This window comes from Aotus nancymaae, unplaced genomic scaffold (genome assembly GCF_030222135.1).
Source record: "Aotus nancymaae isolate 86718 unplaced genomic scaffold, 86718_ANA_hifiasm-v0.15.2.pri h1tg000067l, whole genome shotgun sequence".
NCBI classification, from domain to species: Eukaryota; Metazoa; Chordata; class Mammalia; order Primates; family Aotidae; genus Aotus; species Aotus nancymaae.
In genome coordinates this window covers 10,624,690-10,696,778 of record NW_026988482.1, presented here as the reverse complement: position 1 = coordinate 10,696,778, position 72,089 = coordinate 10,624,690, and positions in this window count along the sequence as shown.

The window sequence follows — 72,089 nt, the reverse complement described above, 5'->3', positions numbered from 1 at the left end:
GCTCATCATTATTGACCTTTTACCTCTCTTCTGGTCTACTCTCTTTTTTAACTTTAATTTGAGTTCTGATGTTAATGTCTAATAACGTTTCGTGATCTCCGTTAAACTATGAACTCCATGATGTGCTTACACAGTAATGCTCGGCACAGTGCCTCACATAGAATATGGACTCGGTAAATATTTAAATACTTTTGATTAATGAATTTATTCCCAATAGACTACAGTTATCTTTCTCTTGTTCCCTTTTTCTCTCTCCCTTTAGTGAGGAATATAATTGCAAGGATGGGGTGTACCTAGAGACATTAGCATTTATGCTGATAAAAACATTTATTATCATTCTAATTCTTATTATTTAATGTTTAACAAGTTTTTGCATAGTATTTCTTGCAAGTCATAAAAGCAAAAAATTTCTCTTAACCCTGGCTAAGCCATGTTGAAAGAAAAGAGGATTGATTAGGGGATAAGAAGAGGAAAGCTCTTGATAATCCCTGAAATAGTTGTCTGTCACTGTTGTATAAATGAAGAAGAAATATGCAAAACACGGCAACTTGGGATTTCTTCTGTGAAAAATAAAGTTCCAACTTCCTCTCTTGTGGTATTTAAATTGCTGAGACATATGACACAAAATAAGAAACTTCATAGTTGGTAATCAAATTTAATAATGGTTCACAATATTGTCAGAGTTCTTTACATTTATAATTCACTTCACACTCATGGAAGTGATGAAAATAAAGGACACAAGAAAATTTAGAGGTTGGTTTATCCAGAAGTTGAATGTGAATATTGAAATAAGAAACTGGCATGGGTATGCTTGATGGAACATTCATGGATAATGAAGTTAGACAAATTAATTAGTTAAATGTTGAATAAGAAAGACAAGCAAGAAGCAAAAAGTCACCATTAAACTATTAGTGATAATTACCTTTAAAATATTGGTACTTTCTTGTCCATTTTTAATACATATATTTCCCACTAAGACAATCTCTAGGGACATTTGTTTAAAACATAAGGATTTTTATAAACATACAGTTTTATATTATGCTTTTGTACTTTCGTACCAAGTTTATTTTTTCTGTATAACTATACATCATTTGAAAACATGATTTTTAATGGCTCTATAGTACCAGAATATTTGAATATATTATAACATTATTCATTTTTTCTCTGTTGATCATTTAAGTTCTTAGTTTTTTATTTTAAAAAATTCTGTCATAAATGATATTTCAGTACATACCCATGTGGATGTGCACATCTCTGCTTACCCTCTTAATTTATAATTCTCAACATAAAATTACTCATTTTTTTGCATCTTGGTAAACCTACAAAACTAAAAGGATGATAATGTTATAAGTCACCTTTAGATTGTAGTTCTTTATAAGCATTGAGGTTGAGAGCATGATGCATTGGAAAGAGCCATGGCCTGAAATCCAAGAGAACTGATTTCTAATCCTAGGTCCGCCTCCAGCCCACTGCAGGCAGAAGGAATTACTGCTCTACCTCACAGGTAAATTGTGGGGATTCTTTCAGTTATTCATTTTAAGATCAATTTGATCAGAGATTTTTTTTCACTTCAATGTGCATTGGAATCATCTGGAGGAGCCCGTTAAACAGAAGTTGCTCAGACATATCCCAAGTGTGCCGCATTTAGGTCTGGCTGGGGTCTAAGAATTTGCCTTTCTAGCAATTCCAAGATGTTGCTGATGCCTTTGGCCTGGGGACCACACTTTGAAAACCACTGAACCCGAGCATCTGTTTAGATGAGGGATCAAAGTGGTGATGATGCAAGGAAAATGTCTTCATTTATTTAAAACAAAACATAAGGGGTGTAAGAATCAAAGTAGAACATTTAACTGGAAAAGAAAAGAGGAAAGAATCACCAAATTCTCTCTGCTTGAGTCCAACCATGCCCTTTAAGAATTTTGCTGATTCTTCCCCCAAAATGCCACAACACAGAGATGAGGTGCTTTCCCCTTAATGTTCTAGGTCAAATGTGGTTTCATAGCCCATATCTTGGTTTCCTTGAAAACAGCTGAGATAGCACAGAATTGTTCAAAATTACTTCACCAACAGAAAGGTGAATTGAAAAGAACAAATGACAATAAGCAGAAAAGTGCCTAGCTTGCACAGTATGAATATAGAAATAATTCGATCTTAATATTCTATAATAATTCTAACTATTAGTTCATTAGCTCCAAAATTGTAGGTCTGAGCCATTGTACACCTGATTTCCCAAGCTGTCTTAATTCCAGCTGTTGGTCCCAGAACAACGTTGTAGTGCTCTTGCCTGGCTCCCTTGCTTTCCAGAGCTCAGTCAGCCCCCTTAAGTTCAGAACCATGAGCTCTTTCACCTTGCACAGGCTGTCTTCTGGTCACCGTGACTGAAGCTATTTAAGGCCAACCCACTTGGTTTAGCTTAAGGAACGTACTTCTTCCTCAAGACACCAGCAGAACTTGATGATTTATAAACAGTTGAACCAGTCTAAGTCCCCCAGTACCCAGCCTCTTTTCACTATGTATATAGAGATAGGCAAAGAAGAATAATGTTTTCATCATAGCACAATTCTAGCATGTGTCTAATAAGATTTGCAGACCTATGGTAATTAGGCTGTGGGAAAGAAATAATGCTGTTGGTCTGTCCTGAATATGAAGCTGTCCACAATTAGACTAATAAATGGAAATCAGAATGTTTAGCCTTTGCTTACTGAGTGGATTTTAATTAAAAGCATTTTGTGTGATCCCAAGGGATGAATTTAGGACTGATGTGTGAACAGTACAGGGCAGGAATGGGAGAAATAACACTTACTGAGCACCTATTGTATACTGTGATAAATTGTGGCATGTACTTTCTGAGAGATAAAGTTATTTAAAAATAGATTCACTTGCCTTAATAGATAATGGATTTGTCTTGTGCTGGAGGCATTCAAATTAGATTTTTGTTCAATTTCTACTTTTTCCAATAATCCTTTTGGTTAGTCCAGTTTTCTGGATCCTAGCACACTTTTTATTTTGCTAATGCATCTTTCTGCTTCTGTTCTTACCTCCTAAAATCATTGCAGCTAGAGTAAGAATTTAAAAATGTGTGATGCATCTTACTTACTCTTAAAACACTTCAGTGACTTTTAAATACGTGTGGAATAAAAATTCAAGCTCTTAACATGCAGTGCATGGCCTGGCTGGTGCTACCTTTCTAATTCAGCTTCTTCCCCTCTCCTTCACGTAGCCCAGACTCCAGACACTGAGCCTTCTTTCTGTTCTGTGGACAGGCCATGCTCAAGCCTTCCTCAACCCATTTGCATTTTCTGGGTCTTCTGTCTGTGACAGTCTCCCCTTAAAACAACACTGGCCCCAGTTCAGCATTCGGATCTCAGCAAAATGATTCCTTTTTGGAGAAACCTATCTTAACAGCCCTTTATTAAATATAAAAGCCCTACTTGCATTTAATCACTTTAAAACATATTTTTTCTTTTCTTTCTTTCTATTTTTTTTTTTTTTTTTTTTTTGCTTATTATTATTATTTGGCTTTTTTTTTTCCTTTTTGTGGAGAACAGGATATTTTTTCATGTCCTCTATTTGTTCCACCAGAATGGGTGTTCCAAGAAAAGAGAGGCCTTGTCTGTTTTATTCAGAACTGCATTTCTAGTGCTTAAAGTAGTGTTGGATGGGAAAAGAGGGAAGGAGGAAGGAAGGAAGGAAGGAAGAAAGGGAGGGAGGGAGGGAAGTAGGGAGGGAAGGAAGGAAGAAAAGTGAGGGAGGAGGGAAGGAAGGAAGGAAGGAAGGAAGGAAGGAAGGAAGGAAGGAAGGGTAGGTTAAAAAGTCCTGAACTACCTAGTTTAAGCAGTTCGTTAGCCAATACATGTTTATTAAGTATTGCACACTTTCACTTTCAAGTTTTGTATAAATTTTAAAGATAGTAAACTGATACATAACCCAATCCATGTCCTTTTTCCTATAAACAAATTGTCTTGTATAATCATTCTGTTTTAGAGATAGAGAAATTGAAGGCTTGTGCAGTTGACTTGCGCAAGTTCATGTGGCAAAGCTGAAGCATGTTTTTTCCACTGCATCACCCTGGAATTTCTTAAACACTCCAACCAGACTTACACCTTTTCTCTAAAGAAAGCAAGAGAGAATTCAGAGTCCTTATTTTTAAACCTGCATTAAATGGAAACCTTTGGAAGAGCAGGTGGTGGTAATGCTATGAATCTGGCTCAGCAAGGGAACACTGAGGTCATGGTATTTTTCACATTTAGTAACTTCAAAAATATAGAGATGATGTAAACTTCCTAAGACTTCTTGCCAGCCTAGCGATACTGGTAACTCTGGGCAGGAGGGCACGTCATTGGTCATGACAGGCACATGCATGGCCAATGAGCTCTCTCTAGTCAAAAGAGATGCTCTGGTAATGTTTTCAGATGGCTGTCTTGGATTCACATCCTGCTTACAGTAACACTAGCAAGGCTACTTAAATTTCCTGTTAGATACGTGACAAAAATATCCTATGATGTGAAGAAGTTGCTAAGACCAAATAGTACCTACTTCACAGAGTTGAAAGATTTAATGAGCGAAAACATCTAATATACTTTGAACAATCTCTGGTACTTAGTAGTGCTCATTAAATGTCACTTTTTAAAATAAAATACTAGTTTAGATGAAAATGCATTTGAATGTTTGCTATTTCTGAGTTAAATTGGGATCCTCATCTCTCAGCCTGCCCTGCTCTCTGCTTACAGTAACACACTGACAATGGAAGAATCATGTAATCATCGGTCAGACCCTAAAGGAACACAGTGGTCAACTGGTTACAAATTAGGTGACTGAAGCAAACAGAGAAAAATGACAACAGACTGTGAGACTTAACCCAGGGCAGTGATAGAACCGGAATTTGAACTCAAAACTCTTTTACCCCAGTTCATTGCTTTCTTCCTTTACCCAGATAGCAATGTTACTGTACCTTGCATTTGGCCCATTTAAAAATAGAAAAATGTTTTGTAACATTACAAGATATTTAATTGGCATATAAAGGTTAAATATAGTCAAAGTGTACAACATAATTTCATATATGTATACATTATGCAATAATTACTATAATCAAATTAACATATTCATTACCTATATATGAGACTCCCAGAAGTCGTTCATTTTGTAACTGAAAGTTTGTACCATCTGACCAACATCCCCCCCATTTTTTCCATTCCCCATCCTCTAGCAACCACAGTTCTACTCTCTGCTTCTACAATTTGGCCTGTTTGTAAAACTTCCTTCTACATTAAATATTCTTTGCCCCATGAGAATATATCTAACTCTACCTTTAGACTAGAGGCCCCAGTAGGTTTGCATTCATTCTCCCCATCCTACTGGAACTTCTAATGACCTCACTATATGTATTTCCTCACACTGGGAATCACAAATAGTACATTGTATTTAAGGACATGTCCAGGTCTAATATCTGTGACGTTATATTCACAATAATGATTTCAATCCAGATATTCTAAAATAGTTTCTAAATATGCTTTAAAGTTGTCAGTAAAATGTAAACAATGGGAGTAACATTCAGATGATTTTTAAGTGGCCTTTAGAAAGATAGGTATCAATAATTTAGAATTAGATTTTGTATAATATTTTGTTCCCAAGCAAAAGGATAAGTGATTAGTTACTATAAAGGGTAGAGGATTTTATCTTAAAGTGTTTTAATGATATTTGTATTGCTACTTATACCTTAACTTTTAGGGAATTAACATTTTCTATTCCTGTAGAATCATCCCTGGGCTAATTCTAATTTGTAGCCTGTGGCTCATCATTTTGTGAACAAGTCCCCATGAATTTATAACCAAAATTCAGAAAACAAAATCACGTTGCCTTACTTTACTCCAGCAATGTGCTTCTGTAGCTCTGTGTATATAGTCTTTCAGAAATCAACTAATATTTTTACTATTGATTTGCATATGCCTTTTAGGATATTTTAACTCTATTTAATTAACCTTCAACTGTCATTTAATCATTAAATGGGACATTAAATCGTGTATTTATTCCTGTGTTGATGAAGACAGACAAAATTAATACTCATTCCTTAGCTGTTAGCGATGTCTGCTTACATTCTTCAGGAATGCGTTCTATCAAGGAGAGTAACATTAGAGTGAAATGGGCCGAGAATATAAAGACCTGAGTTTGAGTCCTGGATCTAGCACTTGGCAGACTCCGATTGTTAGATAGATCACGTGTCCATTTCTGGGTTCAGTTTCTTGATCTGTAAAATAAGTATAGAATCTACCAGATGATTCCAATTTCTCTCCAAGAAGTTAAAGATCTGTCAATGAACACCAAAAGATTTAGAAAATAGCAAAATTCAATTCCTTCTCCACTCCCGTGTGCCTATGGATGACTTAGCTGCAGAAAATAGCCATGTTTTTCTCAATGTGGACTTAGCATCTTCCAACTACAAGCAGCTGGACAAACAGGCAGATGCATCTGTGTGACTGCAGAAGAAAACACAAGTTGTGTGTACTTCAGGCAGCAGTGCTCCGCTGGGAGATAATTTAGGATTTTCCAGTGTCACATTCTAGTAGTCCCCAGACGCTGCCAACTTGCTCAATGCATGTGCACTACATTTCTTGTGGATCCATTCCCTCCTGTGGCTCAAAACCAATGCAGAGGTCAAACCTTCAACCTCTCTAAACTGGATCACTACAACAGCCTTCCCATCCATGCTTAGTTTCACTCTTCTGCAATCTACTCCTATTTCCTGGTTGATCTCTCTAGAACCTAAATCTAGCCATGTCACAGACCTGCTTAAATAGTCAATGGCTCCTGAATAATTTCAGAATAAATTCTAACTGATTTAGCTTTGCTTTCAGATGATTTGGTCCCCGTCTTAGCTGATCTCGGTTCACTCTACACTCCCATTCACACACCCCATTCTCTACCTCAAGGAAACGTGTTTCTCTAGAATAATATTATATTGATTGAGCCTTCTCAAGGTGCCAGATGCTTTTACATTCATTATCTTATTTAGTCAAAAAATACCACATCAAGATAGACATTGAAAATCTCAATTTTCAAGAGAAGTTGAGTAACTTGCCTACAAGGGAGTAGCACATAGAAGGGTTGAGCAGGACACAGGTATGTGTGTATGACCCCAAGCTCTTTTTACTCGACTATGCTGCCTTTCCAGAGACACCTGACACTTTCACTTCTTTACACATGTTGTGTCTTCATTCTGGAATGTTCTTTCATTTCTACTGTTTGAATCCCAGCACTCATTCCTTAAGTATGTCTATAACGTCATATCATTCGATTTATTTTTGTACTCTTCCAATGAAATTAATATTTTCTCTTTTGTGTCCCAGTACTTTGCTTATAGACACCCATAACATTATGAATTGTAGTAGAGATATTTGTGTATGTGTCTTAGACTCCCATAAGAATGTAAGTTCTGGAAGGGCAAAGGCCATGCCAACCCTAAATCTGTTATTTAGTAGATGCCTGGAAAAGAGTAGATAATTATTGATTGTTGGAATAAATAAATACAGAAATGAAACAGGTCTATTTTATCTTTATTAACCTCATTTTAAAATTTGGTTCTCACATGGACACAGGGAGGGGAATATCACACACCGGGGCCTATTGGAGGGTGGGAGGCTGGGGAGGGACAGTAGTAGGAGATATACCTAATGTAGATGACGGGTTGTTGTGTGAAGCAAACCACCATGGCATATGCATACCTATGTAACAAACCTGCATGTTCTTCATGTGTACCCCAGAACTTAAAGTATAATTACAAAAAATTAAAAAGCTAGTAAAATTTGGTTCTCACAGATGTATAGACAATTCCATCACAAACTACTACACAGTACTAGGGTTGGCACAAAAGGAAAACTTACAAAAGAGCATAGCTCAAGTGTCAAAAATAACTAATTTGTACTCAGAAATGTTATCCTTGACGTGATAAAACTGATTACTCCTAAAATAAACTGCAACAATTTTCCTGTAAATGACTCAAAAAAATTTCAAATGATACCAATGTTAAAAATAACCATTTTGTCTAAATTGCTCAAACATTCATTTGCTTCGAATTTTGGAGCAACAGAAACTTCCAATCTTTCTGTGTGGATAGGTGGTAATGTTTTCCTGCACAAGCTCACAGCTAAGCAGAGGGTTGAGCAAGTTCCAGAATGAGTGCCACGTTTTTAGTTTGTAACAAGGATGACTATTACAGAGACACAAGTGCATGGCCCGATTTAAAGCTTTTCTGCTTTAAGGCTTCTGTGGAAACCATCATCACAGTCGTGCTACAAGACTTTCCTGATTTCCTTGGACATGCCTATTTTCCCACTGAAGGAAGAAAGTATCTCTGTAATCTAAGATGCCAAGAAGATATCATTTGTACAGAACCTGCTAGCTATTTTAGAGAAGATAAGTAAAGACAAGTTAATGCCAGCAAACTGTGCCTCGCACCTCTAAAATGATATGAATGAAAAGAAAGCTTCTTTTGGTAGTGATTGTTACACAGAGACTCACCAGCCTCTCAGTTCCCCTCCACTCTTCTCTCAGCCATTTCCATTTCTGCTTCGTGGAGATGGAAGTGTTTCCATAACGTCCCTGCCTCTTCTCTCTCACTTGGGAGCCAAAATAATATTCCTACAACACAGACTATCATGTTTTAAGTTTTGACAGGAATGTAAAACACCTCATCCCCTAGGACAGCAGCTCACGAGGTCTGCTTCACCACAGACTGGAGTGACCTTCCCCATCCCATAAAACTCCCACAATCCCACATTCTTCAGGGTACAGCTGAGTTGTCACTTTTGTAAAGAAGCATCCCAGGGCCAATTTGGATAAATCCTATCTCCAAATAACTGTATCTCTTTTTTGTTGTTGTTTTGTATTAAGTTCCTTGCTTATAAAATTTTTAAAGCCTGAAGGACAGAAATTATGTCTTTTTTGTTTTAGTATCCTGCAAAGCATTGAATGGAGTGCCTGATCAAGCAAGTTGTTATATTTACTGAATAAATGAATGAATGAGTGAATGAAGAACAAATCACCCTTTTTTCTTGGCAACTAAATGTAAGAAAGATTTAGACATAACTGCTTTTCCTTAGAGAAAAGTTCCTGATCTCGAATAATAATCTTCGTAAGGAAGATTGAAGTTAGGTTGTGGAGAAATATGATGTAGCTTTAATCATTAGGAGGTAAGAAATTATATCACACCAATGGGCCACCTTCATGGCTTCCAATGTGTGCAATATTCTTCTGGTTCTTGGGGTCCTATCCAAAGCTACTCTTACAAATTTGGCTGGCTAGGCTTTCAAATAACTGAGAAACAGAATTTTAAATAAGATAAGCTTTTTGGTAGTGAAATCATAAAAAATGGTTGCTGTTCTTCAAAATGGTAATTTCTTTTCTCATCTCTCAGAGTATTTTGGAAACACAGCATCCTCAGTGTTACAGCAGAAGAATCCAAGGTACAGAGATTAACACAGTTAAGTCTATGGAGTGAGTGAGTGAGTGGTGGAGAAGCAATATGAAAGCAAGAATTTGGCATTAAACTTGCATTATGATGTCTTGACTAAGCCAATCTTTCAGCTGCCTCCTCTGTAGGGCAAGAATATTTATCCATTTTCTTTAAGCTTTGTAAGGACAATCTAAGAAGGAGGCTTTAGACCTCTTCCCAGATTCAAAATCTGTACAAGAGCTTATGACTTTGAAACTTGTCCTTGGGATTTTGAGACGTATCTCTCATATATGTGAGATCTGACTTATCCAAGAGGTATTTTAATCTAGGCTAAAATATTTTGAGTCAAAATAATAACCTCCTAATTTTGCAAAAGCTCCTTATACTTTTTTAAACTCCATTTAGTGAATTGCATATTTATGGATTCTTCAAAAAAAAAAAAATGTCACTGAGTTGGAGTGAAGAAAGTGAGGGCGAGAATTAGGCCAGCCTGGGTATGTTCTCTCAAAACAATTGTTAGTGGAAATGGAAGTAGAATCCACATAGTCCCAGGCTGAAGACTGAAATGTATTGCAGTTTGAAATTTATTGCAGTTCCAATAACAGTGTTATCAACTCTATTTATTCATCAAATACATTTATTTATCATTTCTTCATTTCTCAATTCATTGCTATTTGGTTTTATCTTTATTAAATCCTTCTTACTACTCTTCTTAAATTCTATTGGTATCTTTCTAACTCATTTTCAGGCTTGGTTACTTTTTTCTTGATTTGTAATGAAAGCATTAACCAATAAGCTGTCTTTGAGTGTAGTTTTGACTTTGAAGCATGAGTGAATAATTATAGTCAGGCATGAATAAATGATGACATATCTATATGATGTAATATTATGCAATACTTAATATACTTTTAAATGATTTTTAATCACAAGCAAAAAAAAAAAAAAACTTCCAAATTATTTGTTAAGCAAAAACAAAAAGGTTTTAAACCATGTTATACCATGTTGTTCTAATTTCTAAATGTATCTTTTATGTTTAAAATATGCTTGAAGGATACTCATCAGTGTTTATCTCTAAATTATGGCATTATAACCTAATTTCATTTTCTTCCTTGTGCCTTTATATTTTCAATTTTAAAAAATATAATTTGCTGTTATAATTGAGAAAAATAATATTTTTTAAAGTTTAAGAAATAATAAAACTTTATATTCAATTTAACTTTCTATCATTTTTCTAAAAGATTAAAGTGATTTTTTTAGCATACATGGAAAACATGTGTGATTTGACATTGTTCAAAAACCACTACTAAATGTTCATTCTATACTCTGCAAAAATATAAATTCACACACAAAATTATACAGCAAAAAGAAAGAATGTAAACAGAAAAAAATATAAACGACTGTGTTCATTATTCAAGAAGTATAGATTAATTTTATTTTCTTCAGTATTTCTCCAACTTTCTGCAATAAGATACAATAAATTTTATAAGACGTAAACAAGAAATAGATATTGCTAATTATAAAGATTTAGGCCCCAAGGATTGTACATGCCCACCTCAGCTCTAGGCTGGTCAAAGAGAATTCCGGCTGCTTTCATTGTCTCTTTTCTTGCCTGTCTCCAATTCAATTCTTTATATTGCTGATAGGTTCTTAAGTCACTTTCTAATCACAGGGCTCCCTGAATCAGAACCCTTCAAAGAGTTTTCACTGCTTATGAAATAGAGTTTGAAATTTTTGACATGAGTAAGCAGGCTCTGTAGTTGTATCCCTGAATGTGTGCCTATGCTTCATCTCTGAACAAAGTCTACATTCAGGTCACACAACATCAAATTCAACTTGCCACTTGCAAAGACTTGAGTCCTACCATTTTTCCTTTTGTAATGAAACATTTTCCCACTTGTCATATATCAAAATGTAATCAAAATGTCCCAGATTCCTCCTTATTGCCTCAGCTGGTATAACAACTTGCCAGTATCTTTTAATGGTCCTTATATCATGCTGCCATCAATTATAATTACTCACATTATTGTTACATAGTAAGTATCAACATAAATTATTTTTAGAAGAATTCTGCTCATATATTTTGTATTTTCCCATTAGTTCTCTTCAAAGTACTGTGTCTTATCCAGCTCTGTGGACTGACTATCATATCACATGGCGACAGCTTGTATAGCATAGGTGTTTAGCAAGGGAGGATTGAAAGGAATTATTCAATAAGCCTTTCCTTTTTTAAGTCATGATGCTATGGTATCCCAGAAATCTAATTGTTGATTTTGTTTTTTGATTGCTGTTTGTTTCTTTTTCTATTTTAATTTAATTCTTTTAAAAAATTTTCCATAGTTTTTTGGAAAATATTTGGTGTTTGGTTACATGAGTAAGTTCTTTAGTGGTGATTAGTGAGATTTTGGTGCACCCATCACCCAAGCAGTATACACTGAACCCAATTTGTATTCTTTTATCCCTCATCCCCCTCCCACCCCACCCACCCCAGGCATCAAAGTCTATTGTATCATTTTTATGCCTTTGCATCCTCATAGCTTAGCTCCCACTTGTAAGTGAGAACATACAATGTTTGGATTTCCTTCTTGAGTTAATTCACCAGAATACTGGTCTCCAATTCCATCCAGGTTGCTATGAATGCCATTATTTCCTTCCTTTTTATGGCTGAATATTATTCCGTGTATGTTTGTTTTTAGATGGGCACACAGTTAGAAACTTGAATATTCAGATACCATAAGTGTAGAATATTATTTTTCTCTTCTTGAAAGCTGAGGGATTAATTCTATTCTGCGAACCCAACCCTGATGGGAAGGATCTCTAATTCAGAAGTATGTGTGACAATGGAGGTGAGAGTTGGCTGTGTGTGTTTGGGAAAGAGGGTTATTTACCCAGTAAGGTAACCTGAGCAAGTAGGCATCATGGGGACAGAGGAAAAGGGCAGGTGATTAAAGACCAGAGAGGAATGAGCAGCAAGAGGATCTGGTAAGTCAGAAGTCCCATTCTCAGCAAACATCCAAAAGAAGTCCATTGCCCAGGGCTTCCTCTTAGGTGTTCCCATGGTGTGGTGTACAGGAGAGCTGGCAGCACTTGTAGACCGTGACAACCTGGTCCCTTCGCATATATTTTCCCTGTTCTTGCCTACTAATACTGAGTGATGTGTTAGCTCTGTGTAAAGATTAATGAAACAGTGTTTAATACTTCAAAGACTTCATGGTTGAATTAAGGCTGATATGTCCTTGGGATTCAAGAACATCCTTGAAAATCTTAAAAATTTGGAGGTGGGCACAAGAAATAAATGACAAAGGCATTTCGTACAGGACATCACAAACTAAAATGGAAGGGAATGGCTGAATAACACACTGTTTAATCATGGTCATCTTGACCAGTCTAGCAGGCAGCATCTGGTTCTGCAAGCAGAAACTGAAGGCACAGATTTCTCTAGAATGCTCAATGACACCATGGCACTTCCTTGGAGTCCATGTTAAAGATACAGTAGGAGATGGACTTCTCCTTATCTCTCCATAGAAGCCAGCATGAATTCAATACAAGAAAACTCCAGATTCTGAGACTCTTTGGATCCCTGGAGGCTTGGGGTGTAGCCAGTAGATCTCCAGAGACTGCTGAAACAAATATTTTAGCAGCTTGACAAGTAGTAACACCCCAAAACCTGCTGGAGCAGAAAAGAAAAGCAGTGACAGGTATGATGTGATGAAGGCAACTCAAGTTCATGAACACAAATGAGAGATATCCCTTGGAGTTTTCTTTAAATAATAGGGAGGAATTTTGCAAAAGTCGAAGTTGTGTATATTAGTCTAAAGCAAGAGTGAAGGATTAACAGGTGGTGTTATTAGGCAACTATTAAGAGTTAAGTATTTGAAGCCTGAGAGCTTGCCTTTGAAGACCACTTTCTAGCCTTGTGACAGTGGGAAAAGTATTTATCCCCATTAGGCTTTTATTATCTCCCCTATGAAATAGAAAAGACAATGCTTGTGTGCCTCTGTATTCACTAATTTTCTTTGACCCATAAGGAGGGACAACTTCACCTCCTTATGTCACACTCCTCTGTCCATCCGACCTCAATGGATCCTTCCTACATAGGAGGAATGCTAATTTATTAGCCAGAACCTGAGTTCACTGAGTACAATGGCAATATCTTAAAGTCACATTTCAAGACCCTTTCCCCCATTCTTGGTTCCCCTTTAGGAAGCAGACAACACTGTGCTTCATTCAAGCCTCTAGTCAAGCTGAAGCCTGGGTGAGTAGCACCAGGTCTGCTTCTCCTACAATGTCTTCACTGTCCTAAACTTCAGGATTCTTCTCCAATCCTATTTCATAAGAGACATTAATAACATCAGCACTTACTTACCCATATGGCTGCTGATTCTTTGGAGAATATGCTCTTTGGCTGGGAACTCTGGAGAAGAGGAGCAATAAATGGTAGGATTTGGGCGCCAAGCCAGCCGCACCCTAAACCACACCCTGAATGCATCATTGTGCCTTTTCATAAATCGTCGTGAGGCTTAAAGAAGAGAATCCATGTAAAGTGCTAAGCACCATCCCTGGCATATAGTACTCACTCAATAAATGTTAATTATTTGAGTAATACACACGGATGACAAATATTTGCCATTGGCTATCTGTACTTAATCAGATAGTCCCCAAATTTTGAAAAAAGTGTTCTAAAGTTGAACATTTGCATATTTAATTTACTGAAACTGGAAGAAAATGGGTATGTTCTAAGCTTACTGTAATTTTTTTTTCCTGTGGTTAAATAAGGAAGTGAGAAATTTTTTCAGGCATTCCACTCTCACTTCTGGAAGAGTTCACTCTTTGGAACGTTCTGGTTATGCACATGTAAGCACCTACTCTTTGACCTTTGGGGAGCCAATGCTGATGAAGAAATGTCAATGCAAAGTCCCAAGACCTGCCTTGACAGGTTTTGCTTAATGAGTCATGGAAGTGGGGACTGAAGTCTGCTTTCCTAAGATTTTCCCTTTCTATATTAAAAGTATCTTTTAGGTCTCCATTTGCAGTACAGAAGATCAGAGTTGGGGGTATGGGGCTAATACTCAGGGAAAAGATCTGATAGGTGTGGCTCCGAAGAGTTGGCAGGAGCTGCAAAGAGACACAGGCCGCCATAACCTTCTTGTGATGTGATTTGCAGGTGGGCTCCTGGAAGCCTTGTTCTCAAATATCAAATATTCAGTTTTCCCATTCTGGCTTTCTAATTTTCTTTTGCTATCTTTATGTATTTGGTAAATGTTTTTGAACCTTGTGTTCAATGTTTGGGGAATGGCAGAAGGGCCATGTCCATGATTAGGGAATCACTAAGGGAAGAGAGCAGGTAGCTGATCAAAGTGCCCATGGAACCACAGGAGACAGACCAAAAAGCGGACTTTACTCAAGCCTAAATAACTAGAACCTGTAGACATTTCTAAGAAATTGTCAGAGATACAGGAATAGATCTCCTGCAGCAATGTAGTTTGGGACATGCTTTATTATGTTTACATGTTACGGAATGGAGTGATTTGGAAGGATGGAGAACTTGAGTAACCCTGCTCCTGCATCTTGTTTTTTCTGACCTCAAATATGTCCTCTTCACTCTCTAAGATCAGAGTTCTCCTCAGTAAAAGGAGAATCAAAGTGCATTACCCTTAGATACCTTTTAACTCTCAATATATTATTGCTTATTCAATCAACTATTCAATCAAATCAAACATTTGTGTTTACCATGTTCAGGTACCCGAAAATATAAGAATGAGTAAGACATGGTCCTTGAACTCAATGGCCTTACATTTAAGGGAGAAAGACAAATGCACGAATAGATTATTTACATACAATGTAAATGTATACACAGGGTGCTATGGAAACAAAAAGCAGAGAAGGAATTTTGGATTGAGGATCCTAGACATAGCTTCCCAGAGATGACACCGTAACTGATTCTCAAAGCTATGTCAGATTATTCATTTGACTTGTGTACTCCCTCTCTTCAATTTCATAGAATATAGTGAGTACAGAAAAGAGTTCTTGCTAATAGCTTTTTTGGCACAAATACAACTTAGGGAAGAAGAGACTGCTAAGTAATAGTAGCCATAGAAATCACCTGTGAAGTAGAGAGCCAGCATAGTGAAAGGCAACGTGCTCATTTTCAGTAAGCTTGAGTTCTCATTTTGACAGCCACTTACTTTGTCATGTAGCCTTGGACAATGCAGACCACTGTGAACATCATTTCCCTCATCAGTAAAAAGAAAATAATATCATGTCTTGCCTCTCCCAGAGGGTTGTCATGAGGAGCAAATGAAGTGCTGAATTTGGAGATGTTTTATAAGATATAAAGAACTTTCTCATTGGTGGGGAATATACTCTGAAGCTTCTGGCCCTCCTTTAAGGTACAGGAAAATGGCAGGGAAGAACTCTTGCAGAGAAGCAGGCAGTGCTTCCCTAAATTGAGCATTCCTATCAATCTCCAGAACAAGTGGGAGATTGCAGTCCTAAGACATGAGGAGCAAATTAAGTGCTGAATATGGAGATGCTTTATAAGATACAAAGAGCTTTCTCATTGGTTGGGAATATTCTCTGAAGCATCTGGCCCTCCTTTCAAGGTACAGGAAAATGGCTGGTGCAGGAAGGACCCTTGCAGAGAAGCAGGCAGTGCTTCCCTAAATTAAGCATTCCTATCAATCTCCAGAACAAGTGGGAGTTTACAGTCATAAGACAAGGATCCTGGAGAAGATTTTCCCCCAAGCAGTTCCATAGACTTATGTGCCATCAGTGTGTATGTGGAAAACAGGATCAACAGTGAGTGAAAGACAAGAAGGAAGGACAGTGTCAGCAAAGGTCTGAGTGTCACGCATCAGTCACAATGACAGCTGCCAGGGCTCAGAGGGCTGCAGAGCATAAGGACGATCGCTGGATTGAATTCGGACACATTCCTGAGGCTTTGCATCACATACCCAGGATGGTGGTCCTTGCTTATCTAAGCTCATTGCCCTACTCAGCCTCCCTGAATGTGTGCTTTCCAGGCTGCTGTATCGCTTTCCTCCCAGAAAGGATTACTTATCCGTGCTCTCACAGCCATGCCGTCAACACCAGGGAGAGCTTCTGCTACCCTGCTGGTCCAGAGGATCTCCAGACCCACAGGTTATGAAACACAGGAACTCCACAGGCAGATTCCCTGGAAAGCCGACAGGGCTTGTGCAGCGTGTCCCTCACACTCCCAGTGTACCTAACACTTTTCATCATGTTTGTACATAAAGAATCAGAAAGACATGTGGAAGAGAGTGCTGGACCTTGAGTCATTCACCCTGAACCACCCGAAGGGAAGAGATGTTAATTTATATGATAACTACGCGTTGTTGGATGGAGTGCTAGGGCATACTCCAAGATTCTTAAAACTTACCCTTTGTGCCATGCTTTGAGGTAGATATTTTAACACTATATTTCAGATGATGGAACAGAGACACAGAGAGGCTAGGTAACTTGTCTAGAGTCACTTAGCGATCAAAAGTTTAAACTAGAAATCTAGCCTGAATCAGTACCACTACAAACCCCAAGCTCTTGGGCTCACCCTCACCTAGAAAATGACACTGGTGGTCATGTCTGGAGCACTTCTGTCTCCAAAGTGCTACCATCTTTTTAGCTATATGCTCAAGGAGAAAATGATTTCATTTCTTGAAGTGTAAAGATCATTTACATATTATTACCTGGTGTGCTCTCTTTTCTTGGTATGTATTAGGTGTCTTAAACTACTAGTTAGTTTGAATTGAACTGAATTTTCAAAGCTTCATATTTTTAGTCTCTAAAAGGATGATAATGTGTCCTGCATCACCAGTCTCAAAAGGTTGTTATGAGGCTTAAATGAAATCCAGTGTTTGGAAGCATGTTTTTGATATTTACTATTGTAGTACAATATGCACGCATACTGATAGTTATCACAAATAACTCTACTCAATGATTATAACAAAATGAACATCCAGCAACCAGATCAAGAAGCAGAGTAATACCAGAATTCCCAGAGTATTGCCAGATTCAGTTTCCTGAAGCCTCCTTGGGCCCCCTCCAGTCAGTAGCCCCATACTCCGAGGATAACCACTGACATCCAACAACATAGGTAAATATTGCCTGTTTTTGTTCATAATTGAGTTGAATGATACAAATGCCCTTTTGTGTAGCTTCTTCTGCTCCACAGCTTGTGAGATTTGTTCAAATTTTTAAGTGTAATTTTAGATCATTCTTTCTCATCAATGCATAATATTTCACTGTGGGACTATACCACAGTTTATTTATACAGTCTACAGATGACAGAAATTTTTAGTTTTTAAGTTTGTTACTATTACCAGTACTCCAGCTATACACATCCTATGGATGCATTTTACTGGAATATATTCCTAGAAGTATACATGTTTGACTTTAACAGATGTTTTGCCAAACAGATTTCCAAAGTAGTTTTATCAATTTAGACTCTATGAAAATTAAGAACATTTCTTCACCAAAAGCAACCACCAGGAGAATGAGGTGGCAACTCACAAGTGGGAGAAAATATTACAAGTAAATGATTTGAGAAAGAAATTGTGTCCAAAATATGTAAAGAACTCTTGCAGCTAAATAAGAAAAATGGGCAAAATATTAGAATAGATACTTCAAGAAGACAGTGTCTACAAGTCTAATAAACATGTGAATAGTCAGTCAATGGAATTAATCATTAATTCGATCCCACCTGTCAACTTTTGCTTTTGTTGTGATTGCTTTTGGTGTCTTATGAACACAAAAAAGGAAACAATAGACATTGAGGTCTACTGGAGGGTAGAGGGTGGGAGGAGGTAGAGGATCAGAAAAGATACCTATTGGGTATTTGGCTTAATACATGGGTAATTAAATATGTACAACAACCCCATGACACAGGTTTACCTATATTTTAAAAACCTACACATGTACACCCAAACCCAAAATAAAATTTTAAAAAAAGAAATTAAGTACTGCATGTAAGAGAACTGTAACTATATGTGAAGCTACAATTGTAACAGGGCAGAGAAAAGGAAACTATATAGACTTTGGGCATGCTAGTTTCCTAAGAGAGATCAGCTAAGCAGGATAGAGTAATAAGCAAGTCTGAGCCATTTTCAAAATTCAATTTCCCAACAAAATAGTCTGAGAGAGAATTTTTTTAAGTGGAGGTTTTTTTTTTTTCCAGTGAGATGAAGATGTATAAAAGAAAGTTAACTGGGAAGTTTTCTTGGGAACAGCCCCTGTAGGGGAGCAAAGAAAACCTGACTGAGCAGAAGAGGGGTGAATTGCAATGTAGCCATAACAAAGGCTTCAGTCAATCTTACAGAAGGCTTTGAACTTGTTGATACTTCAGAGGTGTCCTAAATTAGTGTGAGGGGGCTAAACATGTATACCTCTGCTTTGAAGTCATTTGATGAGGTCTCTTTCTAAGAAAGAGGAGGAAGGGTGGCCAGGCAGCTCTCTTTAGCCCCCAGGCAGTCCCAGGAGAGGAACTGAGCTAAGAGCAGCACTCTTAGTACCCAGGGGAATGAGTGTTCACTTTATAAGATACTCCCACGATGTTTTACAAAAGTGGCTGTCCCATTGTGCATTCTCACCAGCAAAACATAAAACAATTCCACTTATTTCAAATCCTCAACAACGTCGCTTTGTATTGTCAGTCTTTTTAACTGAAATATCTGCATTTCATATAACTTGTTAAATGTATTGACCTAAAGTTTTTCATTATATTCTCCTCTTATACTTTTATTGTCCTTAGTATTGTCTGTATTCTGTCTTGATATTTATAATCTGTGTCTTTTCCTTCTGTTGATCAGTAGTGCTGCCGGGTGATCGATTTTACTAATTCTTTTGAAAAGCTCATGTTTTCATTGGCCTTTTCCTGTTGTTTGTTTTCTATGTCACTACTTTTCCATTTTTATTATTTTCTTCTAACTAATTATGGTTTTATTATTATTATATTTTCAATTTCTTGTGCAAACCTAGATATTGTCTTTAGAGTTTGCTTCCTTTATAACTTAAGTGCTTTAAGCTGGAAAATTTTCTCTAAGTGCCATTTTAGTTCAATCTCACATATATTGTTACTCTGTGTTTTCATTTTCATACAGTTTAAAATACTTTCTAAAATTCCATTGATTTCCTTTTGATAAATGATTTATTTGTAGATGTTATTTAATTTCCAAACGCTTGCAGATATTCAAGGTATCTTTTTTGATTATTAATTTCTAATTTAGTTCTATTGTAACCAGAAAAAAAATCCTTTATATAGTTTTAATCCTTTTACATTTATTGAGATCTAGTTTGTGGTCCAACAGAACATGATGAATGTTCCATGTGAGTTAGGGAGAAAGTTTATTATACTGTTGGGAAAAGTATTTAATGATATGAATTATGTCAAGTAGATTCACAGTATTGTTGTTCAATATGATATACTTATTTACTTATTTATTATTAGTCATTGATATAGAAAGTTGAAATTATCTGATGTCATTGTGGACTTGTGTGAGAAAATGAACTTTATGCTAACTACTGGTAGTACTTACTTCTTGTATTAGTTCTATTCATTTTTGCTTCTTGTGTTTAAGCTCTGTTTCTCTGTTTGGGTGACTAGATATTTAGATTTTTATACCTTCTTGATGCATTGCAATTTCATCTCTATGAAATATACCACTTTATCTCAGTGAACATTCTTTTAACTTGAATTTACTGAATATTAACATAGTCACATGAAATTTTTATGACTTTTTGCTGCGTATCTTGTTTTCATCATTTTACTTTTGTAAATAATTTTTTGACATTATAAAAGTAGCTACAAAATGTTGCTACACACCCTTCACCTACTTCCCCCTAACATTCACTTCTTACCTAACTACGTCTCATTTGTCAAAATGTAAAAACTGCCGTTGTTACATTACTATTAACTAAACTCCAGATTTTATTCAGATCTTATCAATCTTTTTCAGAATTCAACCCAGGACATTAACTTGCATTTATTGGTCATGTCTCTTTGGTCCCTTGTGGTAACTGAAAATGTCTCACACTACTTTGCTTTTCTTGATCTTGACAGTTTTAAGAGTATTGGTTTAATATTTCTCAGAATGTCTATCTTCTTGGTTTCATGGTTTCCAATAGCAAGTCTGCTAAAATCATTGTTCCTGTTTCTCTATGGAGGAAGATTTTTCATTCCAGCTTCTTTCAAGATTTTCCCTGTTTTTGGTCTGTGATGTTGACATATAATTTTAGTGTGTATTTTTCTTTGTTTATTTGTCCTGTTTGATATTCTCTGAGGTTCCTGTGCTTTGGTGGACCTGTGATTAATTTAGGAAAGTTCTCAGCCATTATCACTTCAAATATTTTGTTTTCTCTTTTCCTTTGGGTATTCCAGAGAACGTCTAATAATTCTTAGATGTTCATTTGTTCTTTCTCTTCTTTGCTTTGCTTTCTTGCTTTCTTTCTTTTTTGCCCCTTTAAATTTCAGTTTGGAAAGTTTCTACTTGCCTATTTGAATCTCACTGATTCTTGTGCAATGTCAGGTTTTTCTGATGAACCATCAAAGGCATCCTTTATTTCTGCTACAGTGTTTTTTATTTCCAGACATTCCTTTTGATTCTTAGTGTTTTTATTTCTCTGCTTACGTTATCCATCTATTCTTGCACATTATCTTTTTCCTCAAAGTTCCTTAATGTCCCTCATGTAATAATTTTGATATATGTGTCATACTGGGGATAATTTGTCTCTTCAGACTGTATTTTTTTTCCTTGCCTTTTGGCATGCTCCGAAAACTGGAAATATTTTACTGACCGATGGCTTTTGAGATAGTTAGACTGTCAGTGTAAGGATTTGTGTCAAGCTGGCTAGAAGCTGGAATGTGTTTAATATTTGCAGTTCTGTGCCAGAAGATTCCAGTTTCTTTACTGTCCTTGTTTTTGTTTCCCCTCCTGACTGTGAGCTTCCGACTAATCCTCTTCAGAGACTATCTGTATCTTGCAGCTTTTTCAGTTGTAAAACACTGTTACAGTGGAGCCCTGTTGATATGGCGTTAAGGTGTGCGGGAGGGGGAGTATTCTGCAATCCTCTGATTAAATCTTAGTCTTTTAGTCAGTCGGTATCTCAGGACTGTCACCTGCATTAATGTTACTCCAGGAGTACAGCTTTTCTTCACTTTACTTCATGCTCTTTTCTGTGGCTGCAGTATTTCCAACCTGTTCTCTCAAAGCCCTAACTCTTGTCGTATATACTTTATTGTTTTGTACTCTTAGGTAAGACAAGAAAGCTGGAAGACACGGGAGTAGAAGGAATTTCTTTACCACGGCTGGGATAAGACTCTGGAAACATCCTTTTTTTCTGAATAGTGCATTGAATGTATTTCTCAATGATTATTGTAATGAATTGAATTACATCCCCCTTAAAAAGATACATTGAGTTCTTAATTGCAAGTACTTATTTGGAAATAGGTTCCTTGCAGATTTAATCAAGTTAAGATGAGGTCATTAAGGTGGGCCTTAGACCACTATGACTGGCGTTTTCACAAGAAGTAAATTTGGACACAGACACCACAGACAGAATGCCATGTGATGTAGAGGCCCAAACTGGAATGATACAGCCACAAGGGAACATCAAAGACTGATGGCTACCACCAGAAGACAGGAAGAATCAAGGAAGGATTCTCCCTTATGGATTTCAGAGGACGAACGATCTTGCTGACATCTTGATTTCGGACTTCTAGATTTCAGAAATATGAGAAAATACATTTCTATTGCTTTGAGCCACACACTTTGTGGTACTTTTTAATGATATCCTAAGAAACTAACACAATTGCCACACCCTAATAAACTAATACAATTACCACCCGTGACAGACTTACTTTTGTACCTTTACTGTAAGGATATTTTTGTGTTCCTGGACATAGAGCCCACAAACGATTTGGGACCCATAAGACTAAAAGACTCCTGAGTTTCTTACTTTTATGCTAGTCCACAATTAGCCTCCAACCGTTGATTGAAATTGCTATTTAAGTGTTTCTAAAGGTTTTTTACTCCAGGGACTTCTGTTCCAGATAAGCACATCTCAGCTATGTCTTCCTGTATGTACCTATCTATCTCACCACATAACAGGGTGATGGTTTGTCTGTAACCTCAGTTCTCTGAAGGGTCCAAGAAAAGTCACCGATTTTCCATTTACGTAGTTTTTTCTTTTTTAGTGATAGAATGGTGGCTTCCAAGCTCTTTCCATGCTGGAAATAAAACAGAAAGTGGAGAAAGTTGTTTAGAAATCAAGATCTGAGTGCTAGATGTGCTGATTGAACCCTTTAAAACATTAAAGAGTTTTAAAGCTTGGTTTGGCATGCAGTTAAGTTACTTATCAATCAGATTGATCTTTTCAAGAATCGTTTTAAAACTTTGTTAGGATAATTCTAAGGTAATGTTTTTTCTATTACTACTTTAGCCTTACTACTAAGGCATGACTTTCTTTCAGTCTCTAATGAATGGCCAATGTGTTCAATAAATCTTGCCTTTGACCAGGTGAAAGTTGAACATATCCTTGACCTCTGTGAGTCTTTGCAGTAATTGTTTTTCTAGCTTCATGGACTTTTACCTACAAATGTAAAGCACTGACTTCAGAGAATCCTACTGAATATTTCTGGAAGGACTTTTTACCTTGTTCTAGCTCCTCAAGTGATCTGCTCCACAAATTGTAGATAACCTCAATTTTCCAGAATTCCAATTTCTGTCTCCTCAACTAAGCAAAACTATTCTCTAATTGAGTCTTTTCTCCCTAAACCATGGTCCAGAAAGTGCCTGTAGGCAGAAATGTGGGGCACATTGTAGGTTCACCAAATTGTTTTTTTTTTTTTCTCTTGGGGTCACACTCCTGTGCTGTCTGAGGTTTAATGCCTAAAAATAGTTTCTTCATGTATTTCCTCTAGTTTTATAGTTGTTTATGGTAGAAGAGCAAATATCAAAATAGTTATTTCTTTATACCTGGAGGAAAAATTCTCCAAAACAGGATTTTAAAGTACATGTTTCCCTTGAAAATAAATCTAAACTTTCAAAGTTCATTTAACTCTCACAAACGCCAGGCTCAGGAGACTTTATTTTCTAGTACTGAGAAAGTTATCTATTTGCCTATGGGATGAGGCTCAGTGCTCTGCTTAGAAGAAAGATAGTAGATGAAGGAAAAAATCTTTTCACCAAAGGTACTTTGAGAAAAAGAAGTGAGATAGCAGAAAAGGTGCAAGGTCAGGTATCAGTGTTCTTATTTTTCCACTTAACTTTTGGAATCTGAAACTTAATGGCAGTTACTAGAGGTTTGAGAAACACCCCACTAGTATGGGGGATCCTAAGAACAGAAGAGCTTCTGGGATATAACTTGTAAAGAGCATGGAGGAGACAAAAGCCCCTAAAATAACTGAAGCTTTCAGCTAAGCACCATCTTCAGTATTGTACTTATTGGCATGAAAGTAATGACGAAGAGATGGTGTCCAACAGTGTAAAGACAAAATATCCTAAGCAACACTCCTGCTTCTTTAACTTCTATGGGAAGAATCTACCTACTTTGGGAATGGAGTCTAGAGGTTATCATGAAGAAATTAAATGGGAAGAGGTGATCTTCAAAGACCCACAGATTTCCTCATTAAAAAGCACACAGACAGGACCAGTCACACTTTTAATTATCACCAGTGCAAAGAGAAGAACAGACCATTTTGCTTCACTGATTACAGCAGCATGAATATACAGAATATTCCATTGAGCTCTGCCATTCTTATCGTCATGATATTACTTAACCTACCTCTTTTTTCCTTACCATACATCCAAATGTCAGTTTGGAAAGAAGCTGGAGTGGGAGTGTTTGATCAGAAATCTGAAAAACTGAGCATAAACCTTAGTCCTTCAAGAAGAGACTTAAAGAAGTTATCTACAGAGAATCCTTAAATTATTAAATCTGTTTAAAATTATGTGATATATAATGGAAATAACATCTTATTTTTAAAAGTGGTTAAATATAACTATAGTAAATGTAATTCAATGCATGATATGACAATGTGATGAGTTATGATAACAGTGAAAAGTAGATGCTATGAAAACACAGAAAAAATATAAATTAATTTCAGCCTGTATACTCAGAAAATCTCTATGAAGTTGATAGTGCCTAAAATGGAATTTGAAGAATTGAAAGTAATTTCAGCTGAAGAAAAAGAGAGTGAAGGCCAGTTTCAGTGGCTCACACCTGTAATCCCAACACTTTGGGAGGCTGAGTCAGGTGGATCACCTGAGCTTGAGAGTTAAGAGTCCAGCCTGGCCAACATGGTGAAACCCTGTCTCTACTAAAAACACAAAAAATTAGCCAGGTGTGGTGGTAGGCTCATGTAGTCCCAACTACTTGGGAGGTTGAGGCAGGAGGATCACTTGAACCCGGGAGGTGGAGGTTGCAGTGAGCTGAGATTGTGCCATTTCTCTCCAGCCTGGGCAACAAGACCAAAACTCTGTCTCAAGAAAAAAAGAGAGTGAAGCGTTTCAGGTAAATAAAAGAGCCATGGACAAAGTCAAGATATGTGGAAATATTTCAGAACTAGCAAATAATTCAGTATGGCTTCCTGTATTTTGTCGTCGTTGTTTTTGTTTGTGTTTTTCGAAACAAAACACTTTTATGTGGTCCATTGGAGCTTGAGTCTGGAAACCACTTATAAAGAGTTTTATATTTATATTACAGGCATATATTACAGGTATGGTCATATATTACAGGTATGGGGACAGACAATTGATAAAATATCTTAGTGTCAGAAGAACTGGCCATACTACAGGGTCAAAACTACTCACAGCTCAGAGAAAAAGGAGGCTCAAAGGAGAGAGGGGTTTGTTTCTCTAAGTGTAAAAACCCCCATGACCCTCATGGAATGTGAGAGCCATAGGCTAGCTGGCTTTCTATTACCTGGGGGCTGCAGGTCTGTGAGACTGGCTGAGGTACTCAGGAAGCTGGGCTCAGATGTCCACATGGCAGATGAGGTCTCTTCTCCCACAAGCAAATGGGATAAACACCAGACAGGTAGATGTCACAGCTCCCTGGGCTTATGGAGGAGGAGTGGGAGTTGCCGCACACTAACTGTACCTATGATGGGGCTAGGAGTCCCTCTTTGCAGCAGGGCCAAGGTCATGGGATGGGGCTGGCTAAGGACTCTTCTGGTCACTGACTTATCTGGCAGCAGTTAAGTGGTGCTGAGGACAAAGTACCTCACTAGACAGCAGGCTGGACCCAGCTCCCCAACCTGCCACCTCCTACATAACTATAATAAAAGTAGTTCAACTCATGATATGACGATGTGATGAGTTATGATAACAGTGACTCCTGGTTATGACTCCAATTCTGGCAAGTGGTTCAGGAATTGTATAGTGTTTCCAGAGGGGCACATGGACAAAGAACCCCCTCTTTCCCTGAGAAAGACACCTGCATCCCAGGTCATGCTACTCAGATACCAGGGACTGGGGCATCTGTGGGCTCCAGGTTTTTGTTTGTTTGTTTTTGTTTCATTTTGTTTTGAGGCAAAGTCTCACTGTGTCACCCAGGTTGGAGTGCAGTGGCACAATCACAGCTCACTGCAGCCTCAACCTTCCCAGGCTCATGTGATCCTCCCACCTCAGCCTCTCAAGTAGCTGGGACTACAGGTGTGTGCCACCATACCTAGCTAATTTTTGTATTTTTTGTAGAGATGGGGTTTCACCATGTTGGCCAGATTGGTCTTGAACTTCTGGACTCAAGTGATCTACCCATTCCCGTGTGTTTAAAGGTTAGGACTCAGGAAAATGAACCTATCAAAATTGTTTAAAAAAAAGTAGAATAATCTTAAATGACATGCTAAGAATGTGAACTTTGTTATTTTAATAATAGTAATTATTATTATTATAAGTGCTTTTTACATGCCAAATATTAGTTTCCTATTGCTACATAACAAAGTACCATAAATTTAGTGATTTAAAATAATAAACATTCCTTATCTCCTACGTTATCTCATAGTTTCTGTAGGTCATGAGTCTGGTCATGGCTTACCTGGGGTTTCACAAAGCCCGATTCAAGATGTTGGTAGGGCAGTATTCTCTAGTGGAGGCATGCCTAGGAAACGATTCACTTCCAAACTCACTCAGGTAGTTGGCCAGATTTATTTCCTTGTGTTTATAGGGCTGAATACCCCATTTTTTGTTGTTGACTAGAGGATGGAGACTGCCCATAGTTCTTAGAGATCCCCACAATTCCATCATAGCTGCTTATTTTATTAAACCTACAATAACAGTCTGTTGTGCAAGTATACCAGAAACTTAGAGTTTTATGTAATGTGATTTAACCATGTTATAGATCACCTTTTCTATATTCTGTTGGCTAGAATAAAGTCACTGATCCTGCCCAGACTCAAGGGGATGGGCTTACCTAAGGGTATGCAATGAGATCAAGGATCATGGGGAGGAGGGATGCCTTAGAGATTGTTTGTTGCTCATTAATCCTTACCACAAATTCTGTACAGCAAGCAAGAAGTGAGAAGTGTATTCAAAATGTACTCATTCATGTGTCTTATAGATGAGTATTATCAATCATATAAGATACATTATAGCTTCGCATTTAACTCAGTATTCTTGATAATATAATTTATGCTAAGTTATTTCTATTTTAGTGAGGTGGATGTTCTGTCTAGCTTTTCTACAGTGTGATGCCCTGGGATAAAGCCCAGGTATTTTGTTCTACTTATATCTCTATTCAGAATACCTCTATCAATTAAATATTATCATCCTAATTTTAATACTGAGGAAACTGAGGTACAAAAAACTAATTTCCTCAAGGTCATTCAACTGGTAAATGATGACACTGGAAGCCAAATCTAAGTCTGTGTTCTCAACCACTATGCAGACTTTATCTCTAAATCTTACCTTTTTCAATAAGGGAAATTTATGCAATTATCCTCTTTAGGATAATTATTTCTGGAATGGTATTAAAAGAGTGTTGAATATATGGAAGGCAAGGACTGTGAGGTCCATAAAGGAAGGAACCATGAAGATTTGCTCACCACCAGCTCCCAAGTGCAATTTGTGGTATATAACTTTTCAATAAATAAATACTAAAGGAAGAAATAAAAGAAGAAAAAAATAGAGGAGAGGAGTTATCTGTAGTAGTATGAGTTCTTTAGTAGGACCCATTATCAAAGCTCCTTTGACCAACCTTGGGAAGCAGAGTTCATCAAAATTAAAATCTTAGCTTTGATTACCAAAGAATATGCTCAGCTCCTTACTTTATCCAGCCCAAGTATTTATCCTTGCCACAAACTTCAGTCTTATCCTACCTCTGATATGTGACCTCAGTGTAATGATCATAAAGGGGATAAAGCTGATATATTGGTGGGAGGAAAGGAACAGTTAGTTGCATAGGTAACAAACAAATTGAATACCTTTAATAAGCACCAAAGCAAAATAAACACAAAGAAATCCACCAAAGGAAACATCAAAATTAAATTGCTAAAAACCGAGCATAAAAATAAAAATTTTAAAGCAGTCAGAAGACAAGAGACTTTACATGCAAAGGAACAAAGATAATAATTATCACAGACTGATCTTCAGAAATAATGGAAACCAGAGAACAATGAAATAATATCTAATTGCTGAGTGAGAGAAGGAAAGAAAAAAGGTCAACTAGAATTCTGTATCCACTGAAAATCTATTTTAACTCTCTTATTATTAGAATCCCTGTATCATTGGGACCAATAACATGTGGTCAGCCAAAAGACTGAACTTTTCAATTTCTATAACAGATAGAGTGACAATGTGAATAGGATTTAGCCAATGAGATATAAGTAAAGTTGTGGAGAGGGAGTTCTTGAAAGTTTCCGTAAAGGAAGCAGGAGAGATAGCTGGGAAATATACACACCCCTCCTTTTTTCGCTTTTGTTTTTTTCAGCCTGCAATGTAAATAGAAGGTGGGAATGCTGATGACTAGCTTGGATCATGAGATGATCTAGAGGTTTTTTTCTTAATTATTCACTAAATTCCGTGGCATAACAACGACCTTAAGTTTAGAAGTAATAATGATAAGAGTCTGGATTTCCATGATGATGAGTACTGTACCACCTCTGACTTCAATTCCAAGTTTAATTCTAAACTTCTTCTTACATAACAGAAAGAGTAAAATAAATTTTTATCTTGATTAAGCCAGTGTTATTTGTGGCTCATGTTATTTGTGGTTAAATTTGATTCTAACTGATTCAAGATAAGACTCAGAGATGGATTGTGTATTGTGTATAGGCTAAGGGTATCTATTTCAATATATACTTGCAGATTTTTAAAACATTGAATATTTTAAATATTTCTAAGCCAGTCAAGTATATATATATATATCAAAGTAGGCCTATAGCAAATGCAGGTGTTGGAAACATCCCTTCCTTTTTTCTGCTAGACACATGGCTAGACCATGTTGTTCAGCCTCCCTTGAAATTGATTTGACCGAGTGATTTAGTTCTGCCCAGTGGAAAATGGGCAAAAGCATGTGTACCACTTTCAGAATAGCTCATAAACTTCCAGCAGATAATCCTATGCTCCTTTTCCCCCCTGTCTAACCAAAGGAGTGGGTTATGAGAACATAAAGCCTAGTAGAGACACAAGATATAAAGAATCTAGGTTCCTGGGTAACGACAAAAAAGGTCACCATCCTTGAATTTTACATAATGAAGAAATAAGCTTCTATTCTGTTAATCCATTGAAATGTAGGGTTGTTATTAGAGTAGTGAGCCTACTGTGACTAATTCAACTGAATTCAAACAGTAGTGTTTAAAAAGTCAAAATACCATATAACCATCAAGTGCTGTACTAGACAGCCTGAGCCCTGAAGCCAATTATCTATATAACCTAGGGGAAATAACTTGATCTTTTCTCTTTACTTTCATCATTGGCAAAAAGGGGGAAATGTCATCTGCTCTAGAGACTTATTTAAAAAACCATCTTTTCAGTTTGAATGATTTGTTATGCTAGCTGTAAGCAACTACCTGAGCTACTAACAGTGTAAGAGGAAATGGTGGCCTGAGCCAAGGGTAGCAACCAAAAGGACAGAGAAGAGGTGCTGTACAGAAAAGCCACTGCAAATGCAGATTGGCCTATTTAAACTTCTCTGAAGTGAGTTGTACGTGGAATCATTCTGTACATTTGTATTGATAACAAAAAGTCTTCTGGCAGAGAGAGCTTTCATTTATCTGACTGGCTCTTAAATAAATTCAGGCTATAATTTAAAATGACCACTTATAATGGAGCTATTTCTATAAGTGCTGCAGGTTGCAAACACCAAGACATCTTTTGACATATACATATTCAAGTATAGTACAATGCAACCTAAAATGGATGTGCATAGACACTGGTTTCCTGGTAAGTATGGCAAGCCAACTTTGTTTGTTAAATATTGGCAATAGCTAAGAAAATGAAAGAATAGCCACCAAACCCAGAGTACTCACTCTTGTCTTTGATTATATCAAGCTGCAAATAATGAATCATTTCCTTCCGTATGTAAATATTGCCTAAGAGAGACATTTTAAGTAAGATTTTGCTTAGAACAAAAGTTCCTGAGTAAGGAAAGCAGATAGGAGAGTGCTTAATTTCTAAGTCTCAAAAATAGCAAAAGGGAGGCTCTTCGGAAGATAAAGACGGTTAGCACCAGTTTAACACAGGGTCAGAGCTAACAAGCCCCAGGTCACTATGGCTCTGAACCCTTTCTTGATATCGATATCCTGTCCTGAATTTACATCTTCTGGCTGTGTTCAACCACAACACAAACTCAATATATCTCAAAGTGAACTCCTCATGTTTTCTGTATTAGTCGGATTACACACAACAAAAGAAACTCAACCCAGACTAGTGTAAGACAAAAATGGGAAATAACAGTCTTACAAATGAAAAGTTCAAGTAAGACATTAGGAGCAGCTTGGCTTAGGGGAAAATATAATTAAACTTTGCTTTTTTTTTTTTTAAGTTCTGTGTTGGCTTCATTTTAGGCAGACTGTATCTTTGTAAAAACAGTAATACATAGCAGGTCCAGGCCTACGTACTATTTCTCAGTAATGTCAACTACAAAGAAACACTTTTAAACATTCATTTAATACTATATACAGTGCAATAAATTTAAAAATAAATATTAGAAACATTAGACCCCCCCTCACATGAACAAACTAAAAACCACATTTCAAGATAAGTTATGGATCAAATAGTAATTATATAATTATTTAAAGTGAAATGATAGATTCTGCTTTGGTTAGATATTGAAACTCAAAACTCTTTAACTGATAGAAGAAGCCATATAAACTACAAAATCATGTTGTTAGGATCTACCAGGAACAAAATAAACTAAAGTAAACTAAAATTCTTACTAGGCCAAAAGAGAATCATTCCTATTCCCGTGCCTCATAGAGTGCCAGAAAGTGAAGGATCCTGTCATAAAGTAAGCATCGTTTGTAGCTTTAAATTTGTTTCTATATGTGCTGTAAAACTTGGAGTCCATTATTATTATTATTGCCTTAAAGGTTCAATAGTCATCTGAACAAATCTAGATATAAATGATTACATAATAAAAAATAATGCAGATCTTGCATTTTTAAAACGATATATATCTTTCTGATTCATCTCATTTCTTCCTGAAGGTGCGGGCTTCCATCTGGTATAGTTTCCCTTTCCCTGAAAGAATTTACTTTTATCATTTTTTATAGGACCAAAATAGTAATAATGATGTATTGTAGACTTAATTGCTTTATTCACTCAACAGAAGGCATGACATTTCACACCTACTAGGATAGCTAAAATATAAAAGACAAAAATAGTGTGGGTGAGGATGTGGAGAAATTGGAACCCTTACACTCTGTTGGTGGGAATATAAAATGACACACTTGTTTAGAAAATCAATCCAGCAGTTCCTCAAGAGGTCAAACATAGAGTTACCATGTGACCCCGCAATTCTAGTTCTAGGTATGTACTCAAGAGAAATAAAAAATGTATGTCTACATAAAACTTGTACCTTGTTCATAGTAGCTCTATTAATAAAAGCCAAAAAGTAGAAACAACTTGAATGCCCATCAGCTGGTGAATTAATAAATAGAATATGGTATCTCTATATGATGAAATATTATTCACCTATAAAAAAGAACCAAGTACAAATCCATGCTAAAACATAGATGCACTTTGAAATCATTATGCTAACTTAAATAACCCAGTTACAAAAGATCACATGTTTTACAATTCCACTTATATAAAATGTTGGGGTTATAGGCAAATCTACAGAGGCTGAATGCACATTAATGATTGGATACAGCTAAGAGTGAGGGGTAAGTGGAAACTGGGGAGTGACTGCTAATGAATTTCTTTGGGGAATAATAAAAATACCTTAAAATTGATTGTGGTAATAGTTGTACAACCCTGTGATTATATTAAAAAGCCATTGCATTATTCACTTTAGGTGGCTGAATTGTATGTAATGTGAATTTATCTCAGTGATACTGCTTTAGCTGGGCATAGCGGCATGTGCCTATAGTCCCAACTACTCAGGGTCTGAGGTGGGAGGACCTCTTCAGCCTGGAAAGCAGAGATTGCAGTGAGCTGAGATTGCACCACTGCACTCAAGCCTGGGCTATAGGGCAAGACCCTGTTTCAAAAAACAAAAAAAAAAAAGAAAGGAAAGAAAGAAAAAAGAAATGCTATATTGAAAAACAAATCACCAAAAAAAAGAGAGAAAGCATGAAATATTATGATAAAATTAAGAAAAGATGACCAAGATTGTAGACTTAAAATACAGCTATATCAATTATTACATTAAATAATAAAGGATTAAATGCTTCAATTAAAAATCAAAGATTGTCAGGTTAATTTTTGAAAGTAAGATCCAATTATTTGCTGTTTTCAAGATTGTAAAGCTATACATTTATTTCAGATGTCTAAAAAATTCAATCCTAATAAAAGAATCCAAATAAATTTTTAAAGTAAAATGTGATGTTGAAGTCAATTGAAGTCAATTGAAGAATTAAGATCTTTGAAAAGCTAAGTTTGACATAAGAATTAATATGAGAGATATACCCTGTCTTTTATGTAGTTTATTTAAAAATTCCAGAACAGTGTGTCAACATTGGCTAATTAGCACAGTTGTGGGGAAAACTTCATTTGAAAAAGTCATCTGGGGTAGAGATTAGGGACTTTTTCTTTGCTAAATTTGATAAAAGGGAACAAATTTAGAAGGAGAATGTAAGAACCATCTTCCTTCCTTTTTTTTTTTTCTTACATTGAACATTTAAGTAATATAGTATGGTTGCAATCATGTTGCAACCATAAGATGATAAGATAGAGGAGGAAAAGATAATATATTTAGGTTAATTCAGCAGAAAGATAGCTGAGCCTAATTTTCTTGATTACATTAATGATCTGCAAAACCAATGCTAGCACCTAACTCCACACTTCTTATGTAAGAAAAATAAATCTGAATTATGTAATCACTGTTATCAAGTATTCTTTTGATTGTCATCGTATCTATTTCTAACTATTCTAATTTCTACAGACAGAAATTCAAATTAAGCAACAGTAACTTTCAATTCTCCTACCATCTTATTGACAAAATTATAACCTAAAAAGGAGAAACAGAGGGCAAAGAGATTTTCATGCTGTGCATGTGGGTTTGCAAATTGGCACAACTGCTTTGGAGAACTTAACAGCATTTAATAACACAGTCATGCATATCTTCCACCACAGAACTTAACTTTTAATTATCTAAAGAAACATTCTTATATTACACAAGAACCTATGCAAAATGTTTATTGCAGCATTGGTCTCATGAGTGAATAATTGGAAACCTTCTGTATCCACCAATTAAATAAATGTTCAAATAAATTGTTGTATAATCCTATAGTATATTAGTATTCAACAGTTAAAATGAATAAACTAGACCAATATGTGTAAGCATGGCTGTATTTTGAAGACGTAATTTTAAGCAAAAAGTGATATACATAAGGATGTACCCAGAAAGATACTATTCATGTAAATTTTTAAAGCACACACATATTATATATTGTTTTTGAACACACGCATTTCATTGAACTGCTAGTTGTTTTCCCAAATTCATTCTTACTTTTTCAGAGTAAAAAGAGTTTTAACTAGACATGGCCACCAAGTAGACAATATATTTTCCTATCTTAACTATTTAGAACCTCAAAAACCTTTTATTAATGTTGGAATATTGACTGATATTTACCATATTCAAAATTACAATAGAGATATTAAAATATGTACTTATTTAATATTTAAAACCATAATAAACTTATATTAGCATATCATTTCATTAAAAATAATGAAAGCTTATTGAAATGGCAACATTATATTTTTACAACTTTTTAAATGTCTGACTTTAAGACAAGCAGAGTTTAATATTTGTTTCTGCATTCAATCTACAGCAATGTTATTTTTTGTTAAGGGTATGAAGAAAATTTGACCTCACACAGATAGATAGTTGGAAAAAGGAAGGGCATGCAGAAAGGACCTTGAAGCTTTCACATTGTATTCACAAAACTACTGCCTTAGAAGATTGTAAAACAACAGAATCTCGTGGTTCAAAGTTGATTACCTACCCTGGACCTTCTACCTCCCTATGAACTGCTATTTGAGAAAGAAACCTAAATTTACTTTGAACCATTGCGTTTTGAGGACTTTTGTTAGAGAAGTTTAGTTAATACCCTACGTTATACACAGATATATAAGAAAAGTGTAAAATGTTATCTGTAATCGTATATACCCACTACAAAATGTAATTGAGAAAGGCACTTCAATGTAATGAATGTTTGTGTCTCCCCAAAACTCCTATGTTGAAACCCTAATAATTCCAGCGTGATGGTACTAAGAGGAGGGGTCTTTCTGAGGTAATTAGCTCAGGAGTATGAAGCTTTTATGAATGAGGTTAGTGTTTTTATGAAGAGGCCAGGGAGCTAGCTAGCTTTCTTTCTGCTATGTGAAGATACATGGGAAGTTGGCAGACTACAACCTGAAAGAGTTTTCATCAGAACTCTACCATGCTGGCACCCTATTCTCAGATTCGCAGCATCCGGAAACGTGAGAAATTTCTATTTTTTTAAAGTTATCCATGTTATGCTACTGACTGCTATAGTAAAGTAGTATAACTTAAAAGTCCCCAAAAGGGACTTCAAATGTGTCTGTAATATTTTATTTGTTCTAAAAAGATATTTGAAGAAAATATGTTAATCAATCTTTGTTAAATATAGTGAGTGTTGAGATTATTATGTTATTTTTTGTATGTTTGAAATTGTTTTATAACAAAATGAATATATTGTTAAAGCGTCTGAATCTGAACTTACCGCTTTTGTCATTGTGCTCTCAAACAGCAGAGTGGAAGGTCTCAATAATTTTTAATAAACACTAGTTCATTGAACTTTATTAAATATGTAATTTCAAAGTTCTATATGGATTTTAAAGAAAATTAAGGAAAGGAAAATGAAATATATATGCATAAATAAATGCATAGGAAGTCATTTATATACAATTATGTTTACTTTAAGTTTTATTATGGAAGAAGCATACTTTCCTAAGGTTGTCATATTAACATATTTTTATGACATTACTAATTTAATTTTATTTCACTTTTTAAATTAAATGTTTCAAAGTAATTAAAATTAATAGTAACAATTTACGTATTATATCTATTTACAAAATACAATTAACATCTTTTACTTTCCATGATTAAAAACAATAACCCTGCTAATTAGGGAAGATAAGATTATTAATATAATATGACTGTGAAGCTGAGACCTAGAGAAGTGAAGCAATACACCCAGGCTACATAGCAAGTTATTTTCTCCTTTTAGATCTCAAATCAGTTTTGAAATTAAGGAGCTTAATGCTCAAGCTCTTTCATTTGAGATTTCCCAATACATTTCTCTTTATTTTCTATTGGGCAGAGCAGGGTTGCATGACACTTCACACCAGTAAGTGGTGAGAAGGGAAGGCACGACATAAGCCTAAACCTTATTGAAGGTTTAACCTCTGAGATTGTTGAAGGTTGAGCAACCATCTTTTCTGAGCACATGGCTATCTCAAACCAAACCAAAACCAAATTATGTTAACAAAAAGGAAATGGAAATAGAAATGGTTACTGAGTGGGCAATCTAACAGTCTTTTCAACAGCAGCCATAATACGCTTCTATTTCATCTAAACCCTTCCTTTGTGCTAGACGGTGAAGGCAGAAAAAAAGGAGTCTATGATACAGATGCTGCCCTCTAAACACATTAATGAGGAGAGAATATTCACAGTTCACTCAACCCCTTGAATGTCATCCGACTTTCTTTAGCTCCTTTGAACACACGACAGTTTATATGTATATTTGTATATAAAACAAACTTGTGTCATACATCTATATATGGGCATATACATACACACACATAAATAATACTTGTACAGCTAGGATTTTGCATAAACATGTGCAACATTGGCCAGGCATGGTGGTCCATGCCTGTAATCCCAGAATTTTGGGAAGCTGAGGCAGGTGGATCACGAGGTCACGAGTTCAAGATCAGCCCGGCCAATATGGTGAAGCCCTGTCCCTACTAAAAATACTAAAATTAGCCATACATGGTGTCGCATGCCTGTAGTCCCAGCTACTTTGGGAAGCTGAGGCAGAAGAATCACTTGAACCCAGGAGGCGGAGGTTGCAGTGAGCCGGGATCACACCACCGCACTCCAACCTGGGCAACAGAAGGAGAGTCCATCTCAAAGAAAACAAAAAAAAGTGCAACATTACACTTATTTAACTCAGGTAAATTTTATCCTCCTGTCTGTAAATTATTTGAGGGCAGAAATTTAGTCTATTTTCTTCATCATATTTTTTCCTGAAACCTAAACCAGTGCTGTATATAACATGCATTCAACATGCCTTCTAAATGGTTAAATCTTAATTCACACCACTTCTTACTATATATTAGATCTCCCTTCTTACCTCCACTGAAACTCCCCCGTCTAGGGAGGAAGTTTGTTCTTTCATAAAGTGTTAAAGCCAGTACAGTATTTATCTAGGAGTAATTTTGTGCCAGGCTCTCCTCTAGGGGTTTTATTTATATTCTATGTGCATTTTGCCTAATACTAACTAATCAGAACAATCATCCAGTGCCCAAGCTGGAAGTCATTAAATCACTATATTTATTGTTTCCTCAAACTTGGAGCCAACAATAAATGAGAGAGGAGAAAAAAACACCTTACCAAAAAATCTTGCATATTTGTGACTATCATATTGACCAGATAGTACAGAAGAGATAAAATTATTATTGAACATCAATTCATAAACTCTGGAACCCAATCCTTCACCTAGTGATTTGTGTCCAACGAATTCCCGGGCCAGGCAGAGTTACCTCACACTGGACGTGACATCCATGGCTGTGGAAAGTCCCCTGAAGTCACTGGAACATACACAGAAGAGTGTGTCCATGGATATAAATATAAAATGCTTCACTCACCTCAGCCCCCAAATCTGACCTTATTTGTCAGTGCTACCTTGGCTAGGTCTGGAGGGGAAGGAAAGAACATTTTGCCCAGCTGATGCTGTGACAGATACTGGAGAGGCGCATGTGCTCAGATGTAGAGGTAGCTGGCATGCCGTGCATGCATCTTGTTACCCTTGCTGCCCTCAGAGCCCCACTGACAGATGAAACATGCTGGTTCCTATGTCCTTTCTTCAGGAAGTTCAATGCTTCCTATTATTTGTTTGTTTTTATCTAGCATAATTGTTACTTGTGATGATAACATGATCTCAATATTTTAAATGAAAACTAGGAAAAAATTCATGGTCTCTACCACCTAGTATAACCATTTTGGAACTTCAAAAAAATTCCCTGGTGGTACTTTCCCTATGCTTTAAAAAATCTAATTGTGTTGCCTATGCTATATCTAGGGTGATCATGTAATGTTTGCAATAATATAGGACAATTTTATCAGTAAAAAGGGAGCTAAAAATAATTACAAAAGTTTTTGAAATGTTTATATAATGACCATAAATTGGCCATATTGTATTGATGTGCCTAAAAATAGAGCTATTCAATGGCTAGTGATGTTCAGAATTTTTTCATATACCTGTTGCTCATTTGTATGTCTTCTTTTGAGAAATGTCTATTCAGGTTATTAACCTATATTTAATTGCTTTCTTTTTGCTATTGAGTTCTTTATATATTTTGGATATAAATAGGTTTTAAAAACTAAAATTCATTCGAAAAATTTAAGTAGCAATTATCTATCAATCTATCTATCTATCTATCATCTATCTACCAGATTATCTATCTATCATCTCTCTATCTATCTATCTAAAAGCAGGAAAAATAACTTCTTTATATGAATTATCTGAACAGAACCACCTAACTGAATGACTGAATACATTCACAAACTTTACTAATTTTGTTAGTTTTATCTAATACCATGGCACTGGAATGACATTCTTTTTTGAAGAATGTAGTTTTTCTGTGATCTTATTATTTTAATTTTTTCAATTGTCTGAAGTATTTCTTCAAATTTGCATTCTACAATTAATTTGAGGTATCTGAAATTTTCCATTTGTTCTTCATTATAGACATCATTAAGAAAATACTGTCTTCACAGAAGCTGAAAAATTTGATAAACTCAGTGCAAAATTTGCTAAGTAGGGGATATTCTAATACATTTTCTATAAAATATATAGTCATTTCAGTCCATACAACTTCACAGATACTGTATTTTGCCTCTATTTAGAATACTTTTCTTCAATAAATATTTTTACAGATAAAAACCCATCAAATAGCTTGTCTCTTTTTAAAATTCATTTAATAGTTTCACCAAATTTAGGAACTACAAAATAGAAAGAGTTCTCTATTTCATTCTAAAACAGAATGCAAGTGTATCTAAGGTAAATAAGAGCTTTGGTAAGGACCTATTTCCACAAGTTTATATATTCCAAAGCACAGCTAAATAATTTTAAAATTTAATTTTTTACACAAATTGAACTTTCTCCATTTAATTTGTTTTGTTCCTCTCTTGCTTTTGTAAAGGTGCATTTCAACATATTTTTATTTATGTGCTTTATTTTAAAAATTATACTTCTCTAAGAGTTTGTTTTTAAATTTTATTTCATTCATTGATTGATAAAATTATATATATTTATTGTGTACAACATGATATTTTGAGGTGCATGTATGTTGTGGAATGACTAAATCTGGCTGATATATGCATTGTCACATAGTTATTTTGTGGTGAGAAAACTTTACATCTATTCTCTCGGCGTTTTTCAAGAACACAATATCTCATTAACTATAATCACCATGTTGTAAAATAGTTCTCCTGAACTTATTTCTTCTGTCTAAATGAAGTTTTACCTCTTTTAACCAACATCTCCCCAACCATCTCAGCTCCGGGTAACTAACATGCTACTTTCTACTTCTATAAAATTTTCTTATTGTGGTTTCAATTTGCATCCCCATTAGTGATGTTGGTAATTTTTTTCATATACCTCTTGTGCATTAGTATATCTTCCTTTGAGAAATATCTATTCAGTTTCTTGGCCAATTTTTAACTGAGTTGTTTCCTTGCTCTTAATTTTTTTATGTATTTTGGATGTAAATTTCTTAACAACTGTACAGTTTGCAAATATTTTTCTCCCATTCTATAGGCTGTCTCTTCACTCTATTGATTGTTTCTCTTCTCCAGAGGCTCCTTGGTTTGATGTTATCCTGTTTGTGTATTTTTTGGCTTTTTTGTATGTGTTGCCTGTGATCTCGGGGGCATATCCAAAAAGTCATTGCTGAGGCCTATGTCAAGGAGCTTTTGTCATATTTCTAGCAATCTCATAATTTTGAGTCTACATTTAAGACTGCAATCTATTTAGAGATTACTTTTGGATATGGTGAGAGATAAGGGTCTAATTTAACTCTTTTACGTCTGGATGTACAGTTTTCCTAGCACTACTTATTGAAGAGACTGTCCTTGCTTTATTGTTTGTTGTTGGCTCCTTTAACAAAAATCACCTGGCTGCATTTATTTCTGGACTCCCTATTCTTTTCCGTTGCTCAGTATGTCCATTTTTATGCCAATACCATGTTATTTTGGCTGCTATAGTTTTGTTGTATATTTTTAAGTCAGTGTTACGACTCAAGTTTTGTTCTTTGTGCTCAAGAATGCCTTTATTATTCAGACCCTTTTGTGGTTTTGTATACATTTTAGGATTTTATTTTTTTATTTCTGTGAAGACAGTCATTGATATTTTAATATTGATTGCATTGAATCTGTAGATCACTTTGGGTAGTAAGAACATTTTAACAATATTAATTCTTCTGATTCATGAGTATGGGCTATCTTTCCATTTTTTCTGTGTCATCAATTTCTTTTCAGTAGCTTAGTTTTTATTTTAGAGATTGCTTACTACTTTGGGTAAATGTATTCCCAGGTATTTTTGTAGCTATTAATATGGTATTGCTTTCTTGATACACATTTAGAATTTTTGATGTGAATTTACATTATATTGTATATTTTCACAAATTATTTTAGCTATTATTTTTAATATTATCTTTTAACCTTTATATTAAAGATCTAAGTTATTTACTCAATATCATTCAAGTATTAGAGCATTCTGCATTTGCCTGCATGCTTAATTTTTCCAAGTAGTTTTATACTTTCAGATGTTTCTATTTTACTCAGTAATGTCTTTTTCTTTGATTCTGAAGAACTCTTTTTAGCATTTCTTATATAACAGATGTGGTGGTGATGAATTATCTTGGCTTTTAATTGTCTGGTAAAATCTTTATCACTTCTTTATTTCTGAAAGACAGCTTTGCTTTCTTTTTGGTTGTCAGTGTTCTTGCTGCAGCACTTTGACTATGTCATCCCATGCTCTCCTGGCCTGTAAGGTTTGTGCTGAGAAGTCTGCTGCTAGCTGTAGTGGAATTCTCTTACATGTTATTTGCTTCTTTTCTCTTGCTGCTGCCTCTCTTTGTCTTTGATCTTTGACTCTTTAATTATAATATGCCTTGGAGTAGTTTTCTTCACATTGAATCTGATTGGAGACCTTAGACCTTCCTATATCTGGATATTTACATATTTTTTCAGGTTTGGAAAGTTTGCTGTTACTGTTTTTTGAAATGATCTTTATACTTCTTTATCTTCTCTTCCCCTTATTTAACTCCTATAATTAAAAATTTTCTCTTTTGATAATGTTTCATAAATTACATAAGCTTGCTTCATTTCTTTTTATTCTGTTTCTCCTGATTATATATTTTCAAGTAACTTGACTTTAAGCTCACAGATTATTTCTTCTGCTCAATCAATTCTTCTATTGATATACATTTAATTTTGTTTATTGTAGATTTTAGCTCTAGGATTTCATCTTACTATTATTATAATTATTATTTCAGTATTTTTTTTAAGTTCTAATTCTGGTTATAGTTTTTCTTATTTCATTGAGTTGTTGCTCTATATTTTCCTGAAGTGAGCTGAGTTTCTTAAAATGTTTATTTTAAATTCTTTGTCAGGCAGTTCATATATCTTTATTTTTTCAGGATTAGATACTGGCACCTTATTTGTCCATTTGGTGATATTATGTTTTCCTGATTATTCTTGATCCTTGTGGTTGTACATCAGTATTTGCACATTTGAAGAAGTAGGCAATTATTACTGTATTCACAGACTGGCTTTGTCTGGGAAAACCCTGTAATTGGCATGGTGCTGGGGTGCACCAGAAACACAGGGCAATTGTGGCTGGTGCAGTGCTGTCAGAATCCTAGAACCTGCTATGGCAGGTATGGCCCTGGAGCATGATAGAAGCTGGGACAGACGTGCAGCCTGTGTGGCCCTGGGTCACGCAAGAAACCTGGTGCAGCTGCAGCCAGTGTGGAACTGCCAGAAGCCTGGAGCCTAATATGGTAGGCATAGTGCTGGCATAGGCTAGAAGCCTAGGTCCACTGATACTGGCCAGGTGGTAGTGTGGGACAGATATTGAGTTCACCAAGAAAGCCTTAAGCATGGTGCTGTGTGGTCCCACCTAGCACTGGGGCAGGCCTAAAGGCTCAGTCTATAGGTATCAGCCTGGAATAAGACCATGAGGATCTGCCTAGTGCTGGGTGGGCAAAGTTTCTGGGCCCAGTGCATAATTCTCTGCTCACTTTCTTCTCTTTCTCTCACATTGACAGCATATGTCTCCATGTTGTGCTGCCTGGGTTTGGAGGTAATACGAGTGATGTAAAATTATTTTTCCTACCATCTTCAATGAGTCTTTTCTAATTATTGTGCTACAACCAAATACTATAAACTCTCATCTGGTTTCCTCTGCTTTTACAAAGGTATTTTCATGTGTAAATTATTGTTCAAATTGATGTTATTACAGAGGACAACTGCTGGAGAGTCCTACTTTGCCATCTTGCTCTATACATTCTCTAAAATTTTCAGTGCTGAAATTTTCCTCACTTTATTCACTGAATACCTAGATTAAAAATTTTCAACTAATTTTGAATTAAATATAAACAAAATGTATAGGACTCATTTATGAAAATTCAACGCCATTGAAGGACACTTAGGTTTACTTAAAGAATAGTCTCAAATTTTAAAATATTTTACAAATCGATGAGTGACAAGCAGAGCAAAGAAAAAAGCTCAGAGTTCCATGCTACTGTATTTTTTTACACTCAATGTCAGCATCTTCACAAAATTTTCTGGGAAAAAAAGATACATCTGTTTAAACATCATTAGATAAGTAAGCTATGTATGCCTTTTTTTCCATTGTAAGCAAGAATATAATAAACACATCTGTATCACCTTCAACACATCTATCTTCATGGGCCTTCCCATCTCATTGCTTCTGGACAGTCTTGGAGACAGCACCAGATTAAAGCCTGGAGTCTTCAGTGGTTTGCCTTCCAGCATACCAAGACTATGAGTGCAGGCCATCATCCTAATTGTCTTTGATTCTTAGTTGGATATCTCTAAAGTAATCTTTACATCTCTTTGCAAGCAACAATATAGTTTGTCACCAATGTAGAGAAGAGAAGCCTGGTATCTGATTTTGCTTTCTCTTCTTCCTCTCATAATCACTGGGACTGGCAAAAACGGGGTTTCCCCTCTTTCTCTTTCTATGTGATCATATTTTCCTTATACAAAATGTTATGACCAAGTCATTCAGGCCTTCAAGTTAAAGAAGGAGATTAGGAATTTTAGAAAACATTTTTTTCTCTTAATGAGCCTTGCTTTAAATTTAATTATCTTCCTGTGCACATAAAATTTCTATTTTGTTTACCAAAAACTGAGTACTATTTTTTTCACTCTGCATTATTGTTATTACAATTCTTTTTTCCCTCTGAAATTTCCTACTCTGCATCCTCATAAAGAGTAGATGGATGCTTCAGGCTGACTTGGATAAAAGTCGGATGCAAGGAAATGCAAAAGAAACAAGCATATTTATATATTTCCAAAATTATTATCCCACCTTACTATACATTACTAAAGAAAAAATTAATGGTTCAAAAGTGTGCATGTACAAACATTGTCATCTGATAATATTGACAAATTAAATTATAAAATAATTTTCTATTGCTACAAATTATATATGAGAGCCCTGGCTTCACTGAATCCTTGTACGGATTATCAGTTTGAAAATTTTTACTAGCAACAATCAAAGGATAATCAAGGAATAACATTTAGATTTTCTTAGTTTTATTTTTTTGTCCTAACCTCTCATTCTGCAAGAAAGTAAGCTTGTACTCATGAAAGCCACAATTTAATGACTTGATGTAGGAATGTACTATCACAAGGTATTGAGCACAGTCAGAACTGTGAAGTTATTGTTATTGATATCAACAGTTTTCCAATTTCACTTTTATTTCAAGGCAGGATTTGATTGGGGAACTAGCCTAGCATTTAGTAATGCAATTATCACTGAGATTTGTTTAGCTTTTTCAGATTTCCAAATTTGTTGCTGTTTTACATACATGATTTGAATTTTCCATGAATGCTATGAAATGTTATTAATTCCATTTTACAGCCAAAGTGAGACTCAGAGATGTTAAGTGATTTGCTTGAAGTGTTTGGAAAGTACAGAGCAATGTAGTAAAGGGTCAGTCTGTGTTGGAATTCTGATTCTACCATTGACTGGTTCTGTGATTTTGGCAAATCTTTTAACCTCCTCAAGCTGCTTCCTTATTTGCCCATCAAAATTTGCAAAGTTCACTTCAGGGTTGTAATAGGAAATACATATAAGGAAATTTTCATTCAGACCTAAAAGGTAACTGCGAGTAAATGAATAATTATTCTGATTGAAAAATAGTGCTATGTTCTTTCTCTTATATTTCACTGTTTATTTTTTCATTTGAATATATCTTTTTAAATTTAGAACAACCACTTTCTATTTTACATATTATTGTGTCAAGGATCAGCAGAAATCAAGAGAAACTGAACCAAAAGGGATTTTATATTTGAATTTATCTTACAAAATGAAAGAATCATAAAATGCAAGAACAGCATTAACAATACATATTAATAACCTACAGAAAAGCAGGTGTGCAAGAGGAAAGAAATGGCACAGAGCTTCACAGAGAGTAAACTGCAGATCTGTATTTCTCTTAGAGTCCTGGTCTCTGCAATCAGATCCAGGATTGTTAACAAAATGTGTGTTTTATCCTTCTCAAATCAGGCAAGAAGAAACATAGATTTTACCAGTGAGAAATGAGGAGGCCTGCCAGAATCCCAGCCGACCCTGCACACTTACTGAGAACCTACTGAGTGCCAGGGCCTGTGCCAAGTGCTCTGGGGGATAGAGGTGAGTAAGTCATGGTCATCACTCATTCATTTAGTGGCGAAAGCATGCACACACACACAAGTAACTTGATTCCAAGGCAGACCGCGATAACTGCTATCTTAGATCACTGGAGGAGACAGGTCACACGACTGGAATAGCATGAAGTCAGGTCTGAGGCTGAGGGCATGCTGTTATTTAGGAACCCTATCAGGTTCATCTCACAACTTGGCAGTGGTCCAAAAACCCTGTAGTTTCTTGTCCTGGGTGTGCTGGGTCATAGGATGCTTCCATCCTCCTATCCTCGGATCTACTGTGAAGGCCACTGGAGTCTGACAATGTATAAAGACAGATGAGATACAGAAATTTGTTTCTCTTCTTATCATACATTATACACTTTTAAAGTACATTAACCTAGAATGACTAGTACTATAGAAAAGCGGTCTGCCAATGATTACCTCCTTGCATGTCATGGGATGTGCCAAATATCAGAGTCCAGAGTTTTTTATCCATTCAGGAAATGAATAAAACAAAAAAATGCTGTATTTATTTATTTTTTCAGGCTAGATCTTATCAAACTCAGCTTTGCCCAAGCTGTTTGCTTGTCTGAAGCCCAACAAGAACTGTGAGGTGCTAGAGAACACAGCCCTTCTGATTCACCTCTATCTCAGAAACTTTTAGGTTAAATAATCAACTTCAGTTGTATTGTTTTTCACCCTCTGCTATTTTTAAGCTGTTTCCCATTTTCCAACTTGCCTGCAACTTTCGCAAAATGCCCTCAAACTTAGACCTCAAAGTAAAACCGAAGAAATGAGACATATCTTGATGAAAGTTATATCATGCTAAATTGATTGCAAAAAAGTAGGTGAAGAGAAGAATTCACTTAAATGAAAAGGGAAAGAAGGCTTGACTAGGCAGCAGTCTGGGCTTTGCTCCACGCTCTGTTTAACATACGGGCAAGCTGTTTCCCTCTCCGAGTCCCAGGCTCCTCAACTGTCAAGCAGGAGGGTTAAATAGATTTATTGTCAAGACTTCGTTTTTAGTGACCTGTCATTTTCATTATGGTTATTCTTTATAGTATCTGCAACACTTATAATAATGGTATAATAATTTATTACTTACCAAGTGTCAATAGTTGCATTACTGTCTAGTAAATATGTATGAAACTGTGCTTTCAACATTACAATTCTATAATTGGAATCTGATGACATTTAAGAGAAGGCAAAGCGAGGTTGAGGGCACTTTCACTCCAGACCCTCTCTGCGGTGAAGTTGACCTCTAGAATCTACTATGGCCTAGATCAAATTCCTGTGGTCACACTCAGATCCAAACCAACTGTTGGAGCTTTGTAACGGACTGCTCACTAGTGCTAATGGATCCAAGAAACCCACAGATTTTTTCTTCCGTATTTGCAGGCCAGGTCTACCAACCAGAGATTAAGGAAGGCTTTAGGCAGAAGAGCCCTCCCTCTTCTTAACTCACTCTTCACTGCCTACCGCTAGTACACACTTAATGGCTTCAGTAACCACCTAACAGTGATGATCGCCAACTCAGGAATTTTAACCAGAACTGGGGTTTCAGTTTGTAACTTACTTTTCTAACCAACTAATCAATATCCCCACTATGTTCTGGAAGATCAGTGTGATCCATACCAGTGAAATCACTTTCTATCATAAAGTATTTCTTCCATACCTCCCTGACTTTTCCAACTCTGCCAACATTTGCCTTGTTAACTTGGCTCAAAAATTCCAGTTCATCTCTGATTTTTTTTCTTGGACTCCTTTTGTTAATCAGTGGCCAAGTCCAGCAGAAGTTCTGTTCACAATACCTACCCCTATCATGCTTAGGCCTCGTTATCACTAACTAGGACAAATACCATAAATTTTTAAAGCATGCTCCTTGGTCTATTTTGCCATGCACATGCTCCTTTCTAATCAAGACACACCTCTAATCAGGAACACTCAAAGGATCTCTATTATTTACCATGTAGTCCATTTTTTAAATACTGGTGTTCAAGTCTTTCTGTAGTTTGACACAATCAGCCATTTAAACTGAATGTCCCACCATGAAGTGAAACTGTACATTATTATCCAAATATGCTTCCCACCCATGCAGATACCTTTGTAACATTGTTAATTTGAGTAGTGTGCCCCGCCCTATTTCTCCACAGCTTTCTTATTAAAGCATGACTCCATTCTCAAAGGTGCAGCATAAATGACCTCTCTTTTATTATTATTATTATACTTTAAGTTCTGGGATACATGCGCAGAACATGCAGGTTTGTTACATAGGTATACATGTGCCATGGTGAGTTGCTGCACCCATAAACCCATCATCTACATTAGGTGTTTCTCCTAATGCTATCCCTTCCCTAGCTCCCCACCCCCCAACAGACTCTAGTGTGTGATGTTCCCCTCCCTATGTCCATGTGTTCTCATTGTTCAACTCCTACTTATGAGTGAGAACATTCAGTGTTCGATTTTCTGCTCTTGTGTTAGTTTGCTGAGAATGATGGTTTCCAGGTTCATCCATGTCCCTGCAAAGGACATGAACTCATTCTTTTTTATGGCTGCATAGTATTCCATGGTGTATAGGTGCCATATTGTCTTTATCTAATCTATCATTGTTGGGCATTTGGGTTGGTTCGAAGTCTTTGCTATCGTGAATAGTGCCAGAATAAACATACGTGTGCATATGTCTTTATAGTAGAGTGATTTATAATCCTTTGGGTATATACCCAGTAATCAGATTGCTGGGTCAAATAGTATTTCTGTTTCTATGTCCTTGAGCAATTGCCACACTGTCTTTCACAATGGTTGAACTAATTTACACTCCTACCAACAGTGTAAAAGCATTCTTATTTTTCCTCCTCTCCAGCATCTGTTGTTTCCTGACTTTTTAATGATCACATTTTGGTTTTGATTTGCATTTCTCTAATGACCAACGATGATGAGCTTTTTTCACATGTTTGTTGGCTGTATGACAGTCTTCTTTTGAGAAGTGTCTGTTCATATCCTTCACCCACTTTTTGATGTGTTTATTTGGTTTTTCTCTAGTAAATTTGTTTAAGTTCTTCATAGATTCTGGATATTAGCCCTTTGTCAGATGGATAGATTGCAAAAATTTTCTCCCATGCTGTAGGTTGCTTGTTCACTTTGATGACAATTTCTTTTGCTATGTAGAATCTCTTTAGTTTAATTAGATCCCATTTGTCCATTTTGGCTTTTGTTGCCATTGCTTTTGGTGTTTTAGTCATGAAGTCTCTGCTCATGCCTATGTCCTGAACGGTATTGTCTAGCTTTTCTTCTAGGGCTTTTATGGTTTTAGGTCTTACATTTAAGTCTTTAATCCATCTTGAGTTAATTTTTGTATAAGGTGTAAGGAAGGAATCCAGTTTCAGTTTTCTGCATATGGGTGGCCAGTTTTCCCAACACTATTTATTAAATAGGGAATCCTTTCCCCATTGCTTGATTATGTCAGGTTTATCTATGATAAGATGGTTGTAGATGTGTGGTGTTATTTCTGAGAACTCTGTTCTGTTCTATTGCTCTACATATCTATTTTGGTACCAGTACCATGATTGTGAAGGACCTTTTCAAGGAAAACTATAAACCACTGTTCGAGGAAATAAGAGAGGAGACAAACAAATGGAAAAACATTCCATGCTCATGGATAGGAAGAATCAATATCGTGAAAATGGCCATACTGCCCAAAGTAATTTATAGATTCAATGCTATCCCTTTCAAGCTACCATTGACTTTCTTCACAGAATTAGAAAAAAAAACTACTTTAAATTTCATATACAACCAAAAAAGAGCCCAGATAGCCAAGACCATCCTAAGCAAAAAGAACAAAGCTGGTGGCATCACACTCCTGACTTCAAACTATAGTAAATAACCAAAGACCTTTCATTTTTTACACATCTCTTAGACCAGATGTGTGTTGTCTTCTGAACCTCATAACCCTTTTGACTTTTTCCTTCTAAGGAAAGGCACTGATGGTATCCCATCTAAACATTTGGTTGGTTGTGTTTTTATTTGTTATTGCTTTTTATTTGGTCAGTTGTTATTGCTCCTCTGCCAGGCTCTCAGTAAAAATAATGCAAGATCTGTATTTGCCCGTCAGCATGCTCCACGGTGGATGAGAGAGAAGTGAGCAGGACTAGAAGCAGAACTACAAGGGTGGTTTTTAGTCAAACTGAAGGAAACTGGACAGAAGACCAACAGCCAAATAGCTTGGCCAAGCCAGCTTCTGAGACATGTACTTGTGGAAGCACAGTTCCAGTATTGTATTTGCTTTCCCAGGCTGCAAGTCACTGAGCATCACTGAGGAATGCAAGACAGCAAATAGGTCAGTAGAGTTTAGATTCAGTGGGGGTGCTGTGGGGGATTGAAGAGAAAAGGAGCAAGAAAGAGAGAAAATAAACTAAAGATTTCATTGTCTTTTATCTATGATTTATCCTACGATTTAAGCTGCTAGGATGACCGTTATAATGTAGCTACCCTTCACTGACTTTCATAGAAATACTGTTTTTATGATAATTAGAAAATTCCAGCACTGGGCAGAGGTTTAAGAAAAATGCAATTCAGAGCAAGGAACTAGCTTAGTCCAAGCTATAAATTTCCATCAGCCACTGAACCCAGATTGAGACTATCCTGATATCTATTGTATTTTTTTATTGTATTGTATTTATCCTGATATCTATTATTTTTCTAGCCATTTTTTTACTGACTTATGTGCTCAAGAATTCAGAATGTCAACGTTTCTTTATTTAAGTATTACTAATTTTGGTGCAATGGGTGACAGATTGGATCTCCAAAGCTCATTCCAGGGCCTCCCTTTACCACTGTGAAATCACTTGAGACTTTGCTGTTTGTATGACTGTCACCCAGGCAGGAACTCTAAGATCCTGAAGAAAAGAGCCCCTTTGACTCACCTGTTTTTCTCATAGCACCTTCATGGTGCTTTACCTTATTAAATACTCAATCAGTAAATTGAATTGATAAAATGCTCCACTGTCCCACAGCTTTCCCTATGTTCTAGTTCTTGTTATGATAACAAAAGTGTTTCTAAATTGACTTTGCCAGATAAAATTCCTCTTGCAAAAGAATTCATTTGCCCTGTGTATTCCTAGCAGTCATTTAACACCATAGCACAATAATCTGGTTCCTCAACCCCCAAACCCAGGCTTTTGTACACAGAGCGAGTACACTGTGTGTAGCCAGCCTTCAGCACCGGGACAATGTGTGCCCTGGGCCAAACCTGGCCCTGTACCCCAGCAGCTGCACCCTGAGCATGAGGACCAGGCCCTTGGCCACCTGGCGCTTATCCTCTTGTTCCACCTGACAGGAAGATGGTTTAAGTTTTCTCTTGCACAATGCACTGGAGGCGAAGGAGAGAGAGAGAGAGAGAGAGACAAAAAGAGCTGGTCAGGTTGATTTCATCAGCCTTAGCAGCAGCTCCTCAATATTTCTTTGAGAAAAGATGTTTGGCAACTTAAGCAGAGCATGCTCAGGCAGATTCCATTTAACAGGACATCTGAGCAGTCCTCAGTCTCCTCCTTCCCTCCCTTCACCTCTCCTCTTTCTCCTGCACCTAGGAAAGATTTTCTTTAATCGAATGTTAACAGAGAAGGCTTATGGATTTAATTTCAATAAACATGTATTTTTTTTTTTACTACTGAGTTCTCAAAAGTATATCTTTGGAAATAAGTATGCAGTATATCACCACCCATTAAAAAAAAGTTTGTGGTTTCTTTCTTTTCCCTAGGGAAAAAAAATGCTTATTGTAGGAATTTTGGAAGTTTATATATATATATAAATATATATACACACACACACACACATAAATACACATACCTATACTTAATGGATTATCTGATATAAGCAATTTACAACTTTTTTAATGTATATGATTTTTTCATATTAGTAAACATTACATAATTCATAATTATTTGGTCACATAATACTGCATTATATTGTTATAACAAAATTTATTCAGTTCTATGCCTTTGGACATTTTGGGTTTATTTCTAGGTTACTATATACAACACAGTATACAGATCTTGTAAAAAGTCTTCTGTCACACGTACTCAAACAGAAGAAAATGAGTATTCAACAGAAGAAAGTTATCTTTCCACTTCATGAGATATGACACTGAATTTGAATGGTCAAACTTAGCCAACAGAATAAAGATTGACCCATAGGATGTTTAAGAAGCTTATGAAGAGTGAGAGTGAAAAAGTAAAGAACTGGAACTACAATTGCCAGTTCTTCCTGCTTATTACAGCCCACAGCTTACTGTTGCCAAAATTCCTGCTTATTAAACAACCTGCCTTCAGACTCTCTCAGACTTTAATTGAGCCAGAATTTACTTAATTTACTCATCTCTTTAATTATAACTCTGAAGCACTCAGAAACCCGTGTGGATCAGGATATGAGCCATGTCAAATTCACCAGCACAGTTCAACAGGCAGAAGTAGTGAAATAAGTTTGATTTGTTACTATTATCCACATATGGACTTTAAAAAGGGCCCAAATTATCCATAGCAAGAGTTATAAAATGTTAGCTACTTAATTTTATAACAACTCTAACACATCATTTTAGGCTCCGTATTATGTAGCTCAACTAAGTCTCCTTCTTAGCAAAAAGGATCTTTCCTCATTATAAGAGAATAAAACAGAAAAGAGAGCAAAGGATTCTATTTGGTGAACTAAGGTGAGGAACTCAAGAATTTTCAGCCTGTCGCATTGAGGAATATTTGAGGAATAGTTACTCAAATACAGGCAAAGAAGAGAACAAAAAGTATTCAGTAACAATAACTATTCCTCAAATATTTACTGAAATTGGAGAAGCCAGCAACTGTGCTTCTTCCCATAAGGAATATAAGTTGAAGATGAAAATCTGTACTATGGAGGTTACAGCTAAAGAGGCAAGTAAATGGTGAACTGTTTGACAAGAGAATTGGTTTTCCATCACAAGAAGACAAATATTGTTGGTTACTGGTCCCTTGTCTCTCTTAGTTTCAAGGTTGGGGATATGGTATCAGATATTTAATGTCATTCATGAATGTATTTAACGAATATGGACAAGGAAAGTCCTGTGTAGGGGATGCAAACACATTTGACACCTAAGCCTAACCTCCAGGAATTTACAGTTTAGTTAGACAAATGATAGACTCATATAAGAAATGGTGATTAGGCAGATATTAAATGAATTATATAAGCAACAAGTATCAACATAGTTTAAAATAGAAACAGAACACTTGTAGGGTTGGTCAGAAACTGTTTCAAGAAGAAACATAGGAGGAAACTGGACTTTGAAGGATTTTTTAATTTCTTGTAGTCCAAGTAGATTTGCTAGAAGATGTAGAATAGGCATTGCAAGGGTAATGATCTTGAGCTAATTCCACTTAACAAAATGGACTTGGACTCCACTTGATCTTATTTCACCAATGTTTGTGAGTATCACTATGAGCCAGCTAACATGAAAAATTCTGGGGATAGAAAGTTTCATAAGACATGGAACTCTTCTTAGTTACTGTGAGGGGTAGACTATCATATTCATATTCTGCTTTACAGTTCACAAACCTTATTCACACCTATTATTTGGAACTCATGATATTATTATTTCTATCTCACCCATAAGAACAAACCAAACCAAACCAAGCAAAAGCAAACAAACAGTGATAAGCCCTGAGTCTTAGGGTTTGTTACTTGCCCTAGATTATATAAAACTCCAAATAATTTTATTTACCCTATAATAGAATTACTGCTCCTGTATGTTTTATACAAATGAAGTAAACTTTAGGTCTCTGAGTTATTCAGCTTAGTGATTGCACTGATCATTCTCATAGTTTATTTCTTACATATGTGTCTTTTTTGTGCTTTAGAAATTCAATATTCCAACAATTATTTAACATAGATCCCAGCATCTGGGAATAAATTGTCTGGTTTCTGTGACATTTGCTAAGAGCCAAGGAGTTGATTTAGCTCATTAATCAGTTATGCAAAATTTTCTGTGTAGTTTCATTAAATTCTTTATTAAAACACTTATTTTAAGTTTTTCAACATTTTATAACTTTATTTACATTTTAATCTCCTATATCCTATAATTTGTCATAATGTGCAGTATAAGTCATTTTCTTTTAATGATATATTTCATTAATGTTTAATAGAAATTAAATGATTATAAATAGATATTTCATATTTATATTAAAAAGTGAACAAGATCTGTGAGGGCCAATAATCTGGAAATTGCCACAAAATATAAGGACAGGCAGACTTTAATTGAGCCACAGTTTATTTAATGAGTAGTCTCTTCAATTATAACTCTAAAGCATTCAGAAACCCATGTGGATCAGTATATGAGGCACGTCAAATTCACCAGCATAGTTCGACAGTCAGAAGTAATGAAATAAGTTTGATTTGTTACTATTATTCACATGTAGACTTTAAAAAGGGCCCAAATAACCAATCCATAGCAAGAGTTACAAAATGTTACCTTCTTTCCTTAATTTTATAACAACTCTAATACATTGTCTTAGGCTCTTTATCGTGAAAACACACTCAATGTTTTCCTACACAACTTTTAGGAAATAGTTTTAGAGAAATCATTGTGTACCACTCACTGTGCTGGGCACTTTTACATGCCTTTTTGCATTTAATTCTCAAAACAGGACTCTAAAGAGAAGAAGAACTAGTTTCTACATCACAAATGAGGAGATGCTCTCAGAAACACATATAAGATCACTCACGACTATGTATCTGACAAGTGGGAGAACCAGACATGTCCAAATGAATGACTTTTGCCCCAGGTTTAGGAGGTGGGAAAGGAGGCATCCATGACATTATTTCCTTGTTTTGTTGCAGTTGGTACCTGTGACTAATCTGCATTTAGAATACAATGTTAGCAAATCCCATTTGTTCTTCTCTTTGCCTATCTGCCTGACAGAACTAGGCTTTGGAACTGTTTTATGGAACAGTAAGTCCATTGCTACTGTGACAAACTTCATTTTTCTTTCTCATGGATTTGCTTTAACTTCACAACTAATTCCAGCTGTTCTTATGCAAATATGTAGCCTCATCATCTGGGCCATCCTCCTGTCCCCAATATCCACCCACATGGTGTACTTATTTTAATACAAACAATTGTCCTAACAGAAGGTACTGGAGAGAATCTCATCTCAAATAATATTACCACTTGATAGATGATACCTTTCTTCTGGTGAATGTGACAGGTTCTTATAAACATTATTATTCATGTTTACATTATTATTATTAATAATCTTGCACAATACTTAGGGCATAAGCAAGCAAAATATATCTATGATATTTTGGCAATACCATACACAAAACAATCAATTATATTTTAATCTTCACTGTTGAGTATCACCATTACAGACAAAGAGAGGAAACTGAGTCTAAATTAAGAATTCCATCACCCAAAGTCACAATACTAGTTAGTGGTAGATTCAGATTCTGATTCATATCTGATTCTAAAGTTAGTGAAAGTTATCTAGTTAGATCTAAAGTTAAATTTTACTTGTAAGATTTAAGGAAAGACTGTTGCCTAATTTTCCCAATTTTAAATTTATCACCTTTAAGGGAGGGTTGGTAACATCTGTCCTTCCCACTCCACATTTAATAACTGGAGAAGTAAGACTACTTTGCACCAAATATAAAGCATGTAAGTTTGGGTGCATTGTCTTATAATCCCAGCACTGTGGAGGCCAGGGTGGGAGGACCTTTTAAGCCCAGTAGTTTGAGGCCAGGCTGGATAACAAACCAAGACCTTTTCTCTACCAAAAAAAAAAAAAAAAAAAAAAAAATTAAATAAAATTAAAAATTAGCCGGCTATGGTGGTGCTCATCTGTAGTCCCAGCTACCCTGGAGGCTGACGTGAGATCCCTTACTCCCAGGAGTTCAAGGTTACATTGAGCTATGATTGTTCCACTGCACTCCAGCCTGGGCAACAGAGTAAGACCCTGTCTCTAAAAAAATAAAATTAAATGAATAAAATGAAATTAAAATTAAAATATATAAAGCATAAAAACTTTATATAAAGTATAAAGTATATGAGGTTTTGCCCGTGTATCTAAGATATCCTCTTTACAATGTAACTCCTGTTGAGTATGGCTTTTTAATTATTGTATTTTATTTTGTGTCATTTTATTTTATTTTATTCTGATACAGTCACCTACCTTTCTAAGCAGCATTGAAACTACAATTTAGTTTAAAGCTCAGTGTCAGGGTAAATAGTAACATGCAATCTGCCTTTGCAAACTTGTTTCACCCCACTCACAGTAGCTAAATGTGGATGAGATGGATATTATTCCAGACTAGGGGCACTCAGTGTTTACCCACATTTTAACTATTTACAGTTAACTTCACCCTCATATGAGATGGTATTTTGAAGAAACACTTCTTGTATAATTTTAAAATGGTAAGATAGCCTGGACTATTAGAAAGTGCACTGTAAGACTCAAAACCTAATATGGCTTTGATGCTGACGAGTTGTATGAATTTAGGCCTGTTATCTTCCCCGGCTTCATTTTCCTCATGTATGAAATGAGAAGGTTGGACTAGATAATTGATGTGTTTTGTTATTTAGCAACCATTATTTAGAACCTACCATATGTCTTCATATTTTGAGAGTAGATATTATAGAGATAGATGAGACTATGATCCCTACTTCAAAGATTGCAACATGCGGTGGAGGAGACTGACATAGACCAATAACAATAATTCAATATGATGATCTCTAATGACTTTTCCAGTTATGAATCAAAATGAATTTTTTCCTTATTAATACATGTGTAGCGCACACACGCACACTTCCATACATGAGCCAATTGATTGCAGAAAAGTTCAAGCAGAGGCAGATGCCAAAAGGGTAATTGTCAATTAAAGAAGTGTTTTGTTTTGTTTTTCACAAGAGGAATGATGATATTTTCTCATTGGATTTTATTTACAGCTAGTTTGTCCATATGGAGAGAAGCTAACTGGGAGAGGTTTATAAAAGCCTTGCTAATATTGAGTAAATGGACTGTTTCCACTCAATTTCATAATTACTGGGCCATTTCTGAAGCCAATTGGCTCCTCATGTAGAGCTCTGCTCTGGAACAACTCTGACTATCACGGTAAGCAGATGACTGCCCTGGTGATTGTTTTAATGGTGTGCTGGAAGGGAATTAGAGAACAATAGCATAGGAGAATACCAAGACCAGAGATTCAGACTCAAAAGCTGTATCAAGTTCTGCCTCTACTACCTACCTATTCAATATCTTTCTCATTTAAAAAAATGTCCCTAGGCAATTCGCTTCATCTCTCTGTGCAAGTTTTTTTTTTTCCATTAAAAAAATAATGACTTTTGTCTACCTCACAGGAAGGTGGGAAAACTTAAAGTGCTTCTTGTCTTTGAAGAACTACACACATTAGATGAAGGTGTATATTTTGGGGGGTAAAATGAGAAAGACTAGTAAATGTTGGGAAATTTCAATATATAATAATACAGTCATATCAGTTCAGAGCTACACAGGCCTTGGAAGAAACCCGGCCCCATCTTCTCACTTTACAGATGAAGAAACCAAGGTTCACTAGAGAAAATACTAAGTCTTATGCTATGTTATAGATGCACATATTCCAGTCACATACTAACCAATCCAAATAACAATTAGTCATACAGACATTTTATAAATTCAGGCATGTTTAAGACAATGACTACTTTAATGATTTTTGTTTTGCTTTGTGTTTTGATATTTCCATATTAAATACTTACATATTTTACTAATTCGCTGGAAAATTTCTTTCCAGATTTAGTTTTCTGCTCTAAAAAACACTCTCAGGACAAACCGTCTCTCAACATATGAGACATAATGCTGAAGAAAGTTAACAACTGTAAATCCATGTTTTGGAGATACCCAGGCTTCTGAATTCCAGTGACTACGGATTGCCCCTCAGTGTTTCCTCCAGCTTTTATTCTGGGAATATTGATAATTTGGTCTTGTTTTGGAAGAACTTGCCTCTAAACCAATTAGCTATTTCCAGCTTGCCTCATTCACTCTATTCATTTATAGACGATTTCAAGATAGAAAAGTGGCAATCATTGTTGGGAGACAATTATCCATGGGTTTCTCTCACATATCTGAACTTCCTCTGAGCAAAGGCACTACCATCTGATCCAGAATATACTTTCAAAAACGTTCATGTGGTTAACAGCTTTGGTAGATAGGGATAGTCTCTTTTTCAGCAATTGGTGGGAAAGCTTATAAGCTATTATAAAATATTAAGATTCCCTAAGCCCAGGATTCCTCTCCTATAATGAACCCACTGTATGTGCAGATGTTTGTTAATTGGCCCTATTTTTGCTACCCCATCAGAATTGGACCTCAGGAGAATAGTATGAAAATGCTGATCCTCTGGCAGCTTCTCTGGTTGTAAGACTATTCTTCATCTCTGACCCAATAATCTTGTGTCTTCCACCAGCATGCATAAAACTGTGGCCATTTAATTTGTTAGCCTACAAGTAAAACCTCAGAGGCCAGTCATTAACAGTAATGCGTCTTGTTCACTAACATCCCTTCCATTATGGAAAATTAATATAATCCCATTCTCATTCCTGCTTGATAAAGATTGGCTTACAAATATGCATGTTATGCTAAACTGGCCAAAGAAATGTGAGAGAAAATGTGGGAGAAGTCATTCTAGAGCTTTATAAATCAAAGATAAAGAGAAAGCCTCTTTTTCTTCTTGGTCGAGTGCTGTCATCATATCTCAATGGATAATGGGAAATATTTCAGCCATCTTGGTACAAACCTGGGATGACAAAAATTACACCTAGAGAAATAAGAGAACAAAAGAACTTCACTGAACAGCCCTGACTTAAGGACTTTCAGCCACTCAACTGCTACCATATTGGAGAATTTATTTCCTTATTTATGCTTTGGGTTATTCTGTTCATTTGTCTTTTTTGTTCTTATGCACACTGCTGATACAGTTGCCTATAAGCAATGAGTCTTATATCAGCAGTTGCCTATAAGATTCACCATATAGTCCCCCTTTGACCCACTACAATGAAACTTATCCTCCCACCACTATACTGACTAAATTAACAACTACTTATTTAATTTTTGTTTTAATGTACAAATAGGAAAAAGCATAACTTACAAGTACAATTTAAAATTTAACAACAATAAAGCAAGACCCAAGTCACTAACCATTTTAAGTAATAAAATTTTGACAGTATCACTGAAGGCCCCCTGTGTGCCCATCACAGTCCCAGTTCCTTCCTATCCCCCTAGATATAACCACTTTTCAGAATTTTGTCATTAACATTGCTATGATTTTCTTTATAGCATCACCCATAACCATGCATTCTCTAATTAATATAGTCGAGCTTTGCCTGTTTGTGAACTTTATATTAAAGGAGTAATACTCTATTTATTATTTTTGTCTAGCTTCTTTGTCAGTTTCTTATGTGACATCCATGTTGTGCAAACCTTCCATATTTTTCAGTTACATTGCTACATAATATTCTATTTTATGACTATGGCAACATTTATTTATCCATGGCGCATTTGGTAGAGATTTTGATTGATTTTTATTTGGGACAAAAAATAAATATTCTGACATTCACATTTTTGTAGAGATATCATGCTACCTATCTCCACAATATTTTCTAGGTTATATACCTAGAAGTGAAATTTCTGGTTCATAAGATATGCATTCTTTAGTTTTTACTAGATAATATCAAACATTTTTGCAAAGTGCCATATCAATTTATACTCCCACTAAAAATACGTGAGATTATCTACTTACCACATTCTCTGCAACATTTGGTATTGTCCGATTTTTAATTTTTGCTAAACAATTGAGAAGATAATTCCATTATATTTTATGCTTGCACTTTTTCTGGTTACTAATATACCTCTGTTATAAAAAAGTTGAGGATCATTTCGTACGTTTATAGGCCATTACATTATGTTCTATTCTGACTTGCATGTACAGGTATTTTACTCATTTATTTGTATTGTCTGTCTTTTTAAAATTTATTTTCAGAAGTTCTTTATCAGTTCTGGATATTGGTTACAGACACTGATGCAAATATCTTCCTCCATCATCTGTGGCTTTATTTTTTTATGGTGACTTATAGGATGTAAGTTCAAAATTTTAATGCAGTCCAATCATCAATTTTTCTTCACAGTTAATATGTTTTGTAATCAGTTTAAGAAATCCTTTCTTAAAATGAGATCATGATATAACATTATCTATCTTTAGAATATTAACTAAAATAATGTTCTATATTATCTTAGAAAAGTTTTAAAGTTTTTACTTTTGTGTAAAAAATTTTAATCACATGAAATTCTTTGTGTACACATTATGTGCTAAAGGTCAGCTAAGTATCCTAGCCCCAATGATTCCTCACTGATCAGCAGTGCCTCCTCTGTTATAAATCAAGTGTCTGCTTATACAGAAGTCCTTTGTTGTTGTTGTTGTTTTTAGAATCAGGATCTCCTATGTTGCCCAGGCTGGAGTGCATTGGCTAGTCACAGGTGTGATCATAGCACACCACAGCCATGAACTCTCAAGCAATCTCCCTGCCTTCTGCCTCAACCTCCCTAGGAGCTGGGTGTGCGCCTGGCTGAAAGTGTTTTCTAAATTCCTCAAGCTGTTCATTCAAGTGGATAATGAGGTCGTCACTTGATGTAAAATAAAAATAAATAGTTGTATTTATTGTTTACTAGAGTAAGGGAGAAGTCTGCTTATAGAGAAGTTTCTGATAACAGATAGCTGATCTTATTTAGGGCCTTTAGGAAGCATGGAGTTCAGGAGGTTGATGTACTTTCGGAAATGTAAATGAATTCAGGTAACCTGGAGTTCCATAGTTCATTCAAATATGACTAGTACTGATAGGTTGGCAGTCACAGAGGGGCTTACTGGAGTGAGTTCACCACTGATTGGCTTATTTTCAGAAGAGATGGAAGACATCGATTGGTTGGCTTAGAAAAATGTGTTCCCTCATGGACACAGAGGGGGAACAACACACACCTGGGCCTGTTGGAGGGGTGGCAGATGAGGGGAGGGAACTTACAGGATGGGTGAATAGGTGCAGCAAACCACCATGGCACACCTGTGTAACTAACCTGCACGTTCTGCACATGTATCTCATTTTTGTTTTAAGAAGAAATAAAGTTAAGAAAGAAAGAGAGAGAGAGAGAAAGAGAGAGGGAGGGAGGGAAGGAAGGAAAGCAATCCAATAGAAAAATGGGCCAAACATGTTACTTCAATTCCATTAAGGAAGAAAGAAACATAAAAAAGAAAGAAAGAAAAAGAAAAGCATGTTCCATAAGGCAAGTTGTTGATTATTTGAACAGGTTTAAAATTTGTTCAGATGACTACTTGTTATCAGAATCACACAAAAATCTATTTTTTCCTAAATTTGTGTGAACTTTTAAAAATGTCAGTTCCAATGGTCATTTGACTAAGCACTAATATCGTACTGTGTAAATTACTGTAACTTTATTATGAACCTTAATATCTGATACAAGTTATCTTACTTTTTCTTTGAGTGTCTTAGATATTTGTGTTCACTTCTGTATAAATTTTGGAAACCACTTTTCAGTTTATACAGACACAAACATGATTATGTTTGTATCCCATTAAAACTTGAGGTCAGTTTAGGTAATAAAATTGCATCTTCCAATCCAAGGGGATGGTGTATTTTTTCATTTGTTGAGATTTTCCTTTGTGTCATTCAAAAAGTTTTAGAATTTTTTCCACAGAAGTCTTGTAAATCTTTTGCTAGCTTTATTACTAAGTACATCGTATTGTCTTATAATATTATAAATGTCATATTTAATGCCTGATTGCTTCTTGTAAATAAAGATTTGCAATTGATTTTTATTAGGTCAGTTTTATTAGGTCATTGTACTCCATCCCGGTAGTCCCAGTACAACGTTGAATAGGAGTTGTGAGAGGCAGAACTCCGGCCACATGTTAGACCGTATTCTCAAGCTTCTTTTTTGTAATTACGTGCGGACATGTGACTCAATCCTTGACAATAAAATATGGAAAGAATTGTAGCAACTTCCAAGTCTTACCCATCAAATAATAACAAGTAGACCTTCAGTTCTTTCCACTTTCTACTTGTTAGCTAGAGAAAACTCTTAAAACCTACAGAAGGGCAAGCTATGAAATAAAAGGTGTCTAGCAACCTGAACACCACATAGATTGCCACCTAGTCAGGAAATAAGTAAAAATTAATTTTATTAAGTCACTTAGCCTTTGGATCTTATCTAGTATATTAATTAGAAATCATTACCTTAATTACATACATGTTAGTTAATTTTCAGTACTTCTTCCAATAAATATTTCCAATGTATATATTTGACATTAAAAGTTTCCTTAGCTGCAACCCACAAATTTTGATATGCATTATTATATTTTCATTTGCTTAGTTCAAAATATTTTCTAGTTTCCATTTAATTTCTTCTTTCAGTTACATAAAAATATTTTTTATATTTCCTAACGAAGATATTTACTTTCAAACATGAATATGATAAAGAAAAATTTTATGGTATATATTTCTAGCTTAATTATATTGTATTTAGATAACATGCCCTATAGGTTTTATCCTTGAACAATTGTTACAACCTGGTACCCAAATTAAGGTCAACTTTTATAACAGCTATATTTAGATGTATGCAGAAAGAATGAGTGTTATGTAGTTATAGGATGCCATGTTCTCAATATATTTTAAGGTCTAATGTGTAAAAATATTGCTTACGTATGTTCTATACTTACTGATTTGTGGTCTGCTTGATCTACCAGTTACTAAAAAATTAAGTTAAAATCTCCAAATTTGCTTGTGAGATTTTAAAATTTCCCTTAGAGACTTGTTGAGTTTTTGTTTTACATATTTTAAAGCTGTCATTAGCTGCACAAAAATAAAAATTATGACTTCCTGATAATTTAAACTTTTATCATCATAGTGATTTTCTTTTCTTCTAGTAATGTTTTTTTCTTAGACTTTGTCTAATATTAATACCATGGTTTTTTGGATGGTGTTTTCACTGTGTGTCTTTTTCCATTCTTTTAGTTTCAACCTTTTTGTATATTTCTGATATATAGATATGTGTGTGTGTGTGTATGTGTGTGTGTGTACTCTTTAAATAATACTAATTAGATCTTTTTCTAATTTAGTATGCCAAACATTTTTCCTTGGATAATTTAATCCATTTACATTTTAATGTTTTTACTAGTTCATTTTACTATCTTCTTTTATTCTTTGTCTTATTGTTCTGTATACTTTCTCCTTTTTAAATTTCTTTCAGAATAATTTTTATATTATCTTTTGCTACTTAGTCTCCTGGAAGTAAAGCATTCCTTTTTTTTTTTTTTTTAAGTGGGTGTTAAAATTACATGATTAACATATCAAAGTATATACTTAATTAATAATACCTTTACTCTTCCTGGACAATACAGAACCTTAAAACATTCATTTGCTGCACTCTTAGCTTATATGTTATTGTTTTAGTAATTGGTAATTGCCTTTTTTCAACTTTGTGATACTTCTCTTTCTCCAGACCTTGCTTTTATAATACTTCTGGTCCCTGGTAAAGACGAAATGACTCATCATAGGATATTTTTTTTTATTTTATTTTTTTATTTTATTTATTTATTTTTTATTTATTTATTGCATTTTAGGTTTTGGGGTACATGTGAAAAACATGCAAGGTTGTTGCATAGGTGCATATGTGGCAGTGTGATTTGCTGCCTTCCTCCCCTTCACCCATATCTGGCATTTCTCCCCATGCTATCCCTCCCCAATTCCCCACCCCCCCCGCTGTCCCCCCCACTCCCCCACAACAGACCCCCATGTATAGTGCTCCCCTCCCTGTGTCCATATGTTCTCCTTGTTCAACACCATCATAGGATATTATGTGACCCATGCGAGCTAGGTTTCATCAGACTGATCAAATCATATGGACAGGTAGATTTAATAGCAATTCATTGTAACATCAATATTTTACACCTATGATTAGACACAAGCAGGAACAATAAACATTAAGTAAACTGCAGAAGCAGACTGCTCAGAAGCTCATGTCATCCACCAGTGCTGCACCAATGGACCCAAAATACATGAGCATCTACTCACTGGTTGTACAGGATCCTCTTACCATCTAGTAAAAAAGGGGAAAACCTGAGTTTATTTAATGGATATGTTGGCTCCATGTGTGGATGCAAGCTGAAAATGAAAAGCGGCTGTGCTAAAGTCTCATTCACACACAGAGTCAGCAGGTATTCTGGCCAGGCACGGAGGCTCATACCTATAATCCCAGCACTTTGGGAAGCTGAGGCAGGCGAATCACCAGAGGTTCAGGAGTTCCAGACCAGATTCACCAATATGGTGAAACTCCATCCTCTACTAAAAATACAAAAATGTTAGCCAGGCATGGTGGTGTGTGCCTGTAATAATCCCAGCTACTCGGGAAGCTCTCAGGTAGGAGAATCATTTGAACCCAGGAGATGGAGGTTGCAGTGACCTGAGAGATCATATCACTGCACTCCAGTCTGGGCGACAGAGCAGGACTCTGTCTCAAAACAAACAAACAAACAAAACAAACAGAAAAACCCCAACATTCTATTATTCCATCTGCCAGGAGTTAGGGTCATGTAGTGTTGTAAGACCACTGGTCATATGCTTATTACTACACCTCATTTGTCAAAGATGAATTCTTGGTCTGATGCTATGTGGCCAAGCATACTGATGTGCCCTCAGTTAGCAATGTTGGCAAGGTTTCTAAAGGCAAGGAAGAAAAACATGTGCCTGGAATATGTGCAATCCCAGTCCATATGAATTTCTGCCTTTTCCAAGATATGAAGGGTACAATAGAATTAATTTCAAACAAGTGATGACTTAGTCTACTCGAGGCATGAAGTTATATTTGGGGTTCAGCTTTGGTCTCCCTTTCTGGAAGGAGATTAGACAGTGTTGGCATTAAAGAGTTGTAGCAGTTAGATCAGTGTTGGTAGGTGAGAACCCATGCTATTTGGTCCATTCATTGCCTATATGTCCACAGCTTTTCCCTTCCATAAACCCATTGTGACACTAGCCAGCACTGAGAAGCGTCAGCAAAAGATGCTGGCTGACACCAACCAGCCAGATTATTTGATCCACCTGGTTGTTTACCGACTCTGCTACTCTGGCAGGTGCTCTCTGGCAGGCACAACATGCAATACAAAAATTTTTACATGTCTTACTTGTTCCTTTATACCCTTCCAGAGGCTTTTGTCCCAGACTTCCTTGTCTTGATCTTACAATCTTTCTCCTTCCCGGGCTCTAACAAAGCCACAAACCATTTGCCACAAACCATGGCATGAAGATTATACACACACGCAAACACACAGTTTACAAACTGTAGCATGTATGAGTGTCCTCACTTACCATCATTCCCAGTGACACACTTGGATAATTTGTGGTTTGTGTCTGCAATGTTAAGATTTTGTAAGTCTAAATATCTTATTTATAGTGAGACAAGATGCTTTATGAGAAAAATGTAAACAAAGAAGGTATAATCTCTCAGAGTTTATGGTTATTGAGAGATTGAGAGAGGTAACAAATTAAAAAATAATAACAGTATAAAGTAGTTTCTGTTTTTTTTAATTTAAATTTTAAAACTTTCAATAGCTTTTTGGGGTACAAGTGTTTTTGGGTTACATGGATTAATTGTACAGTGACGAAGTCTGAAATTTTAGTGCGCCCATCATGAGAGTAGCCTACGTCATACCCAATATATAGTTGTTTTTACCTTTCATCCACTCCCACTCTCCACCTTTCTGAGTCTCCAATGTCCATTACACCACTCTGTATGACTTTGTGTACCCATAACTTAGCTCTCACTTATAAGTGAGAACATACAGTATATAGTTTTTCATTCCTGAGTCATTTCACTTAGAATAATGACCTCTGGTTCTATCCAAGTGCCTGTAAAGGACATTATTTTATTATTTATCTACTCATCAGTTAATGGGAACGTAGGTTGGGTCCATATCTTTAGAATCGTGAATTTTGTTGTGATAAACATACGTGTGCAGGTGTCTTTTTGATATGATGACTTCTCTTCCTTTGGGTAGATATCCAGTGGTGGTACTGCTGGATCAAATGGTGACCTACTTTTGGTTATTTGAGAAATCTCCATACAGTTTTCCATAGAGGTTACACTACTTTACATTCTCATCAGCAGTGTATAAGCGTTCCCTTTTCACCACATCCATGCCAACATCTATTGTTTTTCAGACTTTTTAATAATGGCCATTATACCTGGGATAAGGTAGTTTCAACGTGGTTCTAATTTGCAGTTCTCTGATTAGTGATGGGAGAAATTTTTTCATATATTTGTTGGCCATTTGTGTATCTTCTTTCAAGAAATGTATATTTGTGTATTTTGCCCACTTTTTAATTAGATTATTTGATTTCTTGCTGATTTGTTTGAGTTCCTTGTAGATTCTAGATGTTAAGCCCCTGTTGAAAACATAGTTTGCAAATATTTTCTCCCACTTTGTGAGTCGTCAATTTCCTCTGATTATTTATTTTTCTCTGCAGAAGGTTTTTTAGTTTAATTAGCTTTTCACTTTACTTTAATTATTTTTGGTTGTGTTGCATTTGCTTTTGGGGTCTTGGTTATAAATGTTTTGCCTAGACCAATGTCCCGAAGAATTTTTCCTAAGTTTTTTCCTAGAATTATTATGGTTTCAGGTCTTAGATTTAAGTCTTCAATTCATCTTGTGTTGATTTTTGTGTATTGTGAGAGAAAGGGATCCAGTTTCACTCTTCTACATGTGGCTATCCAATTTTCCTAGCACCATTTATTGAATGATCCTTTTCCCAATTTAAGTTTTTGTACACTTTGTCAAAAATCAATTGGTTATAAGTATTTAGCTTTATTTCTGGGTTCTGTAGTCTATTCCATTGGTCTATGTGTCTACTTTTATACAAGTACCATGCTGTTTTTGTTACTGTAGTCTTATAGTATAATTTGAAGTTGGGTATTGTGATGCCTCTAGATTTGTTATTTTTGCTTAGGATTGATTTGGCTAATCAGACTCATTTTTGGTTGCGCATGAATTTTAGGATTGTTATTTTCTAATTCTGTGAAAAATGATGTTGGCGTTTTGATGGGAATTGCACTGAATCTATAGGTTGCTTTGGGCAATATAGTAATTTTTACAATATTGATTCTTCCAACCCATGAGAATGGGATGTATTTCCAATTCTCTTGCCTGATTGCTCTAACTAGAACCTGTGGTACTATGTTGAACAGAGTTCAAGTGGATGTCTTTGTCTTTTTCAAGTTTGCAGGAATAATACTTTCAACTTTTCCTCATTCACAGTATAGGCCATGAGTTCTTCATATATGGCTTTTATCATTTTGAGGTATGGTCCTTCTATGCCTAGGTTGTTGATGTTTTTATCATAAAGAGATGCTAGATTTACCAAATGCTTTTCCTGTGTCTATTGAGATGATCATATGGTTTTTGTTTTTAATTCTGCAGTCATGTTTACTGACTCGCATATGTTAAACCATTCCTCTATTACTGGGATGAAATCCATTTTATTATGTTATGTTACCTTTTTGATGTGCTGTTGGATTCCATTTGCTAGTATTTTGTTGAGGAGTTTTGTATCTATGTTGATCAGGGATATTGGTCTACTGTTTTCTTTTTTCGTTATGACCTTTCTTGTCTTTGGTATCTGGGTGCTTCTGGCTTTATAGAATGAGTTAGGAAGGATTCCCTGTTTCTTAATCATTTGGAATAGTTTTAATGGACTATTATTGTCTTACCAATTTTTGTCTGGTAGAATTCAGCTGTGAATCTATCTGTCCTGGGCCTTTTTGTTGTTGGTAAATTTTTTATTACTGATTCAATCTTACTGCTTGTTATCGATTTCTATTTCTACCTGATTAATGCTAGGAGAGTTGTAGGTTTCCAGGAATTTATCGATTTGCTCTAAGTGTTTCAGTTTATATACAGAGGTGTTCATGTTAGTATCAAATCATCTTTGGTATATCTGTGGTGTCGGTCGTAACATCTCCATTTTCATTTCTAATTGAGCTTATTTGAATCTTTCATTTTCTTGATTAATCTAGCTAATGGTCTATTGATTTTGTTTATCTTTTCAAAAACCAACTTTTCGTTTCATTGATTTTTTGTATTTTTTTTGTTTCAATTTCATTAAATTCTGCTCTGATCTTTGTTACTTCTTTTCTTCTGCTAGCTTTGGTTTTGCTTTGTTCTTGTTTTCCTAGTTCCTTGATGCATGATGTTAGGTGCTCAGTTTGTAATCATTCAGCCTTTTTGATGTAGACATTTATTACTATAAACGTTTGTCTTAGCACTGCTTTTGCTGTATCCCAGAGGTTTTGATAAATTCTGTCACTGTTATCATTAATTTTAAATAATTTTTAAATTTCCATCTTGATTTCATTGTTTATCCAAAAATCATTCAGGAGCAGAATGTTTGATTTCCATGTATTTGTATAATGTTGAGGGTCCCTTTTGGAATTGATTTCTCATTTTATTCTGCTGTGTTCTGAGAAGATAATTGATTTAATGTCAATTTTTTTAACAGTGATTGAGACTCTTTTGTGACCTATCATATGGACTATCTTTGAGAATGTTTCATGTGCTGATAAGAAGAATATATAATCTGCAGTTCTTGACTAGGATATTCTATAAATATCTGTTTGGTCCATTTGTTCTAGAGTGCAGGTTAAGTCCAGTGTTTCCTTGTTAACTTTCTGCTTCAATAATATCTCTAGTGCTGTCAGTAGAAGGCTGAGGTCCCCACTATTATTGTGTTGCTGTGTTAGGTCTATTTGTAATGGTTTTATGAGTCTAGGAGCTCCAGATTTAGGTGCATATATATTTAGGATTGTTATATCTACTTATTGGATTTATCTTTGTATTATTATATAATGACCTTTGTCTTTTTTTATTGTTGTTGCTTTAAAGTCTGTCTTATATAATCATACATACTCCTACTGGTTTTTGGCTTTTGACTGGGGGGAATATCTTTTTCCACCACTTTACTTTGAGTCTATAAGAATCTTCTTGTGTTAGGTGAGTATCTGAAGACAGCAGATATTTCATTTGTGACTTTTTTTTTTAATTGTATTTGGGTACATGTGCACATCCTGCATCCTGCATAGGTACATACATGCCATGGTGGTTTGCTGTCTCTATCCCTCAATTAGTCCTTCAAATAAGTTTTCCAAGCTTTTTGCTTTTTCTTTTCTCTCAAAAATACCAATGATTTCTAGGTTTGACCATTTCCCATAATCTCATTTTTCTTTGAGACTTTGTTGATGTTTTTTAATTCTTTTTTTTTAAAGTTTGTCTGATTGAGTTAATTCAGAAGGCTTATCTTCAAGCTCTGAAATTCTTTTTTCTACTTGACCTACTCTATTGTTAAAACTTTCCACTTCACTTTGTAACTCCCTAAATGTGTCTTTCATTTCCAGAGTTCTGATTTTTTTTTCATTAAAACATGTATTTCTTTAGAAATTTTTTATTCATATTCTCACTTGTTTTTGTAAATTTATTTATGTTTGTTTTTTACCTTTTTCTTGTATCTTCTTGACTAATTTGATAATTATGTTTTGAATTATTTATCTGGTATTTCAAAGATTTCATCTTGGTTTGGATCCATTGCTGGAGAGCTAGTGTGATGCTTTAGGGGTATTACATAACCCTATCTTTCCATATGGCTGGAATTATTTTTCTGTTTTTTTTTCTCATTTGCATAGACTATTGCTTCTAATTATTTTTGAATTTATTTTTTATTCAACTTTTTTTTTTTAATTTTTATGCCTCCCTCATGCCCCTGAGGATGTAAATTTATAGTTCATTGTAACCTAATTTAGCTCTGGGTGCTTTCAATGGTGAAGACTCTGTATAGGTTCCTCTGTTATAGAGACTCTTTATATGATGGTTTTCTTAAATGCCAGTTGTAGTAGCAATGTGCTTCCTGTGTGAGCAGGCTCACTGTCTCTTGGGGGTTAGAACTGAAGAGTTTCACAAAGTTTATTTCATTCCCCAGTGGTACGCACATTTATTTATTCATTTATTTTCCCCAGTATTTTATTAACTGAGTTAAACAGCTCAGGCTTAGGCCACTAGTAGACTTCCATGGGTAAAAATGGTTGTGGCCAAAGCAGGTAGGTAAATACAATATTCAATGGCAGGCAGAGGTCCCACTGGGGGAGGTCTAATGGGAGAGCTCTCAGTGAAACACTATGAAGTATGTTCAGGGGTAAGGGAGGAATCCACCTCAGCTCCCCTACCAGGCCATGAAAGTGATATTCCTCCCAGTCACACTCGTGATCCAGTGTTTCAGCTGTTCATATCAGAAACGCAGCTCTTTTCATCTGCAAGAATGCTAATGTTCCATGTATAGAGGGGTTGTGACTCTAGCCTTTGTGCAAGCCTGGACTTGGAAGGCACTCCCTCTGTGGGGATTCAGTCACCCTAAAGTGTTCCAGAAAGGCTGTAGAGAGGTTCACCCATGCTAAGCTCCCATGGGAGAAGGCCCATCTCTGTCTTCAGTGGTGAATGTGGGGAAGAAAAAGTCCCCTTCCTCTGAGAGGCCCTTCATGAGCTCCAAGAATGCCTGACTGTTGAGGTAGAGCTGCAGACTTTTCCCACTGAGCCCAGCACTGCAATTGTGCCTCTGCTGAAAAAAACATCCCACAGCAGAAAGTCCTGGGACTCAAGGCCACCATCTGAATTATTTTATCCCATGGGGTGCTCTTGTGATGTACTGTACTCCCCCTTTTCCTAAGAGTATGAGTCCCTGAGGGACAGACTAATGTGAATCCAGCTGCTCCTCCAGGTCTAGCTACCCAGTAGAGCAGCCACACTCCAGGCCGGTGCTGGGGAATGTCCGTAAGGAATCCAGTGATATGACCCGTCCTCAAGTCTCCCAGCAGCAGGTACCAACAACTCCCTCTGATGGGGATGACAGGGAAGTGACATGGACTGTCTGAGATTTCCTCAGTTAGAAACAGCCTCAGCGTGTTGGTTTTCTTAAATGCCAGTTGTAGTAGTCTGTCATGTGGACAGACTCAAGACCTTCTGGTTAGCTAGGGTGTTGTAGGCAATGGTGATGGCTGAGGTCATACAAAAGTTTTCTCCTTCCTGGACACTGTGTTATTCTGTCTGCAGACGCTACAGTGAACTGTGTTAATTGGCCTTCAACTAGGAAGTGGTGCTTGCAAAGGAGCACCAGCTTTGGTGGTAGCAATATGATTTGTGCTTGCCTTATGTTACCCAAGGGAGGGACTCTGGTGTCTCAGGCAATGGGTGGAGCCGTGAGGTTCCCAAAAGCTTCTGTTCTTTGAGTTAAGCTACCAGGGAGGGTGGTTGGGCAAAGCCAGGTGGGCACTGGGTCACGCAGGTCTTCAGTTTGGCTCTCATGTGCAGGAGCAAGCAGCAGCCCCAATGGCAATCAGAGGGCAGTTCTCTGACCATGGGGTAACATTCTAGGTAAGAGCACAGCTACCTTTGTAGCACAGAAAAATCTGCACAGGGATCAGGGAATGGCAGGCAGCAGTAAGCTCCATTCAGCTCCCACACACTTGGCAAGGCAGGTGTCAACCCCACAGTGTTTCACTAGCAAAAGCTAGCTGAGTTCAGGCAATCTGCACTCAGAACTCAAAACTGCCCCAGGCAATGATCCTTCCCAGGGAAACAGAAACGATGGATTTCAGGCCACACCCTTTCCAGTCTGCCTGTGAAACAGGGGTGTCCAGCTTTTTCACCTATGACTATTACACTCTTCACCCTTGCCCCTCAGTTCTGGCCAAGGGGGTTCATCCTGACCCAGCAGTATATTGCAAATCTCAGTTGGGAGCTTCTCTCAACCCGTGACCAATGCTTGAGTTATCTGGCAGACTTCTGCAAGGTCCCCTATGAGGTAGGCTCAGGAATGACGGCCCCCACCACTGCTGGAGTCTGAGAGTGCAAACAAAGTATGTCCCAGTGCCTCTCCTTCTCATATAGTCCCCAGTGATCACTAAATCAGCTCCAGTGCTGGGTAGAGTTAAGGTTGTACCCCATGGCCTGGATTGCCAGGTTCGCCACTAGGACAGTATATCCCAGGGGCAATCCTTTCCCCCTCACACTCTGGGAACTCACAGTTTTTATCTTGTTCACGCTGTAGGTTTTAGCCCACCACTTCTTTCAAAGGGTCTGTGGTTTCTTTTAGTTATCCCGTTAAGATCCTGTGTTGCTTCTCGGAAAAAAGTTCACAGCTTGAGTCTCTACACACTATTTTGTCTTTCCAAGTGGGAGAGACATGCTAATAATGCCTCCAATCTGCCATCTTAGAGACGAAAACAAAAACAGTACAAGATATTTTGAAAGCACAGAGAAGAGGCTCCTAAAACAAATATCTGTGTTTTGTTTGTTTGTTTGTTTTGGTTTGGTTGCCAGGAATGGAAGGAAGAAATGCATTAGAAAGGGCTGGTAAGACACCGAAGAAGAGATGACTAGACTTTGTAGAAAAGAAAGTAGTTAACTCTGTAGATGTGGAGGTGAATATAGGTGATGGGGAGGAAGGCAGCAAATCACACTGCCATGTGTGTACCTCTGCAACAATGTTGCATGTCCTTCACATGTACCCCAAAACCTAAAATGCAATGAAAAAAAAAAAAGAAAGTCACTCTGGCAAAAGGCAGAGAAACTTCTGTAAAGACCAGGAGGTGCAGAGATTTCAGTTAAGTGGCATGGAGTTTGAGAGGGAAAGGAATGTGTCAGAAGGTTAGGCTGCAGAGGCTTACAGAAGACAAAGCAGAAGCTATTCTTGCCCAAGATGCCTGGGGGCAATAGGAAGTCATCACAGGTTTTAATCAGGAGAATAAGGTGATTCCATGTGCTCTAAGCAAATTGAACTGAAATACCCATTCTTGCACGTCTTGTCTTTCCCAATTCAGGCACACAAAAAAAATCTTTTTGGCAACAAACTCATTTCTTCAAAAGATTTATGGGCTTCTGGAAAAAATCCAGTATAATACATAAAGTTCAGAACTAACTGTTCTTATGAGAGAGGAAGATTTAAGATTTAAACACACACACACACACACACTTCATTTTTGAGAGTATTTTTCCCTTTTTTTGGAGGGGGGTGAAGATAACTTTAGATTTATGGAAAATCAAGCTGCTTACAGAGGCAGAGGACATAATTACTTCAATAATAAGTTGTCTTAAAAAACAGAATTTCCATTAGGAAAAGAGGATAAGAGAAAGTATAAGAAAATACTCTTGAGCTGGAACACTGAAATTCAGTTCTGCAAATAATCGCAAATTAGTTAAAGCAAGAGTAACCCTTTGCTAAGAGTGTCCTCTCAGAAAATAAATGAATAAATATATAGACTTATGAATACGCACTTGCTCCTAGTTAAAAGGGACTTTATTTTGGGGTCCCATAAAAGAACATTAGCCCATGGACATCACTTTCTCATTGTCTTTGAGATTTTAGATTTTAAGCCCAGGATGTATTAGAGACCTTGTTTCATTGAAAATACATAGTCTCCTCCATATACTCCAGCTTCCCTTTAAACATTTTATGATGAGTATCATTAATTAATCCTTTTTCTATGCGAACCTATCAGTTTTTCACAACTGATTATTGTATTTCTCTTAACTCACAGGACTGTGAATGACCTAGTTGGTGAGACTGTCTGTGGATTGCAAGAAACAAGAAATTTTAGTCAGAGGGACTTTGATTTCCAGTCCTGCTGCTTGCTGGTTAGTGGGCAGTGGAACCTCACTGTGTTGCAATGTGCTCATCCATGAT